This window comes from Panicum hallii, chromosome 4 (assembly GCF_002211085.1).
Source record: "Panicum hallii strain FIL2 chromosome 4, PHallii_v3.1, whole genome shotgun sequence".
NCBI classification, from domain to species: domain Eukaryota; kingdom Viridiplantae; phylum Streptophyta; class Magnoliopsida; order Poales; family Poaceae; genus Panicum; species Panicum hallii.
Genome location: NC_038045.1, coordinates 50,864,117 through 50,924,175, shown reverse-complemented (window position 1 = coordinate 50,924,175; position 60,059 = coordinate 50,864,117). Strand labels below are relative to the sequence as shown.

The following is a 60,059-nucleotide window of genomic DNA, read 5'->3' as shown; positions in this document are numbered from 1 at the left end:
ATAAAATAGTATCATACAAAAAACAGTTTAAATATATAGAGACCACTGAATCATGAGTATCTACTCCGCCTGTCCCGGTCCTCGCGCTCTCTTGGTCCTCCCCCCTAGTTCTAGGCCGTCGGTGTATGTGCCCCTCCGAGTACGTGAGTGCATCTAGAGCATGGTGAGGATGAGGCGGAGGAGGCACCGGCATGAACGGGTCATCCTGGGACTGTGGAGCTGGAGCTTCATATGTCTTGGAGGGACCAATGATGTCAGGCCCGGCGCCGCCGCCCACCAACTCCGACAAACTGACGGAGCCGCCGTCCCAGTCTGGCACACCGGACAGACCACCGTGTGCAGAAGCTCCCATCGACCAAGCATGTTGAGTATAGCCCTGAGAATACGGAGCAGCTGGCGTCGAACCCGACTGGAGAGACGTTCCTGGAGCATAGACGCCAAACGTCTGAGGCTCCATTCTTGCAGGAGGAGGCCCCATTGCCGTCGAGTGCATGACTATAAAAACAAACGAAATTAGTCATGTAAATCAAAGTTGATCGAAATGGCAATTATAAAGGACTTACAGCTCGAACTAGCGGCAGTACCGCTGGACGCAGCGTGCGGTGCTGCAGAGGTCGACGGGCCAGCTGTGTACACGTGGGCGAACGCATGAGATGAACTGGAGGCCCCCACGTTGTCTCTGCTGCAACACGTTAGTGCACGTAACGCTTGCGTCAAGTTGTCATGAATCCGACGAAAGCTCTCTTTGTACTGTGCGTCCGGTACACGTACTCCACGTTCAAACAACGTGATCTGAGATGCAGCTTCAACCTCCACGCAGTTGATCAGATCGATCTGCATGAGTAATGGGAAGCAGAGTAATATTGTTTTCAATTTTTTTAAAAGAAAATTTAATAATTGAAGTTGCGAAAGACGTACCGCGCCACGCTGCGCCTAATCACAGTACAAGGGATACGAGTCCGAGATGGTCGGCGGGTGTTGATGCTCTGTGTCATCAATACGTGAAAGAGTGACGTACGGACACGTGCGAGTGAGGTACCAGCGGAGGTATGCGTCGTAAGACGCCTCTGTGTGTGGCTGCGGCTTGTCCCACACATCGTCAGGTGCGTCTAGCCACCCTCCTACGTACTTCTGCAACTTCACAACCCAGTTGACTTCGTTGGCATGATATCCCCTGCGCGAATATCTGTTGCAAACATTTGAAAGACAACATTATTTCATTAATAGAAAATGAGTTATCACAAACTTAGTCGTGTACGCTGCACGGCACGGCCTGGAACGCTCGGGGTAGGAGAGGGAAGTGCTGTAGTCGCCCGAACTGCCTCATCACTCACTCGACGCAGTACGGCTCAACGACAATATCGAACACTAGGTTCACCTTTGTGAGCTAGTACGACTCGTCACGTATGCAGAGGGAGGACAACCCGTGCGGTGCACGTGTCTGGACAGCCGCAGCGGTGTACGAGGTCCAAATGACATCCTTTGGCCACATCCGATCAAATTCGGACACGAACTGCGGGTATGCTTTTCGGACCTGCCGATGTGCCCAGCTCATCTGCAAAATTATACAACTGCGTCGGTAATTTGCATATACAGAAATGTACAACAATAAATTAAAGAGGTTACCCGTCAATCGGTCCAAAGCGAACCCATCATGAGGCTATCCTCGTGCCACAGCCCATAGATCTCGGGCGGATAAGGCTCCTCGCTGATTAGGGGGCGTGCTATGACGAATCGCTCGTGCGACCATAGTTGCAGCAGAAGTGGACAGCCTGTGATGATGGCGGTCCTCTCCGTCTTGAAACAGGCCTGGCAAAGGTCTCGGTACGTGGCAGCAAGTATTGCTGATCCCCAGCTCCACCCAGGTACCTGGCCCGGCTCCGCATCCGCAATCGCGCGCATACTGGATGAGAACCTTATCCACATAGTTGCCGCTAGAGTTGCAGAAAAGAGCCCAGCCGAACAACCACAACAGATATGCCTCCAGGCAGCGTGAGGCCTCGTACTGCCCAGCCAGAGGGTGAAGATCCTGTGCCTGAAATATATTTGTTCAATGCTTAGAGGTAGTCACATATGATTCAATTAAATTAATTAAAACTAATTGTACGTACCCTATATTGTATTACCCAACCCTTGGCGGGGCCGGGCGTATCAGGTACGTCCAAAAAATGTGGCAGGTTCACTGGAGCAAACTGCTCCTGAAGCTCCGCCCTCCAGGTAGGTGGTACGGCAATCGGGCCAACAGCTTCACCGACGATAGGAAGCCCGAGCAGGTACGACACGTCCTGCAATGTGGGGGCCATCTCCTCGCACGGCAAGTGGAACGTGTGCGTCTCCGGACGCCACCTGTCCGCCAACGCCGCAAGTAGAGAGCGGTCCAGCTGCATCCGCTTCTTGGCGCCACCATCTTTGCCGTCGCCGGCCTGAAGCATACGTGCGAGTGGCAGCAAACCAGCCTCACGTAACATGTATATTTTGCATTATGGTTACAATTATCGTACAAGCAATACATTCATTCCGTAAAAAAATACAAAGTATAACCTGTCAAGCCAGCGGTTGTCCAGGTGCAACAACTCCTTTGCTACACGAGGACGCAACTCGTGAAGCTGCTGCCCCTCCACCGCTGCCAGGTACGACCCGTGCCGTTCGTCGGTGTTCGCGTCAAGGAGCTCCGGTGTCTGCGCCATATCTGCATAAAAAATATAACTGCACTAAGAAATATTTCTAAAAACTATTGAAAATACTAAAAACTATTCAAAATATAACTACCCTAAGAAATATTTTTAAAAACTATTGAAAATACTAAAATATATTCAAAATATAACTACCCTAAGAAATATTTCTAAAAACTATTAAAAATACTAAAATCTATTCAAAATATAACTACCCTAAGAAATATTTCTAAAAACTATTAAAAATACTAAAAGCTATTCAAAATATAACTGCCCTAAGAAATATTTCTAAAACTAGTGAAAATACTAAAAACTATTCAAAATATAACTACCCTAAGAAATATTTCTAAAAACTATTAAAAATACTAAAAACTAGTCAAAATATAACTACCCTAAGAAATATTACTAAAAACTATTGAAAATACTAAAAACTAGTCAAAATATAACTACTCTAAGAAATATTCCTAAAAACTATTGAAAATACTAAAAACTACTCAAAATATAACTACCCTAAGAAATATTCCTAAAAACTATTGAAAATACTAAAAACTACTCAAAATATAACTACCCTAAGAAATATTCCTAAAAACTATTGAAAATACTAAAAACTACTCAAAATATAACTACCCTAAGAAATATTCCTAAAAACTATTGAAAATACTAAAAACTACTCAAAATATAACAACCCTAAGAAATATTTTCTAGATCATAGTTATTTTCAAGTAATTATACGACTAGAACGAGAATATACCTCCAAACCGACGTGTGAACAGGCTTCGCCGCTTCCTCTGCTATCTGTCTCTCCTCCCTTTCTTTTTTTCCTGATTTTTGCTGAATAATATGGGAATTTGGGGTAGGTGGGGGCTTATATAGTGGTAGAGGAACGTCCCGCCCGTTGGTCGAGCGGGATAGGAACCTCCCACCCGTTGGGCGGACGGGACGTTACCGCGGCCGCGCCGGGGGTCTCTTCACGAATAAGAAAAGTTTTTTATTTGCGAAGAGGCTCTCGGGAGTGGCCTGGGAAAAATTTTGGGACCTCCCGCCCGTTGGATGGGCAGGAGGTCTCCAGCCCCACGCCTCCCGCCCGTTGATCGGGCGGGAGGCACCCATTTTTCGAAAATTTCCAAAATAGCACCCCTTTTTCAAATTTAATTTTTTTCACCCTTTTTTTAAAATAAATCCCACATGTAGAGTAGATTACTCGGCCATTTTCAAACGTACTAAAAAGCAAGCAAATAAAAACTAACGGACTAGGACTACGGATGCAATTGGAGCAGCCCGCGCCCCCACACATCACTTGTATTCCTCGCGTGTTCCACTATTTCCCTTGTCATCCTAATTCATTTTCAAACAGTGGGACAACAAATTAATATGCCACCATTGTTACAGGTGAGGTGACATGAAAAAAAGAAAAGAAACAAAGAATGAAAATCATATTTGATGTTAAAAAAAGCAAGAAGACACCCCCTGATGGTATTCCAGCTTCAACCTACTGAAACAACACCTGCTGACCTGCATCTCAATCTTCAGTTCAGAGGCAAGCATTGATGCACCTGAACTGAAGACAGAGTCTTCACCTTCGTTTGGATCATCAATTGATTGGAGTATTGGACTCTGAACAGTCTGATCTGCCCATTGGCTGGTCGCTACGCCATGACGCACACGGCAAAGCAACGCGCGCTACCGCCCGGACAGGTAGGAGAGCGCGAATGAATCGCTCATGCTCGCCACCGACGACGCCGTCCCCGCCGAGCCCGGCGTCGGCGTGGTGGGCAGCCCGAACGGGCCGCCGCCGCCGCGGTGCGCGTGCGCGGCGGGGTCGAGCGCGAGCAGGTCGACCACGATCATGTCCGACGGCGGCGGCGGCTCCACGGCCGCGCCGCCCCTGGCCTCCAGCATCTCCACCACGCGCGCCATCGTCGGCCGCGCGCCGGCCTTCTCCTGCGCGCACCACAGCGCCACGTGCGCCAGCCGCCGCACCCCGCCCTCGTCCACCGAGGACGGGGCGAGCCGCCGGTCCAGCACCTCCATCACGCGCCCCTCCCGCGCCTTGTCGGCGACGAGCTTCGGGAGGTACGTCCACCGCCGCGACCCTCCGGGACCGGGCTCCGCCTGCAGGTTCCGCCGCCCGCCGAGCATCTCCATCAGGACCATCCCGTAGCTGTACACGTCGGACTTCTCGGTCACGCCGGCGCCCAGGAGCCACTCCGGGGCCAGGTACCCCGTCGTGCCGCGCACCGTGGTCACCACCCGGCTCTGCTCCTTCCCCATCAGCGCCGACAGCCCGAAGTCGGAGAGCGTTCCCCGGAGGCGGTCGTCGAGGAGGATGTTCTCCGGCTTCACGTCCAGGTGCACCACCTTGGCGCGGCAGTCGTGGTGCAGGTACGCCAGCGCCTTCGCCACGTCCACGGCGACCTGGTACCGCTGCAGCCACGTCAGGCACCGCCCGCCGCCGCTGCCGCCGCCGTGCTGCGAGAAGATCCACTTGTCCAGGGACCCGTTCTCCATGAACTCGTACACGAGGAAGCGCGGGCCGTTCCGGACGAGGCAGAAGCCGAGGAGGCGGGCAAGGCTCACGTGCTGCACGCTGCCGATGGCCGACACCTCCGCCCGGAATTCCTTGTCCCCGTACGCCGACCCGTCGATCCGCTTCACCGCCACCGCCGTGCCGTCGTCGAGGATGCCCTTGAACACCGTCCCCGACGAGCCCCGCCCGACCACGCACTGGAAGTCGTCCGTGGCCGTGGCGAGCGCCTCCAGCGAGAACCGGCTGGGCAGCCCGGCGACCTTGCGGAAGAAGCTGTACTCCACGCGCACGGACACCTCCTCGCCGCTGTCAAGCACCGGGCGCCGCGCCATGCGCTCGGCCCGCCCCCGGGGGCTCAGCGCGTGGCACAGCAGCGCCGCCACGGTGCCCGCCAGCACGACCGACAGGATGACCGCCGTCGACAGGTAGAACGGCCTCGACAGGCGGAAGCAGAGGAACAGGGAGAGCTCGAGGGCCACCAGCACAACGGCCGCCGCGCCGGCTTGGATCTTGGCCGTCTTGCTCTCCATCGATCACGCCAATGCCATCACCGTCTGGCGTCGACGTCGCTCAGCTTCACTCACCAGTTCACCACTCGCTCTGACTTGGCACTTCGTTGTGGCGTTCTTGCGATTCGTCGTCGCTATCCGAGCTCGTTTTGACGCGATGCTCGGTAAATATACACATGGGGGATGAGGGATGACATGCAACTCTTTGACGAATTGAACGACAGTGATGTCTCGACCAATCCTAGAGGAGTTGAGGTTTGGTTCTTAACAGTGGCTTTGTCTGGAGCAGCAATCTTCTGACTTGATCAGAGAAAGGATATGGCAGGTAGGGGAAGAATGGTTCAGATGAACAACTAGATAAAATGGCAATAGCGAATTCGTCCTAAATTTCGTGCGCAGGGAAGAAACCATCACTTGCATGGTCAAGTTGAGGAAAGAGCACACTGATTCAACGGCTCGAGTGACATCAGTCTAGTGGATTTGTGTGGTGTCAGTGTCTCGGTGTCTCTACTTTGGCCAAATCCAAAGTTGAATGTTTCGTCCATAACGATTCAACATTTAAGCAACATCAGTGATTCAGCCACGTTGGCATTTGGAAAAAAAATATATCAAGGAGAAACAATATTATCTTGACTGTTTCGTGGAAGCCACTGCTTATATCTGATAAATTCTTTAGAGACTGCAGCTGCACACCTGCACTTCAACGGACCAGGGTGTGAGCAATATTCAGACAACAGATCTTCCATCAGCAGATTTGGTAAAGGCGACGCGGAAACAGAATCATCCAGACAAGTAACTATTTTTTGAATCTTTGATTCAGCAGAACATGTGTTGAATGGCAAAAGTACAGCGTTATCTAAGTATAACGAATCCCATTATTTGTATAGCCGAGTCAATGAAGTGACTTTAGGGTCCGTTTGGTTGGGCGTTTCACGTCCGATTCGCGTCTAGAACGCGAAAATCCGAACCAAACGGCTTGCACCGGCGCAGCGATTTTCGTAACGCGGGTGCGTTGCCCAGTTCACACGAAGAATCGCCCCGGAGCCTGATTTTCACTGCGTTTCGGGTGAAATTACCCGCCATGCCACCGCTTATGTAGGTACCGGTTCGCGTTTCTTTCTTCTTCCCGAGCTCGTTCCCGAGCTGCGATAGGGTTCCCCGCCGCCCCCGCCCCGCCTCCCCTGCCCCGCCGCCCCGCCCCGCCCCGCTCCCCGCTCGCCCCGCCGCTCCCCGCTCGCCCCGCCCCGGCCCGCTCCCCGCTCGCCCCGCCGCCCCTGCCCCGCCGCCCCGCCCCGACCCCCCTGCCCCGCCGCGCCGCCCCGCCCCGCCCCGCTCCCCGCTCGCCCCGCCTCCCCTGCCCCGCCGCCCCGCCCCGCCCCGGTCCCCGCTCGCCACGCCCCCCTGGCCTGCCGCCCCGCCCCGACCCCCCTGCCAGGTAATCGATCCGATCCGTATTCTGGCCCCCCTCTGTTGGCTTCTTTGTCATTTGTTGCAGTTTTTCTTCCCCTAGCAACAATAATTACTTTTGTGCTCATTTGTCTAGATGCAGAAGCTTGAGGGAGTGTAGTATTCAACATGAATGCATTAGCCTGTCTGGTCATTGCGTTTATTCTGCTAGTAGCTTATCGAAGTATATGATGTTTCAAAGTAGTCATTTAGGATATTCGTTTGTTTCAGTTTGTGCTTGCTTGATCAGCTTTCAACTATGATGTTTATGGCACGGTGTATCAATTTACTGGCATAGCTATCTTGGACGGTTTTATCGTTCGGATTGTGCTTGGGTTTAATGTCGACCGTGTGAATGTCATTGCCCATTTGAACGCAGGCTGAATTTGTCAGTAGTTGTAGTATATGACTTAATGCTTGTTTGTCAAGAGAGATATTAATTGCGATGTGAATGAGTGTTTCATGGATTTGGTTATAGATCTTGTTCTTGTGATGTTTATGTGTGCTCACATGTTTGTTGTTGAATTGTTTTGCGAAGGAAGGACATATATTTGCGATGTGATTGAATGTCTCCTAAATTTGGTTATAGGTCTTGTTCCTGCGATACTGTGTGCTCTAATGTTTGTTTGCTGGAAGACAGGAAGTGTGATGCAAATTTCTGCTCATTTTTTGAGTGAGACTATTTGCAATGTGAAGCTGTTGGCCCATCATTAATTGCTATATTTGTTATTGTTACGGCATGCCTGGGTAGTACGCCTGGGTAACTATGATGTTGCTGGCAGCGGCAACTAGGGATCCATTTGGCATTTCCAGTAAAGAATTATATTCATGCACTTTCCATATCTTGTATTAACTGAGCTATTCGTTTACGGTGCATGATCTGTATCAGTAACTGAAGACCATAGTAATCAGCACCATCCTTTTTGCACTGTCAAGTTGGTCACCATGCTCTCTATGACATATACTATAGAACAGAGACATGATAAGAACATATACCATGCTCTCTATTCATATATGGTTACTATTATTGCTTAGCCACCATCTGGCAACTTGCCAGATTCATAGTCAGTCAGATTATATGGAGTAATGTGGGGGCTGGAGAGTTACTAGCATGAAAACATGGTTGCAAAGCACGACTTGAATGGAGCTGAAAAATTGCACTAGCTTGATAACTTTACTGCAAAACATTCTTGTTGGGCATTGTTTCTCAGCTTAATATACTTGTTTTTTGGCTAGCTCTTTGTACAATGTTCGTATCATGTAACGAATCAATACCGGTGGAATTGCCTCACATATTAGATCTGGAACCCTACCTGGAAAGCATCTAAAATTAGAGTTCAGATTCACTACATGTTTGTGAGTAGTTTCTTTGGATATTTGTAGTGCTAACTTCTGCCTGTGACATTTCAGCTTGCATCTAGATCTCAGTACCTGAAAGCTCATCCTCGAGGCCCTGCATCTTCGGAGTTTGATTGGGGAACCAGTAGGCATCTTAAGATCTCATCATTTGTTAATAACTTCCACTTAGTTATGTTTTTGTCATTTTCATAACTTTGCTACTGAAATTGCTCTCTACTTGATGAATTGGAACTATTGTTATAAATTATGATTGCTCTCTATGTGTATATTAGAATGGGTGAAAAGGAAGATTGGAGTGCTGCTCATGTGAAGCTTTTTTGTGAATTGTGTGCAAATGAAGTTCTTGCGGGACATAGGCCATTAGGTCACCTTAATAAGGTTGGTTGGAAGAATGTCGAAGCTATGTTCTTGGAAGAATCGGGTCGGAAACTTGAACACTTGCAATTCAAGAATAAATGGGACAACCTCAAAAGAAATTACTCTGTTTTTATGGAGTTAAAAAATACTGCTACCGGACTTGGATGGAATGAGACGAGACAAACAGTGGATTGTGATGACAAATGGTGGGAAGAACATCTTGCGGTATGTACTACTTTGTGTAGCTATTTTCTTTATTATTTATGATTGTTGGACAATAGCTCACTTGCTTCTTTTGTACCTGATTGTAGAAATGTCATGATCCACCAAATGGAAGGAAATGTAAGCATGTGCAGTTTAAAAAATGTGGCCCGGCTAATTTAGAATCATTGCACATTATGTTTGGAAGTGCCCATGTCACAGGGGCATCGGCCACCATACCAGGAGACTTTTCTGCTAACTCAACTGATGATGATGTACAAGAGATACAAAGAAGTACATCCAATGCAAATCTGAATATGAGGAACCAAAATGACAAGAAGCGCAAGGCATCTTCCTCAACTAGTGTGGAAGATAAGGAAGACAAGAGCAGTCCATTCTTACGGTTGTACAAGCAAGCTTGCAGCAAGATAGAAGAAGGAATGGACAAGATAAGCACAAGCATTGAAGCTTCGTCGAAAACTACGACAAGCCATGTTCCTACCATTGCAGAAGCTATAAAGATGGTGAAAAAATGTGGGGTGCAGGAGGGGACTGCTCTTTTGCATACTTCCAGTTTGGTCATGGTAAAACCTGAGTTTAGAGAGCTATTGGCAACTTTTGAAACACTTCGAGGGAGACTTGATTGGTTGCAGAGGCAGCATGAGATGAAGCAGCTGCCATAAGAGTTGAAGAGAGACTTCTTTTTCCAATAATGTTTGCTTGTTTTAGAACCATTATTCGTGTATGCTTGTAAGAATATTTGCTTGTTTTAGAACCATTATTAATGTATGTTTGAGAACCTTTATCTATGCGTATGTGTCATTGTTGATTGTATGCAATTGCTGTATTTGTATGTATGTCATTGTTGATTGTAAAATATTCTTTTTTTATAGATGGATACGGAACTTCAAGAGTTGACAAAGAAGGCGTGCAAGGGACTGCAACTTGTAGCCGAATTGTCTAACCAAGCTGCTAGTCTTGGGTACCTAGCTGACCAATATTCCACAAGATACTTAAACAAAAGTGCGTATAGAGATCCTCAACAAAGTGGGATGGAATGGTTTAAGGAGTGTTTAACTTATCCTAATCAATTCTACAAGATGTTTAGGGTCACTCCTGAGGTCATTTGGTCACTCCATGATTTGCTTGTTTCCACTTATGGATTGAAGTCCACATGCAATGTTTCATCTATAGAGTCACTTGCTATGTTCTTGTGGATTGTTGGAGGCCCTCAATCATTCTCCCAAGCGGAAAATCGATTTGTAAGATCTTTATGGACAGTTCACATGAAGTTCAAAGAAGTCTTGTCATGTTTGGGCAAATTATCTGCAGATAATATCAGGGCAAAGGATCCTAATTTCAGTACTATTCATCCTAAATTGAGAGAAGATCGTTTCTGGCCTCACTTCAAAGATGCTATTGGTGCAATAGATGGATCACACATTGAAGTTTCAGTGCCTAATGATGAAGTTGTTAATCACACATGCCGACACGGATACACATCTCAAAATATTATGGCCATATGTGACTTTGATACGAGGTTTACCTTTGTGGTTGCTGGTTGGCCAGGATCTGCACATGATACTAGAATTCTCAATCATGCTTTGACAAACTTTGGTCATCGATTTCCAAAGCCACCTGCAGGTATTGATGCTAGTTTCATATGCATTTTAGATTTTTTATGTGTCTAGTATATACTAACATGTTGTTTATCAATTTTATAGTCAAGTATTATCTAGTGGATTCCGGTTATCCGAACCGTACCGGATACCTAGCTCCATACAAAGGTAGCACGTACCATCTTCCGGAGTTTCATCTTCGTAGGCATCGTGCACAAGGGAAGTATGAGATGTTCAATTACTTACATTCATCACTCCGTAATATCATTGAGCGTGCATTTGGTGTCCTTAAACAAAAGTGGCGCATATTGAAAAAATTACCAAGTTTCTCACCTGAAATACAAGCGCAGATCATTATGGCTTGCATGGCATTGCACAATTTCATTCGTGATAGTGCACTAAAAGATGATGATTTTGAGAAATGTGATGAAAATGAAGACTACATGCCTATGGATGAGGATGAGGATGCTAATGAAGGGCAACAAGTAGTTCAAGTTCAAGATGATGATGAAGTTCTTAAGGAGGAGAATGAGATTTCCATGAATACCATTCGTGACAACATAGCGAATGCTTTGGTTACATAGTCATGATTGTACTCCACTTTGTATCTTTCATGTGAAACTACGTGAACTAATTATATTGTGAACTATCTATATTTTATATTAACTATATAATAGCATTCTCTAATTGAACTAATTATATGGGTACATTTATTTTATTAACTATTTTTTAATAGATTATTAAATATACCTTATTTTAATTAATAAGAATATATATTAATACTTCACTGCTAATGAATACATATGAACATTAAAACTAAACTCAGAGACATAACAGGGGTATAACAGCCAATTGTACCAAAAAACCACAGCTGACAGCAGTTTCAGCCAAACGGCTTTCAGCTTTCCCACAGCCGACAGCTCACAGCTGATTTTCCACAGCTGACAGCAGAAATCAGATTCTCAGAAATCCACAGCTCAACCAAACGGACTATTAATGTCTTACAAACCATGTGCTGTTTCCAGCTTCCAAGCCGTGTGGGCAATCGGGTTGACATGGTCTACTGAACTCTATAAGGCCCAAAGGCTGAGTTTTCCACAGCTTCATAACGCTGTGACAAAAATTGTATTTGTACCCCCCATTTTATTGCCATAGCCTACAGAACCTTAATGATGGTGATCATCATCATCATCATGTCCATCAGGGGATCCTCCTCCTCCAATCACATCAAGCTGTGGAGATAAAGATGGAAGCTTGTAACTCAGAAAAAGGTGAGGTAGCATACATCACACAGAATACAGTATTTCCATGCCAAGAATTGCTCTCGGAATGCAAGGACCTTATGCCAACAGTAAGCAACATACCATGAAATATTGAGTACAGACCGGGCATTCATGTGGTTTGCCTTTCTCCAACCAAAACCACACCACATCATGCTCATCTTCTGCAAAAGGTCAATAACAATTGCAGTATAAGCCAATTAGATAAGTGAAGGGTTCATGAATGTTTCTAAATACTTTTCCAGAAAAATGAATATTTTTTATCTTGATAAGATACAGGTGAGGATTTGAATTCTGGAAGCCTCTTGGGATATTTTAGCATGAGCAGTACTGTACCTCCTTCACCACCAGGGCAACCAACAATCCTTTTGTTGTAGTATGACTGAATCACAGCAGGGGCTTCCTATGAAGGGAAGACATTAGTTCAACTGAACGACACAAGAATCAAATGAATTTAACTGAAAAAGGATACAAAAGACACATGTAAGCAAAATCACAATTCATATGTCACTCTACAAAGTGCTTCATTGGCAGGCTGAAGCTGAATCGAACCTAGCATTAGTTGGTCAGCTGGGTAAAACTCACTAAATTCCCAGCTGATGTAAGTCAAAAGACAAAGCCATGGCAATAGTAAAACACTAAGATTCAGTCATACAAGACCATCTTCCATTTACATAACGCGTTGTCCAAATTCAGGATAACCTATCTTAGAGTCTGATAAATATAAAAGAAAGCTGTTGAAGAAACGTCAGATTCAACTTCAAGATCAGAGTGATCTTTTTGAGTATATCATAACAAACAGGACAGCATCATGGGTTGTTCAACTAGAGTTCATAACAGCAAGGCTCACGTGAACAGGGAACACACTGAAGAAACACATATAACCTTAGGCTGTAGAGTTTTCAATGATACTGTAGATTCACATAAGTCTCAAAACAGAATGGAATTGTGAAGCAAGCACAGAAAGATAAACAATGGTAAACAGAACAAGAATATCACAGGTCAAATAGCAAAATCAAGATGCCTGCAAGTATTGAAGATCCAACAGGTGTGCCATAATTAGTGTATGGAAATTAGTATGTTACAGGAAACCTAAAATGTTGATTTAACATCTAACGGAATTGATCTACTAAAGCTAGCACAAATAAAAAGAATAAAACCTCATATTAAGAAAACAAATTTTGATAAAAGTGTGTAAGCAAATACTATCTATCACATACTATCTATCACATGCCACAAAGAACGACCACAAGCTAGAAGCTTATTATGCCCAGAAACACGAAGCAAAAGTTAAGATAAAAATTGGCATCAAGGAACTTGAATTAGGGCTCAGCATACAAACTTACTTGCCAACTCAACTAGCAACACTACTATGCTCATGAACTTAATTGCCCAAGCAGGAGTTATGCATTAGAATGAATCATTGACATCATAACTAGTGCCATATAAGTTTTCAATAACTCAAGGAAAAAAAATGGTGGAGAACACATTCATCTATAGATGTGAGATGTGACCTAAATTTGCCCAAATGAACAAAATAACACAGCGACGGGTGTGATCTTATCCCAATATCTGAAAATATAATAAGTATCTTCAACGTTTCCACAGTGTACGTTCAAACAAATATCTCATTTCACGCGTACAAACAAATTAATCTAAATAAACATGTTGCATCCACAAGCGCAAGTCAGATGGCCACACATTGACTGATTGACATTTCAGCACACGCTCAACACGCTCACAAGTCACAATCCCATCCTAAGCAACCGATTCAGCAGTCCCAACTGCTCACGCGCCAAAGGAAATGCAGACAGAAAGCGCTTACCTTGGTGCCAAAGGGACCGACGGGCGCGTCCATGTCGAATCTCTTCTTCCCCTGTACAGAAAAAAACAAACCAAACCAACAAAATTTATTTTTTTACCAACAAATAACCTGTTATAAGAAATGAAGCGGCGGCAACAGGCAGAGCGGCCATGCGGCGAGACCTGGAGCTCGGCCTCGATCTCCTCGCGCTCGAGCCCCGTGGCGATCGGCATCACGTCTTCCACCCTCGTCCTCATACCAGCCGCATCTGAAGAAGAACGGGCCTTCCCATCAAATCGGGGCTACCGCCTGAAGCTTTTGAGGAACGGGAACGGTCGTTACCAAGAGTGGAGAAGAAGAGGGGCGCCGGCGTCCGGCAGAGGCCAGGCGCAGCGGCGGCGGAGACCGCCGGAGATCGGGGGGCCAGGGCGGAGCGCTGGCGGCGCAGGAGGAGGGAGGTGGCGCGCTTCCACATAGCGGCGGCACAAGGACCGTAGAGAAGATGGAGAGGCTGCCTAGAAAGGGTCCGGCCAACTTGTTTTTTTTTTCTTTCGGCCTATAGACCGCCGGTATACGGGCCCCACTTGGGTGTAAAATGTTGCAAATCGAAACAAAGGTTATAGAAAATTCCTAAGAAATGGGTGTTGCCATTAAAAAAATGAATAGCTATTTTGAACTACTACAAAAGACCAAAACAGCCATTATTGGCGCTCAATTTGCACTACGTACAGGTTGTTAAATCTCAGAATTATTAATTTTGACAAAAAAAAAGTCTACAAGCAAGTGCACCGATGTCAATGATGAGGTTTTGTACTTTTGCGCTTAATTCAAAATACCAATGTAGGACGGCATATGGTTTTGCCAAAGAAAGAGAATCCACCAATTATGATGATTGTATAGACATTAAATTATTTGATTAATATATGCATCCATTTTGAAATAATACCATAGGATTTGAAAGAAACTGTTGTTTACTAGGTACAATACCAAAATTGCTACTTCATCTGTTCTGAATTGTAGTTTATTTTGACAAATCTAGATATATAATTTTTATTATATATATATAGACATGGCGTATATCTAGATGCATATCAAAATCTATATATCTAAATTTGTCAAAATGACCTACAATTTGAAATGGAGGGAGTATCACGCAATATCGACTACTTTCACTGATAGCAACTATTCATTGCCGATGTTGATAGGATTCAAATAAGACATAAATATTTAAGCAAAATTAAAGTGCATAAAAAAGATTGACAAACAAGGTTAGCCCACAAGGCAAAAGAGGCATGCTAACTTCTTTTCACGTTTCATGTAAGTAATTCGTATTACTTTTTGAGTGGAATCTTATACACCTACCCAAAGTTTATAAGGTGTTGAGTTTTAAACTTTTAGTGGAAGTTTTAGATATCTTTTCCCATATAAAAAATGAAAATATTTCTCTCTTTTTTTCTTTTTGTAAGGGTTGGGATTAAGTGCCGAAATATTATGACATCATCAAAGCTAGTTTATTACCTAGTAAAAGAAAAAAGAATCTTAATAGGTAACTCTACTTTGTAACACTCTAGATATGTGAATGGAAACAACCATATGAATTGACCAAAACTTAAAGTTCATCTGAAATAGGCTGAATTTCAACAGGCCAGTGTGAGCTTCAAAATTTAGCAACGATCAACCTGAGCACGACAATCAGACAAGATCCGAGGGCTAACATTCATCCAAACCACCCTTTAAAATACACGACTCCATAAACCCTAGCAAACAGGCGCCTTTCCTCCCAAAACACGCGAAAACCCCCTGTCGGCTGCCCCCACTCCCGCCTCCACCCATGGCGTCCCTCCCGAACGGCACCGCCGCCGCCGCCGGCTCCTCCGGCGGGCGCCCGGTGGACAAGGAAGTGGACTTCGCCAACTACTTCTGCACCTACGGTTACCTCTACCACCAGAAGGAGATGCTCTGCGACCGCGTCCGCATGGACGCCTACCACTCCTCCGTTTTCCGCAACGCTCCCCACTTCGAGGGAAAGGTGAGGAGACCCTTGAAACCCCTTAAATTTCGATTTTTTCCAGCAATTTGGGTGTCTGATTTGATGAATTTGGCGGATCTGTCAGGTAGTCCTTGACGTGGGTACCGGGAGCGGCATCCTCGCCATCTGGAGCGCGCAGGCCGGGGCCAGGAAGGTATACGCTGTCGAGGCGACTAATATGGCGGAGCACGCGCGGGAGCTCGCGCGTGCCAACGGCGTAGCGGACATCGTCGAGGTGATACAGGGCACCGTGGAAGACGTTGAGCTGCCGGAGAAAGGTGAGCCTTAATTTCTTGATTCTTTTTCTTACTGTGGTAGTGTGGTTCCTCAATTCTGAATCGACGGTAAAGAGAAGTAATCTGTGTCCCAATTGGAAAGACACTCCAACCATATGAGCTACATACTTTGTTATATCATCAAGAGAAAACTTCTAGTCTTTAATCGAAATATGGTAGTTACCATGTGTCGAGTATTGACTATGTTTCTGTATGTTGTTTCAAACTGCAGTTGATGTCATTATATCAGAGTGGATGGGCTACTTTCTTTTGAGAGAATCCATGTTTGACTCCGTCATTTGTGCCCGTGACCGCTGGTTGAAGCCAGATGGTGTAATGTAAGTGTATGCTGCAAGTTATGTTAACAAACACTATCAAGTTTCTTCTTAAATAGAAAACCGATTCCCTTTTCAATCTTTTGTTCTTGCACCAAGAACGCACATTTACATAGTGTAAGATCATTCTTTTTGCAGGTATCCTAGTCATGCTAGGATGTGGCTAGCACCCATAAGAACTGGTTTGGGTGACAAAAAGATGGAAGACTTGGATATTGCTATGGATGACTGGAATCTATTTGTTCAGGACACTCAAGCTTATTATGGGGTCAATATGAATGCTTTGACAAAGGCATATCGTGCAGAACACGAAAAATACTATCTCAAGGTATGTTATCCTTATTTCTTCTAGTTCGTTCTGCAGTCTTGGAATGTAAAATTCATGGATTTTCTTAGGTTGTGAACACCTTATATCTTTATTAGTAAATTATGTATCTTCTTTTAAGTAAGTATAATGAATGTGTTGCGCCCTTCTGAGCAATTGTTCAGAAAAAAAATATCCTTTTCGCTTTCTTGAAATACTTCCAATTAACTGTTGCTTACATAGTTAGAGGCCTATATTACTATCTCAATTCAAATTTGAACTCTGTTATTTTATTTAGCCTTTTCATCTTATGAAGCATGCCCTAGATTTTATCCTAAACCTGGGTATCCTAAAAGCTCTTGCTAAGAAATCAGCATGCAAGAGTAGTGAATGACTAAGCCTGTATGTTTCATGGGCCTTTCCTGCTCACTTAATGTACACATGATTGTATTCTTCTGCAGTCTGCGATATGGAACAATCTTCATCCAAACCAAGTCATTGGCCAACCTGCAGTTATTAAGGAAATTGATTGCTTAACAGCCACTGTTGATGAGATCCGAGAAGTTAGAGCGCAAGTTATGTTGCCAATCAGCCTGGAAGGAGCTAGATTATCAGCACTGGCTGGATGGTTTGATGTTCATTTTAGAGTATGTCAAACTTTATTTTGGCCCACTTCATCTTATGACAGTGTTACTACTCAAAGAAGGTGCTCATTATGATTATAATAATTTCAGGGTAGTGCGCAAAACCCTGCAGTGGAGGAAGTTGAGTTAAATACAGCTCCAGATGAGCAGGGGGGGACTCATTGGGGCCAGCAGGTTGGTTTCCTGGAATCATTGTTCTTTGGTTATTCCTAGAATTATGAGCTTAGTTCATCGTTAGAAATTGTTCAATCCTGTCTTCTCCTTCAGCTTGCAAATATTGACTCATAACAAAAGAAAATGTGTGAATAGAAGGAAAATAAATGTTTGTTTTCTTTTTGAATTTTTATTATAGGCAAGAGCAGGGAGCAAGCCTCTCTTTCAAAAAAGAAAGAAACTTATTTAAAGATACATGTTTATTTCTCTGAAATTAGTCTACATATGAACGTTTTTATTTGATGTGATAACTTTGGAAAAACAGCACTCTTTTCTATTGATTGTGTCATTATTTAAATGCATGACATTCTTAAAGTAGTTTGCTGGCCTGAAAAAAATTCATCAGTTTCTGTTTTCCTTTGAAGGTATTCTTGCTGACTCCACCTGTGAAAGTATCTAAAGGAGACAGTGTTAATGTTTCCTTCTCGATGGTTCGCTCAAAGGAAAATCATCGACTTATGGATATGGAGTTCACCTATGAATTGCATGAATTCTCTGGTAGGAAGCATCCAGCAATCACAACCAAGATGTATTTGGAGTAGAGCAAGGTTTGGTTCGCAAAACTATAATTTGCTTATGAATTACGATTATTGTGTTATTGTATCATATGCAAATGCATTGCGGTTCACTATTGTTTGAGAATTTGCCACTGATTCACTCGTAGTGGCATGTTGTCACTGGTACCCCCGCTTGAAGCATACTGCATTGCTTTTCTATTGCTAACATGGCTCAACCTAACCCTTGTTCATTTGGTGATTTATGCTTTGACAGAATGCTGACTAGACCTGATTCATTCGATGAAAGATGGGGCACCAGTTACCAATTGTCCAGGTGTCGCTGAACCTTTGAATCGTTGCTCGGAAGCTGAGCAATTGTAGTCCCTAGTATGATGTGTGGTATTCATAGATGGGCTTAAGGCCTTGATTTGTACAATGATACTATGAGGCATGATGTAGTGCCAGAGATTTTGTTGTATTGGTAATATCTTATTATTTGATTATTCTGAGTAGTGGAGCCATTGTTTCTCAATGTTGATATGTTTGTCCGATTTTGATCCACATTACAGTATTTATTAACTTTGGGTACAAAATTTTGTTGCATTCGGTCCAGTTTGATAAATTAGTTTATAATGGCCGAGCGTGATGCAGTTGTTCATCCGCCAATGCCCTGCCACCAATACAACTGGTGAGTGTTGCGGCGTGTTGAGAACCAGAACATCCTTGGTGGCCATCCGTTAATGAAATTTGACTCTTAGTGTGCTCCCCAATTTTGTCTGGGCTTCCATACTTGACTGTTTGGGCTGTTTAAGATCAGGCTGTTTGGGCTGTTGCCATAGTCTTTGTGAAGAAGAGTCAAGACGTTGGCCTACTTGGAGCCGCACGAGGATTAGCAGCGGATTGCCGGATTCACACCAGGAACGAAACTGTCAGAGAAGGGAGACAGCTGACAAAGCAAGGAAAGTACCCGTCCCCGCTGGGTTTTCCCTTCTGGTTCTCGCCAAGATCGAGGGTTTGGGTAGCGGCAAGGAAACAGACCGGTTCTCGCCAAGATCGAGAGCATCAACGAGTCTACGACCAAGTTCAGCTCGACGACGAACTGGTAGTGCGGCGGCTTCTGCTTCGGCCTCCTGGGCCCCGCGACCAACATCCTCGTCAACAGCGTCATCTCCGCCGCCGCCGCCCCGAGGCCGCTTGGAGGAGGGTACGGTGGCCGTGATTAGAGAGTTGGATGAATAGCTGTAGAAACTTTGCTGAATTAGATCGCTGAACTACTGGAGTCTGACACAAATTTTTGCTGGGTTCATCTGTTCTTTTCAGTGTTCACGCCCCCAAATTCGCCATATCATTTCATTCAGAATGGAACTGGTACATTATAAACTCAGTAGCCTTATTAAGCGACCGATACATGGCACCTCAACACCTATTTACATCCACATTACATTACAGCGTATCATCGTGTAAATGCTTTAAGGGCTCACCTAATCACCAAAATAGCACCGCCGTTTTAGTATTTACATCCACAATACATTACAGCGTATCGTCCTGTAAATGCTTTGCAGGGTCACCTGATGCCCAAAATAGGGTTTATAGTATGCACGGCGCAAACATAGTGTTGCCTTTACTGTAACTCTTCAGAGTAGTGCATTTGGCCATCTCCCACGACAGGCTCAGGTTAAGTGTTCTTCGTGTCAAACTTTTGCACAGTACCGAGTGATTTTAACTTTTCTTCTTGTTTCCGTTTCTCTACTTCATCAACAGAAGTGCATCTCGGTGACGCCCTAGGAGGGTCAATGCGGTTGCAGCTATGTGATGAGCAGTTAGGCCAGCCAAGTCGAGTTGCTCAGCGAGTGAAGCGTGTTCGATATACCTGTCTGGTAGCACAATGGGTCGCCACTGCAAGTTACAAAGAAAAGTACACCTTGAGATTAGCATATGGAAACAACTAATTGACCAAACACTAACCTTGAAGTTCTACTAATTAGCACATCAAGAGGACTGGAGCTGGAGGCTCCATGGCAAGAACACAGACCAAGTTTTGATCTAGGTAGAGTAGTTACAAACAGCAAAGCAAAGCGGAGAAGATACCTTTATTCGGCCATCAAGTAGACCATCGAGTGAAATAAACTGAGAGACATGCGATCCAAAGCCGCCAACTGTTCCTTCTTCCACTGTGATAAGAAAACTATGCTGCTGACATAGCGTTCTGATTAGATCAATGTCAAGTGGCTTGCAAAATCTTGCATTTGCAACTGTCGCCTGAATGCCAAAGTTTGATAAAAGAGATCGAGCAATCAAGCATCGCTGGACCACCTCACCATAGCCAAGAAAAGCTATCTCTTTTCCCTCAACAAGAATCTCTCCTTTACCAATCTGAAAAAGGGCACGGAGACCATTATAACATACACTTTCAAAATATTTTTGTTCATGATGAATATTCATTGAGCTTAGATAAATGAAAAGTCATGTACTTTGCCGAAATAAGCAATCTTTTGTTTTTCAAAGCAACGAATTGCTTTATATTTTGTAATGGTAAGAAATACATAGAAATTGTATGCTGTTTGTAACAGTTATCCTTCCTGGCAATAAATTACGGCAGATGTGCTTGAAATATGAGAGCTGTACTATTTACAAGTTATGACGACATGGCAAAATAAATTGAAAGGAACCTACCTGAAGTGGATTCCCATACGTTAAAGTGCCGCTAGTCCCAACAATGGCGCCCCTAGGATACCGGAAGCAAATAGGTCTGTCCTCAACCATTGCAGCTGTTGCCACCATGTCAATAAGTTCATCCTCGTTAGATGGTGACATGACAATCATGTTTGGCAAGCAGGACATGAATGTTATATCAAATGGTCCTGAATTAGTTGGGCCCTCAGACCCCACCAGACCAGCATTTGTGATAGCAAATCGAACCGGTATCTTTTGCATGTCCACATCTTCAACTATCTGCCATAGATGCGGGATTTATAAAATGTAATGTAACAACAGTAGAGCAGCCTTGCAGATTTACTGAACTAAGCAGAGCTTATGCCCATACTAATTTAGCAGCAGTATGTGCTGTCACCTGATCATATGCTCGCTGAAGAAATGTGGATGGAATTATGCAGAAAGGCTTTAAACCTCCACAGGCCAAACCAGCAGAAAAGGTAACAGCGTGTTGCTCAGCGATGCCAAGGTCAAAAAATCTGTCTGGGAAGCTGGACTGGAATAAGCGGAGTGATCGATCCATTCCCATGCCACCATGAACTACCACAATGCGCTTGTCATTCTCTGCTTCTGCTGTTAATGCTTCTACAAAGCAGTCATTATACGTCCTAGAAAGCCCAGTTTCTAAAAATTTAAGAAGATCATGACTTGAGTTTGGAGGCCCTGTTATCAGTAAAAAGAAAGTTAATCCATAAAATATTCCTCCAATTCATATAGCTCGTATATGCAAGGAACATACATTTTGTAATGAATCTCAAAGGACGATAATATCACAATTGCAAAAGGATCAGTACATAGCACCAGTAGACTCCTAGTATACTAATTAGAATGTAGAAACTTAAACAAATATGTAAAATTTGAGGCTGAAATTAAATGCTAATCATGACTTGCATACATGTGATTTTTAAGAAACTTTTTTGGCATGAGTAATGACATTTCCTTGTCTTCCCATCTTTCTTCCGTCCATACATGAGGAACCCCAGTGCAGTAGTAACAGAGCAAGAGAGTTATAAAAGAAAAACACTAAGCACGCCTCCTAGTTTAGCAAAAGAAAAGTAAAGTAGCACACATATTTTGATAGTGACCTGTATCACAAACCTTCGTCATTTGGAGTTATTTCACTCCTAATATTTCCACCAGTGTCAATTTCAGTCCCAGTAATTACATGTACAAGTACTGGACCAGTTGAATCTAGAGTTGCGACCTCCTTTAATACACAGATGAGATCATCAATGTTATGCCCATCAATAGGACCAATATAATATAATCCAAGTTCTTCAAAAAGAGTTGCTCCATGAGGACCTATCATACCACGAGCATACTCGTCAACTTTGGCAGCAAACTCATGCATTCCTTTGCCAAACCATTTAGCCAGTCCCTAGGAAAAAAGTTCAAATATCAAAAATAGGAACATTCATATAGCATAAGACTACACCATAAATCTCAAAGTAGCAAGGACAAAGTTGTTTTCCGACAAAAGAAATCAGAGCTATAAAATTACAGGCATCCTGAAAGGTCCAATGCTGTGTTCACAACACATTCCAAAAGTATATAAACATTTACCTTTGCAGCCTCCCTAAACCTCCTAAATCCTTTGCTGGATTGAATCTTGCTGACAGCACTAGAAAAGGCATTGACTGACATCTTTGGCCGGCCATCAGCTTTAGGAAGCAAGGAGTGACAGCTATCATTTAGAATAACTACCATGTTGGAATCGAGGAAACCAGCATGACCCATTGCCTCATACACCTGGCCAGCCATGGTTGTCCAATTACTTATAACTGTCACTATTCGATTTTTTCTCCCATTTATATCCCTTGCAACCGCCATCCCTGATAAGAAGTAACTCTCAAACTATAGAAAGGAAAAGAAACCTTAAAAGACAGTACAAAAGAAGTAAGACTTAGGAAATACTGAACAGGTCTTGTGTTTTATTAAGCTGTGTAAACAATTAATACTGTGAGGATTCCATGCAATTTCACACAAAAATAAAGAATAGGAACTGACAGCACTGAGCATAACAATTTATATCAGGCTTTATCCAAAAAAAAAATCTTAGTGCTGCATGCATAATTGGATTTGAAACTAAATCCAACTTTCTCGAATTTCTCATACAGACAGACCATCAATTGAAAGCATAGAAGTGAAAAAATACTAAGAAAATAACTCCTGAGCAACATGCCGATTCCACATGCATAGAATATGTGAATTACATACAAACAATTTGACATGCAAGACAGTGATGAACAAATAGAGGCAATACCAAGGCCAGCAGAAAGACTATTGCATCCATGTCCAGCACCAAAGGGATCATACTCGCTCTCAAATCTAGATGTGAAACCAGAAAGGCCGTTTTTTTGTTTAATAGTATGAAAGAGAGAGCGCCTTCCTGTGAGAATCTTGTGTGCATACGCCTGTTGAAAAAGGAAAATATTGAGCGAAAAGAAGAAGATAGAAGATGAGAAACTTGAGCAAAAATGATATCTGGTAGTTGGAAACATTAACACAGGGATGTCTTACATGCTGACCAGCATCCCACAGTATCTTATCCATTGGGGCATTGAACACATAATGTATAGCAATTGTCAGCTCCACAACTGAGCGACCAGGACCACATGGCTGGCATTTTGTGGACATTATGAAAGATATTTCAGAACGAACTTCATCAGCTAACTGCTTGAGCTCCTGTTTTTATTAGGTATGCAAATGTCAAAATTTTCTCAAATCATAGATATTATGAGAAAGGAAGCCCAAAAGAGGTATGACTCTGTCTGACGACCTTACTAGATAGATTTTTCAAATGAATGGGCGCATCAATTGTGTCCAGGATCGGAGTGGGATCCTTTTCCCAGAAAAAATCATCAACATTTGGTAACGCGGCCACTCGCTGAGTCAAGCCCTGCACAAGAGTTGTACTATCAGATCACAAAACTCGGAATTTACTCCAGGTCTGTAACGGCATATGCAAATTTGGAACTACGCATCGACTCTGAAACTGAAAAGTCCCTGTGATTTACACACTGCAACGCTCGAAAGAGCATACCCTTGATGGCGAAGCAGACAGCGTTTGGCCGGGGGTCGAGTTTGTCGGATTGCACCTCGAATACCGCAGAGGATGGAAACGGTAGCTTGCGGAGTGAAGAACGGCAAACTCGTCATAAACTAGATTGCGAGCAAGCGGAGAACGCAGAAACGCCGTGTCCATGCTGGAGCCGGCCGTTAGCTGGTGCCCCGAATCCTGCAATTTGACAACCAATTTAAGAAGAAAGTAAAAAAGAAAACCTGAATTGGAGTAAGACAGCTGAATCCAAGCAGCTTCTCCCCCCTCCCAAAACCAACAACCTGCCAATTCGCTGAAACACAAACTGAAATGGCCGCGGCTACCTCAAATCCAGCTTCCCCTGCTCCTCAAACGGGCAGAAGACGCCGCCGCTGTCTCTCCTCGCGCGGGACCGGCGGCGATGCGGCCGGATGCGGCGGCTCCTGGCGCCTTCCGTGGGGGGCAGCAGGCCAGCAGCCCTAGCTCCGATTTGGGTGGATGCGGAGTGTCGCGCTGTACTGGCGACATGACAGAGAGGCTAATCCCAACGGAAATTTCTAATCTTTTTCGAGTCCTAGTTTAATTGGTCTTGTCTTGTAATGATTCCCTCCACGTCGGCTTCGTTAGTGCCGCGAACTGTAGCCAAATTGCGGCGCCTTTTGCTTACGCGGGGGCTAATCTGTGAAAACTGCGACGTGGAAATCTAAACGAGGGGCAATGTGCAAATAAATTGAATATGGACCACAATAAATAGTTGAGATCCAAAATAAGGGTCTTTTTGAAAAATACAGCACAGAACCCCAAACTTGCGCCTCCTTGAGTCGTCCTTCCTCCCGAGTCTCTCCAAGTTCCTGTTTTTCCATCTCGTGTGTGCTTTCATGGTGCTCGAGCATATATACCCAGCAGAATCCAAGTTCCTGTTTTTCCATCTCGTGTGTGATTTCCATTTGCCTATATGAGTGTGTGTCTATACTTCTTGATTGATACGAGTTGGTACGAAAAATCATTTCGATTTGTGGTTTGGAGCCATGGCACTTTCTCTAGGTGGCCATATTCCAGAACCAGTGCCCATAGTGCTCTTAAAATAGTTTTAGCTAAGTTTTCGTGACCTAATCATGCCAGTATTCTGTTGTAGTGGAATGGAACCATGTTCTTGATTGTTTGTTTACGGGTTGAGGAATCCTAGTAATTTTGGAATGTAGGGGATCTTTTAATCCTACTAGTAATTTTGGAATTTAGGGGATCTTTTGCATGTGTCAAACACTGCAAGCGTGATTTTTAGTCAGAAAGAAGTTAAATTTGGGAATTGGAATTGAATGCTGTAGCAATCCAAAATTTGCAGACCTTGAAAGCCGTGTAGTTCATGTTCATCGGATATTGGTACAGTGGTTTATAGATGTCCAAACGTTCCGCACGGCACTAAACGGCACGGGCACGGACGGCACTGCACGGCACGGGCACGGGCCAGGCATGACACTATAGGCATTTAACCGTGCCGTGCCAGTCCGGCGGCACGTGCAGCATGCCGTGATAGTGCCGGCCTAAGCACTACAAGTAAAAATAGACTCAAACATCCCAAAATAGAAAGAACACTTCAAATTTTTTATTCAAACATAATTTTTGCACAATAGAATGACAGATAGAACAGATACAACACATCAGCACAAGTAAAAAGAAACAACACATAAATTTTCCAAGTTTGAGCTAGTGTAGAGTGGCCAAAGAGCTCTTCCTACCCTGCAAGCAAGTCCTCTTCGTCACCCCCTCCCCCCCCCCCCCCCCACAACCTCATTTGAATCTCCTCGTTGATGGAGTGCCCGACGTTGTCCTCGTCCTCCATTGCTGGCCTCCGGTTCCTCACGGACCTGAGAAATAGAGGAAAGAGATCGGATCAGTAAGATAGAAAGAAAAGAAACAAGAAAATAAGAAAACAAGTAGCACTGGCGAGGTAGACAATGACGCTTACCTTGAGATCTGGAGCACCAGATTCGCCGCGCGAGGTAGATGATGATGCACCAGGCTACGGTTAGGGTTAGGGTTTGGGATGGATTCGAGGAGGCCAGAGATGGGAGAGGTGGATGAGACTAGAAGAGGAAGAAGTTGTGCGGTAGTGCCCTGCCGGGGTGCAGGCCGACAGCGGTGGCGCGGCGCAGGTTCGGTGGCCGGACCGTGGAGCCGATCTAGATCGGTTACCCGAGGAAGAGGAGTAGAGGAGACAGGGGCAGTCGAGGAGGAGAGGCGCCAGGGCGAGGGTGGAGCACAGGACGAAGACCATCGGCAGCTGGCGGTGGAGATCCGACGACTAGAGTCTGTAGAGGCGAGAGGTAGGGAGGCGACGGGCTGGGGTGTATGGGGGAGGCGGAGGGGCGAGTGGGCGAGACGCGAGTGGCGGCCAGGCGGGGGAGAGGAGTGGGTTAGGGTTTGGGTTTGGGAGGGAGCCGGCGACGGGCGCGGCTTATATAAGCCGGCTCCCTGAGGTGGGGCCATTAGCAAGCCGGGACCGTGCTAGGCCCGTGCCGACCTATTAGCCGTATCGTGTCTGGGCCGGTGTTTTGGCCCATGCACAATACGGTGGCCGTGCCGGGCTGGCACGAGCATGATATGTGCCGTGTCGGGCCGTGTTTTTAGTGCCGTGTCTCGTGCGGCCCATTTGATACAGCCCGTTTGGCTATCTATACAATGGTTAACCTATTAAGTTACATGCACTTTTAGTTTTACTTAAAGGAGATCACCAGTACATTTTCAGTGGGGCTATTTGATTCTCTATGTTTGATACAGCAGTACAAGACTGTAGGCATGGAAAACTACAGAACTTGTAGCAGCTTTGCAAGCTGTGCTCCTACTGTCAATTCAGTAAAAAAGTTCAACCTGGAAATTCATAATCAATGGGAGCCCAGAAAGAAAACATCAAGAGCGTTGGATATTGAGCACACATTCTCGAAGGATTTGGTACGTGTAAACTGTAATTGAGATCATCAAGCTGACAAAGCATCCATACTTGTTCCCGGTTGCTCTGTTTCCCCTGATCTTGACGTCTGATCGTCTATATTTCTTGTCCGACTTTGAACAAGTTGATGAATGCTATGTTCTCGCATCCATCATAATTCATAAAGGTGAGGCTCATTGTTCAAGCCTAGGAGCCTTCCCCCATATTCTGAAACGATTCCTTTGTAAGTTGAAACCATGGACGACTATGCAGCAAAGCCGCTTTCGAGTCTTGAAAGCAGATATAAAGTGTGGGCTTGCAGCCATGACGCTTTGTGCAAACAAACGGTTGCTCTGTAGACTGTAGTTCAGTGCAGGCTACCATACCATTGTCAGCAACTCAGCATGGTCTAAAATTGTTGTTGATCTACCTTTGTGCTGGTGTACAATGACCCCAATCGAGGTTTTCTCTTGCCATGAAGGTTGTTGCACCAACTGCAAAAGTAGTACACCAAAAAAGTTCATCTTTTGATTTCTGGCAAACTAGTTGCATAGTCCATGCTGACTAGCGTGGCAGGTTAACCTGCTGAACCTGTTACAACACGTAGGCAAGATCCGGTGCACCAGACGCTGCTAATGATAATTCAGACCCCAAAAAAAATGGCACTGTGATAGTCGAACATATTCCTCTGAACCTGAATTCGCCGATGATGACTGTACTTTAAACAAATGAAGAAGAAGATTAAAATTCCATCAGAACGCATAGCAGCAGTACAGATAAACTAACGCGGACTAAACGCAGTGAGTTCAGAATCGGATGCTGACAGTATGATGCGGCAGTTCAAACCATTGGTTACAGCACTAGTAGAACCTTGTTCAGAACACACAAATGTTCATACTGACAGAATAACTACAACATGCTTTATTATGTTCTTCACAACCAGACTAAGCAAGCAGGCTACTGAATTTTCAGGTAAGAGAGACAGAGGCGATCTCCATCTCCATCCGGCCTTCTGGAGCTGCAGGCGGCGGCCTAGTTGCAGCAGCAGCAGAGGCAGTCGAGGCAGCACTCGCAGGTCTCGTAGCAGCAGAAGCAGCACAGCGCCGTGAAGATGCTGCGAGGCGGTTGAGCAGGCACATGAGAGGAAGCAGAGTTAGTTCAGCACAAAGAAACCTTCAGAAGATGGGAACAAAAAAAAAATGAACCCTGCCTTCTGGCAGAGAACAATGTTAGCAAGCAACAATTTCACGTGCAAATAAACAACGTCAACCGAGAACTTGAATAATAGTAGATGTAAGGGCATGCTGGATGGTGAAAATTTTGATCATTTTCTTTTGCTGCTAGTATGTTGACTTCGGGAGGTGTGCGATTGGTTTGGTTGTCCTCAGATCTGCAAGCGCAACTGCTCAAGTTCTTGAAGAAACTGAAGTATGCAGAGCAGACTGTCATCAAGAGAAAACTGAAGTAGTTTTAATTCTATGGGTCGGGGGAAAACACAGACGACCGAATAATTCATGATCATGGAGCAACCGTTCAGAAAGGCTGCTCTCTTGAAGCTGCAGGTATTTGCAGTATATTTCTAGGAAACTGAACCCCAATAAAGCACTAGAAAATAAAGTGGGCAAATAGAGTGTGAAAGATCTGCCAGCTGAAGTTTCAGGCCGTGTAACTGAAACTGAACTGAATATCTGAAACTGAATCTGAGTTACCATGCGTAGAGGCAGCCCTTCTCCTCATGGCGCCTCTGCACATGGTCGAAGTAGGACATCTCCTGCGCGGACGGAGCGTCGTACATCTTGCCTGCCTTGGTGGCGATAAACTACTCAGCTGATGAACAAGGGTAAGTAGGGCAGGGGAGGGGCAGCAACTGGGCAAGGGCTTCCTTCGACTCTATCCTAATCTTCTCCTCTCTTGGAAGGAAGGAGTGGTGGAGAGGACACCATTTATAGACCGGGGAAGAACCGAAGACAGGGTGTGCTGTGCCGGCGGTTTGCCTTCTCTGTTCCCACCGGCGTCACACAAGCGCACGGGCGAAAGGGACAGTGTTTGACAGTAGGACTCCGTGTGCCCACCTGCCAGTGACTGTTTGCTGAATTCGTGTCATCTTTTTTCTACCACCGTTTGGACAGCATGAATTTCACGCAAAATGACTAGATTTCTGCTGGAATGCAGAGACGTCTTGGTGTGCCGTGTGCGTGTTCTAGTCTTTGTTTCCGGCGCCTTGTTATTTCACTCAGGATATTTTTCATAGAGACTTCTTGGAACAAGAGGCAGTCTTACGTGAGTGGTCAGGTCAGTTCTCAACTTCTGGTAGGCTGGAAAAAGGTGCAGAAAAAGGTAGAAGCCCGCCCATGGACCCGTATGGTCCCAGAGCACCAACGCCAACTAGCCATCGATGCGCGTCACAGTTCCAACTTGCCTCTCCATTTAGGAAGCTGGGGTCATGCTCGCTGTCTACTGGCATGTTGCTTACTTGGTAGCACCAACCATGATTTGCAGAAAGATATCTATCTGGTGGCTCTGAACATGAAAAGGTACTGAATCCGAACCCAAAAAAGATAGAAATAGAGTGGCGTATATGCAGATGCAGACTTTACTGAACTCAAACTTTGATGAACTTTTTGGTCAACTACGGTGTTCGGAACCCCTGCAGTTCCCTAGCTCTGAAACACCGGTAACCAAACGGAACAGGCACTAGTACGACTGAACAATCGGAGGAGGAGATCAAAGAAATTAGATCATCTCACTCACCAGCCGTAGAGGCAGCCCTTCTCCTGGTGGCGCTTCTGGCAGTGGTCGTAGTAGGACATGTCCTGCGGCGGCGGCGCGTTGTACATCCTCGCGCCCTTCTTCTTCTCCTCCTCCTCCTCTCTGCTGCTAGTACTGCTGCTATTTCGGCTCTCCTCTACCTTGTGCAGAGCAATGGATGCAGAGGGGCTCGTATTTGTAGACCAAACGCAGGAGAGGCCACCACTTGTCAATGCCAGGGTGTGTCACCTTGGAAGCACCCTTGCATCTATCATGTGCAGACAAGAAACTGAACGGAGGTGGGTTTTTTTATGAGTATCTCTATATCTGCATGCATCCATGACTTAGTTTCCTTCGCATCGAAGAGTTGTACGCCATGGTTATTCATTTATTCAATGATAAATCCTTTCGATATACATATAGACTAATCTGGCAAAAGTTCAAAACAACACTCAAAGTCCGGCACAAATTGATGTTTTTTCTATAATGGCGCAAATGGGTGTAGTTTAAGTAAACCACCAAGTCAGCAAAGAAAGAGATGCCCTTGCATTTCTATATAGTCCAGGATTTAGGTTAAGTAAATCACCAAGTCAGCAAAGAAAGAGATGCCCTTGCATTTACATATATAGTCCAGGATTTAGTTTAATTAATTAACCAAGTCAGCAAAGAAAGAGATGCCCTTGCATTTACATATATAAAGTCCAGGATTTTCAGCTCACAGTTTCAGTTTTTCACCTAACCTAACCCTTTGTGCTCATCTCATGGTGCCATTTGCTCGGTCCCCTGTTAAACACCATGGGGCCCTTTTGAAGTTGTGAAGGTTAAGTGGGTTTCGGTATCATTGTATCCTCGGTGAGCTTCCTTTGTGCTGAAGATACGCATGATCAGGGCTGCATTTGTCGTATGCACTCCAGAGGTTTCCAGTTCACATTTTGTTTTCACCTAACCTTGTATCCTCATCAACTCATGGTGTCACTGCTGGGTCTGTCCTTGTCAAGATCATGCGACGCTTTGTGAAGGTTAAGACATTAAGTGGATTCTATACCAGGGTATCTTGGGTGAGGACATGAGGGGTTTCAGTGGGCTGCTGAAGATACGCCTGCACTAGGTGAAGATGTCCTGGGCAGGCCATCTATCAGATGCATCAGATTGAACTGTGTGTCTATCATGCAACTTGCAAATGTGTACGTGTTAGGTTGGCAGTTGGCTTGCTCGGAATTGATGGCAGAAGGCCAGGATAAATGTCTCTGAATCCTTCCTCTTGTTTTTTTTTTATATGTGGAACCTTGGAGCTTTTCTTCTGATATTCTATTTGCTGCTCGTATGCAGACTTGACTGATAAAGATGATATCTGATATCTCCAAGAGATGTACGAGCGTTGCCATCATCATCTCCAAAGAAAAAAAAACGTTGTGGAACTCGCTGAAAGCTACACGAATTCGCAAAATATATAATCCGAGGATCTCTTCTGATATGCTCCAAACCTACTTGGTTAATATAATCCTTAGCGCCCAAGAGATGAGAGAAGACTAGCAGGCCTCTAAACTACTCGCACCTAGAGCCAGAATTATAGGCATCGTCCTGTCCTGGTCGCTGCAAGAATCCTACCCTCCGTTGCGTTCCGCTGTTGACCGTGACCAGCCGACGACGTTTTTGTATGTGTCCTCATCAGCCAGCATTGTCTGCATCGAGATGGACAGGTCATCACGAGGTCCATTTTTTATTTTTGACCAGCGCGGCAAGCATGGAAGCAGCGAAAGTAACTCCACGCCGGATTAACATGAGCCTAGCTGACGCATGCTAGTATGCCACCAGGAGCTAGGAGGATCAGTCAGCAGCCGAGGATGCTATTGCTGCTGCAACTGGATGCCCAGCGGACGCGGAGAGTAAGGCCATGTTTTGATTTTGATCGGCAGGTTAAACTTTAGTCTCGTCATATTAAAATGTTGCTAATTAAAAATAGAGTTGCTCCGATGGTTCCTTCCATAAAATTTGCACGCGCAGGTGACAATTAATTTAATTTTTCCCCGAGTGGATCTTATTTTGGCCCAGCCCTACCCACGCCCTAATGAGCCCCCACCCATGACTGATCCACTAGGAAGCAGCCGATCCGTTCTCCCCGTAGCGTTGAGTACAGGCACATCCGTATCTCATGGTCATCTTCAACCTCTATCTCTCTATCCCCAATTCGCCCAGCGACACGTTCCTCACCCTGCCTCACGTGCAGCCGGCCTGCCGGCACCTCTACCAATGCCGTGCCACCCGCCGCCGCCTCTTCTCCGGCCTCCCTTGCTTTGCCGACGTGACACCCAGCTGGAGGCCTGCGCCCACCGCTTGCGGCCACCACGGCGGCACGAGTTGTGTGTATCCAGGATATCAAGCATTACAGGGACATACTTCTTTCTTGAGTTGGTTCATTTGGTTTATGAATTCGCAGGATTTATTATTTCTTATAAAAAACGTCATTGCTTAAGAATTTATTATTCTGCACCCAATTGCATACATACATCAGGCTTCAGAAAAGAGGAAGCAAAGGACACCAATTGTACTGACTCACAATCCACACGAATGTGCAAAGGACAGTACACACGGGGCACAAGATCATAAGCAGAACAGAAAACTTCAGTTATCAAACTAATGAAACATGAGCTGATGCGCCATCACAACTCCAGTTAACAAAATCATGAATCATCTTGCTGATAAACCTATTCTTGTTTCACAGTCAATCCTTCTCACAGTTTCTGAACTGGCTCGATAATTCTTCAATCTGATCTCTAAGAGAATAATCAAGAAACATATAGTCAGATCAACCAGGGATTACTTCTCATATTTTTTTTATGGACTTATTTATTCCTAGTGAACTACAGCTAACCAAATTGATTTGCGCCAGAGAGTAATGATAACTGGATTGCGCTGCCGCTTTAGAACGCCATTGCCCCGAAGTGCTGCCGCATTGAACGAAAATGGATTGGGGATGAGGCGAGTGCCCCTGCAAAGGTCGCAGTCGGCGGTGCGGGGACAACCGGACAAGTAGCGGCCACCTTGTGGAGGTCGTCCTCCTCGCCGTCGACAGCTGCTCCGTGTGGCTGCGGATACCTGCTGCCGCCGCCGGCGGAGCCGTGGAAATCGGATCAGGGGTGGGGTGACGAGCAGGATGTTGCCGCCGTCCGTCCGTGCACCGGCGCAAGTTGTGGATGAGAGATGACGGTGCTGCCAAGGAGATTTGATCAAGGATGGATAGACGAGGATGAACCTACCGGCGACGGCGCTCGACGCATAAAGGAGAAATAGCGATCGAGCTGAGTTCGAAAAGGCAGGCAGAACTGAATCGATCTTCTGGGGTTCCAACGGCGTGTGGGCTGGGTAATGTGGATCGGGCATCGACCGGATTTGTTTAGGGGATGGGTAGGACCAATGCAAGCCCAACAGTACCCGCTTAGAAAACAATTAAATTAACTATTAGCTGCTTTAAGATACGTATTTTGTGGAAGGGATCACCGGTGCGAAACTCTTAGAATTATTAAACATTAACTAATGATAAAACTTGCATAATCTCTAAGCTAATTCACGAGATGAATTTATTACATATGATTCTACAGTAAACATATGCTTATTATGAATTAATTGGATTTAATAGATTCATCTAGCGAATTAGCCATAGACTTCCGCAATTAGTTTTATAATGAGCTCGTGTTTAATCTTTCTGGTTAGCATCGAAACATACGATGTGGTAGGATAAAACTTTTAGCCCTTAGAGTACCTCCAACATATTACTCATCCATCTCCGCAATACCAAAAATTTAATATTTTGGTAATTGAAGGTGTTCCAGCAGATTACCAATCCAATCCAATCCAATCCCCAATCCCCGATACCTAAAAGCTTTTGGTAATCACTAAAACACACCTCCTCCACCGTAAATCCTCTACCGTAAATGAAGAGAATTTATCTATTTACTCTATTCTTGGTGATTAGATTTTGGTATCTGCTGCAGCAACTATTATCAAAAGTTAAAAATAATTATTGATAATGGAGAGTGTATTTTGAATGTAAAATATAAATAATGTGTTGGAGATGCTGTTGCAATGCAAACGCCCCTGAGCCAGGCCGGCGATCGAGTACACGGGGAAACGTGCCCAGAGCAAACATCCAGTTCCATCCAGCTCGATGGCAGGGAAGCATTCGACGCTACTGAACGGGAAGCCGGCATCGATTGCAGAGACGTGCTGTAGTAGTAGTATCTTTCCTAGTGGCGGGTGCGGGCGAGCGGCTGCGGCTGCGGCTGCGGCTGCTCCGATCCGGGTCGGGACGTCGGGTGGGTTGTTGGGTCGCCGCCAGCCGCCCAGGCAGAATGGGGTAGCGCCGCGGCGGCGGCGGCCGAGGCGCCGGGTGGGCCGCGCGAATTGCGAGTCAGCAGGCAGGTGGGCCGTGTGGGCTGGAATTTCCCCCCGCCGCGCGCGCGAACGATGGTCTGGGCTGGGCTGGCCGTCTGTAAATACGAGAGGCGTCAACCTCTCTGGTCTCTGGGCCGGGCTCTTCAGTTCCAGGCTTCCAGGGACGCGCGACATCCTTGGCGGGCTGGCGGCGTCCTGCTCCTGCAGCCTGCTGCTCCGCCGAACGCAGATTCACAGGAGACGCGACGACGGCGACACCTGCCATGTCAGCTGTGCGGCTCCGGTGCGCACGACAAGATCCGGCCTCGGAACTCCCGACGGCCGAGCCGGCGAGCACGACGCATGCCCCCTCGGCCATCCCATACCATCGGCCCTGACACGATGCCCTGCGAGGAGCGCAACGTGCGTGCTCCGGCACCTGCTGCCCATGCCTGCCCGAACTCGGCACAGCACAGCATGCATCGTTGCTGCTGGTGCCAACTCCTGTCCCGTCTCGACCGTCGACGACAGCGACACTGAAGAGGCTTCGGGTTGATCGATCCATCGATGTTGGACTTTTGTACGTCCGGTTCCGACATTGGTGGCTGCTCCGCTCCAGCCTCCAGCAAATAAAGCTTCCGTTTCCGCTTCGTTTTTCTCGTTTCCTCCAGCTAGCCTACGTGCGGCAGCACGCACTTCCGAGTCCCATGGAAATTCCACGACTGTTTTTCTTTCTCTTTAGGAAATTATTAAATTATGCTGTGGGCGAGCTAGCTAGTAAAAGAGGAGTACTCGTACACAGCTGCTACATACCACGTGCAAAGCACGAAATTCTCTGACGAACCTCGATCGCCGCACAGTGAAAAGCGCGGGGTCCCGGAACCTACCGCTGATTATTGCAGTTACCTACCTTCTGTGTCGTAGGAAAGCAACAATTTCCGCTGAAATTTTAGTTGACGTTTCCGACAGCCGAATTAGATTTTAGCCATAGTTAGTACTCCTTGTTCTGTAATTTTTTACATGCCGCATATTTTAATACTTTTTCTAAATCAAATTTATTCAACTTTGACCAACACTATAAAAAATATAACAACATTTGTCGTACGAATATATGCGCTGTATAAATATATTCCATGGCAGATTCGGTGAAACAAATTTGGTATTGCAGATATTATATTTTTCTATAAATTTAATTAAAGTCGAACGAGTTTGATTTAAGATACTCCATAATCACGTCAATTTAGACCAAACCAAACACGGTTCCTACAAATTCTCGCCAGCCTTCCTACTTGGACCGACCACGGATGCTTTTTTCCTCGTACCGTATCCGGCCGGCCAGCCGATCTGAACATTATTGTAAGATAAGACGGTCCTCTCCCTAGTTCATGGAGATGGAAGTAGCTAGCGATCACCTCCTTTTCATAGCTAGCGACAGCCAGCGAGTAACGCAGCTGACAAGGCCACGGACACCATTCCGATTTTCAAACTCGACGGGCACCCACGGCCTCCAAGTTCAAACGGTTCATAATCCCATGGCCGGAACAGGTTTGACTTGTTGGGCTTTTGCTCGACCGTGGCAGCAGCAGAACGATACCATGCATGACCCCCCATGTTCGATTCAGAGAGAGAAAAAAACTTCAAGCCGCCCGTCCGTCCTGCGCGGCTCTTGAGTGTTCTTCGCCTAACCCGCGCTCGTTTTCTTCAAAAGCTGGGAAGAAAAATTAAATGATGAGCGAGATTTCCATGCGATTTTCGGCACATTCCGGTCGATGCGTGGGAGAAGGGGAAATCGGAAAGGGACGCAGCAGCTCGACCGGTCGAGCACTCCATCCGCTGTTTCCTCATCAAGGCTGGAAGGTGAGGTGATGGGGAGGGGAGGTACCCAGCACGGTTTGGTGCAGGTCGTTGGGCCCGAGCTGAAAGCCGGCCGGCCACCGGCCCCGGAGCCGTGCACGTGGCCACGGCCGGCCGGCCAGCCAGCCACGGCGTGCAGCCCATCCTGGCGAGCATCCATCCAACTCGTCCACTCGTCTCCCCCCCCCCCCCTGAACAAGGAAAAGAAAAGGAGCCACCAGTACCCTGCTTCGCGAAGCTACCACCGGTTCCCAAACTGCCCCTGGAACAGTCAGCATCGGCGGGCGGCGGAGATGCCCGGTGGCGCCGCGACCATCTGGCACCGGCTCGCGACGCGCGGGGTCGAGTCAAGTCAGCTGTCAGCAGCGCCGCCGCCGCCCGTCATCTCGGACGAGGGAGAACGCTAGCAGCGCCGGTTGAATTCGATGCAGATCCTCACTCCTCGCGCGCCGGCCGAATCGGATGAGATGACATGAGATTTGCATGCGCTCCGGCGTGTTTCTGCCGGGAGGCGTGCCGGTTGCGACGGGCCAACCATGTCCTCTCGTCCTTCCGACGTCAAACTTGACGCTACATGCAGCGTTTGCAACATAGGTTTTTGCTACGAACTTTTTCTAGGGCAAGCTAGCTGAGCAAATTTTGAATTGTGACAATGTGCTTTGAAATTACAATATGAATCCCTTTTCTCTAAAAAAGTTCACAATATGAATTATTCATTTTCAGCACTCATTAGGGGTATTTCTAGCAGTGACTCGAAACCTAACTCTTTTATTTACATTTTCTTTGAGGAGCTCATGGTTAGCGTTCTATTTTCTATTCTAAGAAGATATGCCCTTGAATTTTTTTGAAGAAATAGTTTATGAATCTTTAGTTTCGTAAAGATTTTACTACTTCGAATATTTAATTCACGTGTTCCAATACTTGCATCCTATAAAGATGGCCGTGCCTTATACAGGTACAATGTTGATAAATTTCTAATGAAAAAAGGAAATATTAAAACATGTAAACTAAGGTTTGTATATGTTCTACCATATTTTTTCTTTGCAGAATGTTCTACCGTATTTATTAGCCTGCAAGTGGTTGACGAGTAGACAGTAATCAATATTTGAACAATAGTGAGGTGAGCAAATTTTAGTAGCACTCGAAGAAATCAACGGGTCTTGTTGCCGATAATAGCTGGTAGCTAGAAGAGGAGGAAGAATTAAAGAAGAATGCTTGCCGGTTGCGAACCATCCCAATATTATTTTTGTATCCTTTTTGTTTGCATGAAATTGCATTTATGTGGATATTTTATATCTTCTGGTGAAAGTTTTCTAACACTTTCCATCTTAAAATAGAAATTGTAATATATGTGGACATGTGGGCTTGAGACACTTGTCACATAGTACAGGTGTAGTCATGCATTGGCTAATGATTAGACCCTCTCATGTTTAGAGAAGACGATGGGTGGCAGTATTATCCTAGAATAGGTGCTCATTAATGATTTGTGTGCTATTTATAAGGCATGTATAGCGTGTTGGACATGATATGGTAGATGCCAACACCCTTTAGTTTCACAACAACACTTTGTTATTCTGGATTTTAATTTTCTAGAGCAACAACCTAGGTTTCTCAAAAGTACTTATAAATCATGCTTTTTAAACAAAATATCATATCTACATTTTTATTTGTCTTTAGCATCATTTTAAATAAGAGTTTCTAACAAAATATTGCACATTATAAATTGAATGCATGCGATCTTAACACTATACTTGGTTAAGACGGTATATAACATGCTGGATATGAGTGCATGACATATGTTGTAAGATATAACCTTAGATCGGAAAAAAATAATAATTGCATTAGAAGATTTTGTTACTAATTAGTAATTACTGTTGTAACAATCACCAATCAATCATAGCTGGTCCACATCAAGATACATCGCTTTCCTAGCTTTACCATCCACCAGTATCTGTGGTCGACCCAATCTCGTGTAGAACCATCGGACGGAGGAGCACACAAACTCGGCACCAGCGGTGGCCGGGCCCACCTGCGCGGCCCTAGGCTGACAAAACCGAGCCCAGGGGCATTGCCGTCTTTTCGTCACGACCGTATGCCATACGCAAACGGACTCCGCGAGCCGTACGCGCGTGTATATATGCACGCAGCACGCGGCTGCCACTAACGGCTCTGCGTCCTGGCCGCGTTGCAGAGAGAAACAGAGGGAGGAGGAGGGAAAAAAAACTCGTCTCTCTCTCTCTCTCTCTCTCTCTCTCTCTCTCTCTCTCTTCCTCTCGCGTGAGGTGGCGAGCCCGAGGAGCGGAGGCCACAAGTCTAATCCGCCCGTATCTAATCCGCTCGAGCGCCGCGAGCAGGAGGAGGAGGGAGCGGCGGGGCGGGCCTGATTCGGGCTCCTTCTCTTGCGCTTCGCGGTGAGTTCCCCGGCGATCTGCTCGCTACGGGTTTTCCGCGTCGCGGCGCGGGATTGGGGTGGTGGATTCCCGGCTGCATTTCGGTTTCCGGGGGCAGATCTGGCGGTTTCTCGCGGGGTTCCGTCGGTGCTCTGATGCTCGGGATTTTTTTCGTTTCAATCCGTCCTTCTTCGGGTTTGCAAATTCGCGGAAATCGCTGGGGCTCGCGTGAAATGTTTTGGATTTGAGGCGCTGTATTGTGTTTGGCCTAAATTGGACGCGAACAGTTTTCGGCGTTGGGTCCGTGTGGATTTGCCGGCAATGTGCCTCTGTTCTTGCGAAAAAATCGGAGCTTTTCTGCGGATAGGTTTCGTTTAATTGGATTGGAAACAGTACCCAGCTGGCTTGAGCTGTGTTAGGAGAGAAGGTGGGATTTATTCTATGGGCTACTAGGAAGTTGAAATGTTCTTGAGTGGAGGGGCATTGTCCCTGTCTTTCGAATCGATTCGTGTGGGCCAACTCGGTTCAATATCCTTTGATACTCGCCTTCTTTTGGCCCCAAAGCTACATCTTTTCACAGCTGGATGCCTGGATCCGGTTCCTTATGCCTGAATTTCTGTCCTATTTTCATAAAATATTTGTGCTCTCATGTTTTCTGTATCAAATGTGGAAATGTTTATTGCTTCTCTCCCTAGCTATCTCGATTCTGGAAGCCCAAAACTGGAAATTTTTAACCAATGTAGTCACACAACAGCCGTGTTCGTTTAGAGATCCTATTCACGAGAATGCAGTGGAAAATAGGGGAAAAGGGTTGCGCTTTGTTATCTCAGTGGTGAATATATACATCTTCTCATATGACTTATGTTCCTGTTGATTCTTTCTTCAGGTTAGCACTTTGAAGTGTGCGATCTCGGCTTCTTTGAATCCTGAAGCACGGTTGAAAATCATGGCTGGGTCCCTTGCTGCCTCAGCCTTCCTCCCTGGTCCAGGAGCTTCCCCGGCAGTGTCCACCAAAACATCGAAGAACATGGCTGGTGAATTACCGGACAATTTGAGTGTCCGTGGTATTGTTGCAAAGCCTGGCGCCCCTTCTGGGAACATGCAGGTGAAGGCTCAAGCTCAAGCCCTTCCCAAAGTTAATGGCACCAAGCTTAACCACAAGAATGCGAGCGCAGACACGGAGGAGGCGATACCTTACAGTGCTCCCAAGACATTCTACAACCAACTGCCAGACTGGAGCATGCTTCTTGCGGCTGTCACTACCATCTTCCTGGCAGCAGAGAAGCAGTGGACACTGCTTGACTGGAAGCCAAAGAAACCTGACATGCTTGTTGATACATTTGGCTTTGGTAGGATCATCCAGGATGGCCTGGTGTTTAGGCAGAACTTCTTGATTCGGTCCTACGAGATTGGTGCCGATCGTACGGCTTCTATAGAGACATTAATGAATCATTTACAGGTGACATGATTGCGCTACGAAATTTCAGTTTCTCTATTTACTATTGGTGCATTTAGTTTCTTTGAGGCTCACACTATATTGAACTTTTCAGGAAACGGCTCTTAACCATGTGAAGACAGCTGGCCTTCTTGGAGATGGTTTTGGCGCCACACCAGAGATGAGCAAGCGAAATTTGATCTGGGTTGTCAGCAAAATTCAGCTTCTTGTTGAGCAATACCCCTCGTGGTACGTTTCTGGAAACAGTAACTTCCCTTGTCCATTTCTTAGAAAGTAAATCTTTGTCTTCGCTTTCAATCAAATTTATAACCGTTACTCTTATGGAATTGTTTATCTTTTGTCCTTTGTCACACGCTGTTTCAAATTAAGTGTTGTACGTGCTAGAAGAGTGTTGTTATTTGTTCGTATAGTAGCTCAAGAAAAACGTTCTAAAGCTCAACTTGGAGGTTTAGTACTGATAGTTTGTGCATTTCGTAGTTAGATAGATCATGAAGCTTTATGACCTAACTGGCTTACCACATAGTAGAAAACTTCCTATTTCATTCTGGCAGTATGTACTTAGCTTTAGGGAAGACTAGCAACACAAATAGTGCTCAATTGCTCATGATCCACCCTTGGTACAAGTAATATGAAATTTTACATGTCTTGGTCTAACTCTGCTCATCTTTGATTTCGTGGTTAAAAGAACTGGACTGGAATTATGCCTCTTTAATGATGGATTCAATGTTTACCTGAGAAAACAAAAATGTGCATCGGTGGTGTGCTTAAGTTTTACTAGTATCTAAAAATAATTCTAACTACCAATTATAGGCTTAAGCAAACAACTTCCCTACCAATTTCCTGATTTTATTGCCTGCTTTTTCTTTGCCTGTAACTCTGTCATAGCCTGCATGACGCAGCACCTTAAAATGGATAGTTGCACCCAAGCAAAATTACTGTCTGTCATGATTGAGTCCACACTCCACAATGAATCCTTGAATGTTGTTGGAAGTTCATTTGCTTGGTAAGACAATATATTAATCGCTTAGAGCTGCTTAATTAAGTGCTGTTTGTCCATGCCTCTTTGAATGTTTGAATAAAGAAGATCCGATAGATTGTACACCTCAAAAGATCAGAACTGACCCTTATTGGTGGAATAAATGATTTCATCATAAGACATAAATGTCATGGGCTGCCATAGGAAGATGTCCTTGATCTGGATCGGTTGGCTAACTGCATTCAATTTGCTATATGAGCAAATAATTTGAGTGCTCATAAAATCAGCAGCTGCTACAACTTTCTTTTGTCCAAGTGAGAAGTTGTCCAATTCTAAGTCTATCTTTTTGGAGAAAAGGTCCAAAAAGGAAAATTAATTTCAACTGCAGTTTTTGTGGTTCAGATATAATTGTTATGGGTTGAGAATTTGACAGAATATTTTTTTAAAAAAAACTTGCTGTAATTTTAGGGGAGATATGGTTCAAGTGGACACATGGGTAGCTGCTGCTGGCAAAAATGGCATGCGTCGAGACTGGCATGTTCGTGACTACAATTCTGGCCGCACAATTTTGAGAGCTACAAGGTTTGTCTTTCATCTGGTTTTGTAATTTTCTTTTTTGCTTCTCTCTCTTTCTCTCTGATGATAAGGAAGAGGAACTCTCTGATTATATGACTTGCTTACCTTTGGGTTTTTGTTTGCAGTGTTTGGGTGATGATGAATAAGAACACAAGGAGGCTTTCGAAAATGCCAGATGAAGTTAGGGCTGAGATAGGCCCATATTTCAATGGTCGCTCTGCCATAACAGATGAGCAAAGTGAGAAGCTGGCTAAGCCAGGGAGCACTGTTGATGGTGATGCTGCGAAGCAGTTCATAAGGAAGGGGCTCACTGTAAGTTGGATAACCATGCTTTCTTGCTTACCTTGCATCATACCTCAGTTATCATGATTGTTCTCATGTGTAAGATTTCTCATGCAACTCCATTATATGGGACAGCCTAGGTGGGGAGACCTTGATGTCAACCAGCATGTGAACAACGTCAAGTATATTGGGTGGATTCTTGAGGTAATTTTTTCTGGCTCTACCACTTTTCATCTTATTTAATGGTCACTGCCCTGGCCATGTGGTGGTTGTTAAGATCTCACTGGCATGACTTAAAGTCTATAAAAAGTTTTGTGCAATTGTTCTGTACAACTGATTGTTAGAGCATAATCAATTGGGGGCCTGTATCTGTAAAGTGATCCATCCATTGCGCTTCTTAATCTTTGCATATTCGGGCGAGCACTCTCATGGGCTAGCGGCTAGCAGAGCGTGCTCTCAGGCAGGCTGCCCGGGTTCGAGTTTCGCATCTTCTTAAATCAAAGCGGGGGTGCAGTCTGCACCTTCCCGTCCAGTTTTTTCTTATCTTTGCATATTCCAGAGGCTATCAGATGCCTGAATCCTTATGACATTTCACCTTTTTTTTTTCCAGAGTGCCCCAATTTCAATACTGGAAAAGCATGAGCTCGCAAGCATGACGCTGGATTACAGGAAGGAGTGCGGCCGCGACAGCGTGCTGCAGTCACTCACCACCGTTTCAGGTGAATGTGTGGACGGCCACCCGGACTCCACCATCCAGTGTGACCACCTGCTCCAGCTGGAGTCGGGGGCTGATATAGTGAAGGCACACACTGAGTGGCGGCCCAAGCGAGCACACGGCGGTGAGGGAAACATGGGTTTTTTCCCAGCCGAAAGCGCCTGAACACCCCCGCTGAAGCTGGACCGGCCAAGCAAGAACGTGGGGGGCTCCTGTGAAGCGCGAATCCTAAGTTATGGCTACTAACCCAGAACGAGTGTTTGGTCGCGAGAAGTTTGGCATGCCGGGGAACGCCGCATTACCCACCCAACCTGGGGTAGTACAAGGACGGGAGTCGCAAGAGGACTGACTGGAGGATGTGAAGCCCTGGTGGGGCACGATGTTAGGACAGCAAAAAAACGGGAGGATGACGAGTCGTGTTCTGATGCGGCGGTGCCGATTGCTGAAGCAAGGAGAGGCAGGAGCTGATTGAGGCCGGGGCAAAAGATGCGGCGCAGGGGACAATGGTAGTAGTATAGGCCAGGTTGGGTGTGTAGTAGGCATTCCCTTTGTAACAGCCTAATTTGTACATTCTTACCATCTTATCCTATTGGTTGAATCGCAGCCCTCCTGCGCTTCCATCGATGAATTCAGGTCCAGGACCATTTCTTGTACTCTGTGTGCAGACATTCCAGTGCTACTAGTAGATCTGCATCCTTAAGTCACCGTCGTTCCTGCCTGAAGCTGCTTGCTCCGTCGAGCTAATCTTGCTGTCCTTTTTTTTTCTAATGGAAGGTTGAACCGTGAAGCATATATATCGCCGTGCCTGAATGGAACAAGGCACAGCGACATGTAACCCTCCTGGGTCTCTCTCCAAACCGCCTCCGGCCGTTGCGTGCGCGCCGTTCGCGGCGCGCTTGCTTGCACTGCAGCCTAGGTCACCGCGAAAACGACGCCCGGACGCCCCGTTCCCCCGGCATTGGAAGCTTCGACCAACGAAACCTAGCTCTTGCTCGACCACTTTTCGGCGACGGAGATGACGAGCGCGTGCGTCGCGTCGTGCAGCTCGCAACGGCTTGTCTGGTGAGATGCGATCACGGGGGGGTCACGAAAGCTTTAGCTGGGGCGAGCTGGCGGTGGGTGCGGTGGCGCCGGCGGCCAAGAGGGAGGGCTGCTGCCTGGCAACTGGCAAGCTGGACGGAGCCAACCACCGGGCATTTGGTGCGCGCGCGGCGGGGGCGCTGTGCGCTGAGCTGGGCTGGGCCCCGTGACAGCAGCAGCAGCAGCAGCGCCTGCCACCCCATTACCCCGCCCCAGCCTAGCCGCTGACACCGCCGTCGCCGCCGGAAATGGCTTCCGCCTCCGTACGAGGATACTTCCATTTCTGACCAAAAGCATCACGTGGAGCGAGGCAGACAGGCAGTGAGCCAGTGGCTGTTTACCGCCTGTGCTCAGAGGTAAAACTGACCGTGGAGATGTGGCGTCAGCGAGCCTTTTTTTTTCACGCAAGGTAAGCGGTCAAAACTCGGAAGTAACGAGCACACAGGCGCGCAGCTAGTATCTGTTGCCGGCGACGGAGGCGCGCAGGGCACGGCCGGCGCCGCCGCGGCCGGGGGCCTGACCCCGATGGCGACGGCGGTTGGTTCCGCCGGCCGGAGCCTGATGGCGACGCGCCTCCCTCTGCGGCACATGGACGGTGGACCCTGTCGCTGCTTGCTAGATCGCGTGATGGCGACGGGGACCCGGGTGGGCTGCGCCATTGAATCCCCGGTGGCCCGCGGCTGCGAATCTGCGACGCGGAGCACGGGCACGATCGGATCGCCCGGGCACCGGCTGCTGTTTGCTCCCCCCTGCCGCTGCACAGGAACGGGTGGTTCGCGCATTCATAGAGCGCATGACTGCCTACTGTGCTCACCTGATCACCTCACTGCTTGCCATGATCGGCTGCGCTGCCGCCGCCATGCTCATTGCTCATGGTGGCACTGTGCACGGCATGGTAGGGTCCGGGAAGGCCGTGAGCTAATGAGGCGCATGCTCAGCGCAGCCCGCAGCCAGATCGTGCAAACGCAGCACGAGGGAGACAGGCGCAGTACATTCGGCCATTCGGGGCTTGTGCAATGGTCGCACAAGATGTGATTAAGAGGAGCTACCAACCATGGATCCAGTGTAATGGAAAACGGTGAGGGAGGCGTTCTGAGAAGAAATCATTCCTGGTGACGTTAATTGCAGCTCAGGCTGCATTTCTGAATTATGCGGCACGGGCCACTACCAATCATCAGAGCAGTGAGTATGCTTTGACAAGGACTCTAAGGACAACCTCTGCAGAAATCCTCAAGGGAAAAAAAAGGAAAGAGGAGAACCTCTACACGAGTGTCGATGGAGACGTGGAGTGCTTTTGCAGACCTCTACACACTGATTTGCAGATCGGAGAAAATAAAAAAATAAAAAAGCAAGAAAAAGATGGCGGTCTGTTGTAGAGGGACTCCGGGCCTGTATTGGGCCCGAGGTGCAGCGGCCTGTTATCCTTCCACCGTTGGAAACGGGCAGTGATCGCTGCTCTGTGAAGCCAGCCTCACGCCGTTCCTGCCACTACAGGTCCAGGGAGGCCCAAACTTTCGCCTGAGCCCCCAACACAGGCCACTACCAACTTGGAACGGGCAGGCCAGGCAAAGGCACACCGCAGATCCAGGCTCAGAGTCCGCACCAAACATCCACGCCACCTTAATGCCCCCCGCTTGGGTCACAAGCTCCCGCTACAGAGCTCGGCGAGGCTGGGCGGTCGGGCTGAATATTTAACCTGGTCCTGTGCAGCGTCAGTTGGCGAGGTGGTACTAAACGGGCTAGCTGAGGTGACTGATCCACTGTTGGGAAGTGGGCTTTTCCTTTCAAGCTCGGTGGATTCGCAACAAAATAATCATCCGTGTCAAACGCAAAAAAGGTAATAAAATATGCGTCAGAGTGAAATGGTGTTACGGCTTCGAAGGAGCACGTCGAGTTTGGTGACCGAGATGATGACACGCAGATAATCTGGTTTCCATGGCCAGGAACATGTCTCTATGGAAAGTATCTTCGTTAACCGGATCTACCTTCTGCTTTTAGAACGTAGAAGCTGAACTAAAGAGGTTCAGCTTTTCTGTAGCTGTTTGGAAAAACTGCTTTACAAATTTGAAAGCAGGTTACCCTACTTTTGCAACTTTTTGAATTTGTGAAAACTACACACATACTATTGGTCACATATATATACCCTTTCAATTCTTTTTTATATATAAGCATATATAGGAAAATAAAAATACAAAATTTAACTTCAAATATTTTTTATATATAAAAATAAAGATTTAAAGGAAAAAAATTTGATCATCACAAAGAAATATTGTATACTGTCAATTTACATAAAGATAATATATAATTTTTCACGGTCGACAACTCACAGCAGTTTGAACCAAACGACTTTCAGCTTTTTCACAGCAGTCATCTCACAGCAGTTTTTTCATAGCAGACATCTGATATTAGCTTTTTCATAGCTCATAGCTGAACTAAAGGTACAGTACTCACACTGGTTAAACCAGGGGCGGAGCTGAGGCTCAGCCGACCCCGACGAATTTTGATAAAATCAGTGCAAATACCTGTATCTAGCTGTTAATTCTTCATTAAGATCCCATTGTTTTCTACATAAGACCCCGATACTTCGCCCCTGCACTAAACAAGAATCGTCACCCTGAGTGAGTCGACCCAGTGCTAATACGGAAACAAATCAAGAATTTCTTCAGATTCCCCTTAACGTGAATCCCAACCAAAGTATCGAGTTTGACAACGGCCTGGTAAGATATGCAAAGGCACGCTCGATCCGGCCCACTGCAGTGGCTGCGAACTGAGGCCGTTCCTCCCTCGGGGAGCAGCTGAACCAGCTTGGCATGCCTGCTGCGCGCCGCCGCGATGCCGCCGCTCGGGGTGGCACGCGCGGCGTCGCGCCGCTCCCGCCGTACCGGGCCTCCCGCGTCTTCCGTGGTGGCGCGGATGTCGGGCGCGTGCGACGCGATAGCCTCGGCGAACAGGCTGATCGGGCGGCATCTGCGGGCCGGCCGGCTCGACGCCGCGCGGGAGGTGTTCGACGGAATGCCGAGGCGGGACGTCGTGTCCTGGAACTCCCTCATGGCCGCGCACGCCCGGTCCGGGGCGCACGGCAGCGCGGCTGCCGCGTTCGTCGAGATGAGGCGCCGTGGGTTCCGCGCGGACCACGCCTCCTTCTCGACCGCGCTATCGGCCTGCGCGCGGATGGAGGCTCTGGAGCTCGGGAGGTGCGTCCACGGGCTCGCGACAAAGACCGGAGCCTCACGGAACGTGTTTGTCGGCGCGGCCCTGATCACAATGTACGCCAACTGCGGGCTGTTCAGCTGCCTGGAGCGGGTTGTGGAAGCTGTTGACAGTCCAAACGTGGCCTTGTGGAATGCTCTCATATCAGGACTTGTGATGAACCATCGGGTGGAGGATGCTCGCAGGGTCTTTGATCAGATGACGGAGCGCAATGTCGTGTCCTGGACTGCCATGATCCAAGGGTACGTAAGGATGCATGAGTTGGGATGGGCCTTCGAGCTGTTTAACTTGATGCCTGCAAAGAATTCTGTGTCATGGTGCGTCATGATTGGAGGTTTTGTCAACCATGAGCGGTTTGGAGAGGCAGTTGACTTGTTCAAAACCTTGGTGAGTAGCGGGGAGGAAGTGACCGCTGCAGTTCTGGTTAAGATTGTCAGCGCTTATTCTAGCTTGAAAAGTATTGGAGGAGGCAGATGCACTCACGGTTTTGCCATGAAGTCTGGGTTCGCTCTTGACCACATCATGGAGGCATCATTGGTTATGATGTACTGTAATTCCTTAAATATCGATGAGGCATGGTTGGAATTTGATAGAATGGAGAGAAAGCATGTTGGCTCATGGAATGCCATCATATCTGGCTATGTCCATGCTAACAGGATTGATGATGCTAGACAGCTTTTTGATTCCATGATTGACAGAGATAAGATCTCGTGGAACTTGATGGTCAGTGGCTATATAAAAGATGGAAGAATTGCTGATGCTACTGAGTTGTACTCAAAGATGCCTGAAAAGAATGTGGAAGCAGCTACTGCTTTGATGTCTTGTTTTATAGACAATGGAATGCTTGATAAAGCTCAGGATGTGTTTTACAATATGCCTCAAGTAGATGTGATATCTTGCACTACTTTGCTCTTTGGATATGTGAAAGGAAGGTATTTGGATGATGCACTGGACCTTTTCCACAGGATGCACAAAAGGACTGCTGTCACCTACAATGTGATGATAACTGGTTTGCTTCATCAAAATAGGGTTACTGAAGCCTACAAGCTCTTTAATGAATCCCCAACACGTGATTTAGTGTCTTGGAATAGTTTAATAACTGGGCTTGCTCAAAATGGTTTGAACAATGAAGCACTTAAGATGTACAAGGAGATGCTACTGTCAAATATACAGCCAAGCGACTCGATTCTTTCTAGCCTCATCGGTTGTTTTTCACATCATTCTATGCTGGTTCATGCTCAGCAGTTTCACGCCACAACTATCAAGCTTGGATTTGAATCGCATTTGTTAGTTCAAAATTCACTTATCAGCATATACGGCAAATGTGGTGAAATGACTACTGCACAAACTATTTTTTATCTTATGGATAAGAGAGATGTAGTGACATGGAACTCAATGATTCATGGATACGCGCTCAATAGTCTTGGTCGAAATGCTATTGAAACATTTGAGAACATGACAAATGCTCAAGTTGATCCTGATGACATCACATTTGTCGGCATACTTTCTGCATGTGATCACTTGAGCCTTTTGGAGGAAGGAAAACATTTCTTCAATCTGATGACATGTAATTATGGAATTTTACCAAATATAATGCACTACGCTTGCATGGTTGATCTATTCTGCAGGAAAGGCATGGTTGAGCAGGCTGAAGAGTTAATGAAGTCAATGCCATTTGAACCAGATTCAGCAATCTGGACTTCTCTCTTAAGCAGTTGCAGAATGAATGACAACAATTGGTTAGCGCAGCATGCAGCCAGTCAACTAATTTCTATCAATCCTTCATCTAAAATTCCGTACCTTCATCTCATCAATGTACATGGATCAACCAACAGATGGAGTGTGATAGACAATACGAGAAGTCAAATTAGAAATGCTGCCACTGGGAAAGAAGTTGCTTATAGCTGGATTTGACATTCTATCATGACTCCTGATGCATACCACATTCCAGCAACATGTGAATATAGTACCAATACTAGGCTGCCTACCATCTAGGACTGCTGATTCTTAGAACAAGTTTTATGTTGCTGGCTTGCAGCCATTGATCACCTTCTGCAGAAATTATCCACTGACCAGGTAAAGTTCTAGCAAATTATGTTAACAGATGGAGCTATCCTCCCTCTGACATTTAAGATACTTTCCTAGTAAGATCATAACTTCAGTTTGCAGCGCAATGCAGAATGTGCAGAATTCCGGGTATTTAAAACTGATATCCATCCTGCTATGGGTTAAACTAGGCACATTGTTGAACAAGCATGAAAGACAATGTTGGCTATGGCTAGCAGTAGTGCCACTACTTAAATTTTTGGTCTAGTGGAGGTTTTTCATGCTTGTTCCCTGGTAGCACACTACCAAGAAACATGTGAAGTCTGAATTTCTGTTGTCACACTTTGCAAGCTAATTACTGGACTGTCAGTTTTTGGCTGATGGATATGAGTAAGCATCCAGCTGGATTGTACGAGAGAGAAGCATGGGCATCACCAATTCTACTTCAATGAGGGCAATTTCAATAGAAATTTCCATTTTGTTCCCTGCATTAGTTAGCGCTCAGTTGAAACTGGTAGGCTTTTATGTGCTTGCATTTGTTTGTCCTCTGGAAGAAAAAAATGAACCCTGCCACCGCAGGAACTTCTCTATCAGTTTGTAGAGTTTGATCAGCTGGGGGATAGGGTTGAGCAAAAGGATGTGAATCAGTCACAGTTAGTCAGTTACATCAGAAGAAAACAAATTCAGTTTCATTGGCTTGGAATATGCGTTCCATGAGGTCATCTGCGTGCAGTTGAGTGTATTACATGAAACCTTGAATCGTCAGCATTAGCTTTCTCAGAATATCATTTTATCAATCAGAGTGTACCTCTTCATGCTACAAACTGTGCTCAGAATATCATTTTAGTAAAATTTGATCTGTGCATGAATTGTACAATTGCAGGAGTTGTACGTATGCTATTTTAAGCAAGCAAGGATAACATTGTAAGTGCAACGAATATGTGGAAACTGCATCATTCTCGCACATCGGCTCCAATACCCATGTGACGATAACTTTGTTAGTTCTGGGCGCTAAAGTTGTATAGCGGTCTGTGTGATCAAAATTGATATCTGTCCTGCAATAGGTTGACCAGGCCCGTTGTTGAACAAGCATGAAACGTGCTGTTGCTATCGCATCAGTCGGTTCTATGTTCCAAGTTCCAATTAAAGATTCTCCTCTTGCAGCAAACAGCAGCGCCATTTCTCAATCTGTTGGTACTGTTAAGTCTGTCATGCTTGATCCAAGGCTGAAGTCTGAAATTTCTAAAACTACGCCAAGAAATTTCTGAAGTCTGAAATTCTGTTGGCACTGTTTGGCCGACGGGGGCAAGCTAGCAGCCGGAGAAAGGCACGAGTAGCACTAATTGTACTTGAAAGGGTGCATTTGACAGTGATTGCCAATTTGTTTTCCTGCATTGCTTGGCGCTCAGGAAGATAGTGTGGAACTTCGCCATGGCAGGAACTTTTCTATCGTGCTGCAGTTATAATTGTAGGCGGAGGGAGTACTTGCAGAGGTATAGACTCTTGCCGCTGGTTTAAATCTTTTTGCTTGCAAGAAACGTCCTATACTTCTTATTCAATAGAGATGATGGAACAATGCCAGTGATCCAAATGTAGATGGATTAAAATTAGAGGAACATTTCCATAATATACCGCATGTGGAAGGAAAAGATATCAAGTCAAATGCGCGATACGCAGCACGGCCGCTTGACCGAACGATGGCAGATTGAGCCGGAACAGGACCCGCTGGCGGCTGGCATATTGTTCCGGCATGGTACGTTCCTCTCCCTCCAGCTGCAGCTGCAGCGCCTGTACTCTTCCGAGGAGTTATGCAATGGCCTGAACTCTGATGCATTCTACGGAGAAAGCCCTGATCTGTCCATCTTGCAAGCTATCCTGATGAGACTGTGATTTTTCCATTGCCAGATGTAAATTGAATAATTTATCCTGATCACAAGGGCACCCGAAACACCGCCTGTTAGGCAAAGACTAAGGGTATGTTTTGCTGGATGTTCTTTTTCGTTTTGAGCTGCTAACCAATTCTCTTCCTCGTGGACTGCAACAAGGCTCGCGATTAATTTTGGCCGCTGGAAGGAAGATAGAACGATGGAGATTGGAGAAGCTAACAACGTTAACATCTGAACCTGTCTTCCTCCCTATTTTCTAAAAGAAAAATTGACTTGTTTGCTTACAAATTATTGAAATAGATTTTGCAAACATATGACCTTTTTCTTCTTTGTATAATAATTATTGTTCTTAAAACTGCGCTAAAAGTTGAACAGAAAAATTGAAAAAAGATGCTCTGGCATTTATATAAAGGCATGCCTTATATAAATGATGAAAAAAACATGCGCCCCCATCCGAACTTCCAACCCGGCCCACGCGTCACACCCAATCTAGTCCGTGACGGCAGGCCTGGTGGGCTGACCAGACCGATAAGAGGCCCTCTTCTTTTGATCCTCCTCGGTCGGTCCTCCTTCGAAGCGTCGTCGTCTTCTTCTCTGGCCAGCCAGCCACCCAACCGGCCTACATCCGATCACGCAACCTATCCCTACAATCTCCATCCCCCAGTCCCATAGAGGACGACGGCACGGTCGCCGGTCGATCTACTTGCAACTATGGAGGAAGTATTGGTAGATCGCTACGTGATTTTCGAAGATGAACTGGCCAAGGTAATTGGAGAAAGAGGAGGAACGCCGGAGTCGCTCACCGTGGAGTCTATGCCAAGGACCTCAGGGGCAAAGAGATGGAAGCAGAGCTACAAAGAGCGACGAAAGAACTGATGCGGCGGTATCGTGAGGAGGTCGAGTTGCCGGCGGACGAGATCCTGCTCCAGCGCAAGGCGTCCCGCCCCAGCGCAGTGAAGAAGGTGGCGGTGCCGTTAACCGGCAACTGCGACGACCACGACGCCGACTTCTACTCTCAGGCATTAGACGGCATCGAGCCCCACCTTCGTCAGGTCGCCGACCCCCCCGGACTCAACTCTTTGGTCCTTCGGGTGTCTTGGCCGGGTGACTCTGCCTTACGCCGCTTCCCCACCGGTGCATTCATCTCCAGCGCCGACCACAACCTTCTTGCCCTCTACGTTGGCCCCTACCGTCCCATATTCGCTGGGGCAGGGTTCTACCTGGTCTACGATGCCTGGGCCAACTCGGTCGCAGTCGTCCCGCAGCTGCCCTCCCGCTCCATCAACGTGTTCTCTCACTGCAACATTGGAGCAGGGGTTGCCGTCCTGCGCCACAACCTTCCCAGTGATTACATACTGGTGGAGCTACTTCCCCGTCAAGACAACCGAGGTCTCATCTCAACCAGTGCAACTTTCTGTATGTGGTGGTCGTCTGGCCCGGCTGCTGGCCGGTGGATCCAGAAGGAAGTGGTGCTTCCACTCCCATCTGAGCCTGAGGAAGACAGCTCACAACCCGACTACAACTTCTGTGCAGACACCATTTTCACCGCTGGAACCAACTGTCTTTGCTGGGTCGATCTTCTTCAGGGTATATTAATCTGCGACCATGTCCTTGATCATCATCCAGAATTTCGTTTTGTTGCATTGCCATGGGAGTGTTCCGTAAACATCAAGCCTGACCCTGAAGGAGGACGGGGGATGCCGGACCAGTACCGTTCGATGCGCTGTGTCAGGCGTGGTGATGAGCATATCATCAAATTCATCTCCATGCATGGCCATGGTCAAGGAGCAGACATCAGTGATGTGGCCCTCATGATATGGACCCTTGATCCCTGCGACCCGATGTCAAAGTGGAAGGCAGGCAAGACATCCTTCCGCATTTCAGACCTTTGGTGTGACCCAATCTACAAACGTGAGCTGCCGCCCCGCACACCCAGTTGCCCTGTCGTTAGCTTGGTACAAGATGATGTTATCTACATCACTGTTGAGGACATGTTGAATACAGAAGCTCGAGGACCCTGCATGCTCAGCCTTGACATGAACAAGCATAGGGTTTTGTCTGCCTTCATGCCTCCTCCTCGAAGCAGAGTTTATCCCCTCCCCAGCATCTTTGCTAGCACCTTTACAACGTACCTAAACAAGTTTAGTTAACTAACATGTCTCCCTTCTACTGTTTCGAACCATACTTTTTAGATGAAGTCTCAAATCATACTTATTCTGCTAATACCTTCTGAATCTTAATTGTTTCTGTTACTGTTTTTTACTGCTTTTATTTTAATAATGGTGTCCGACACCTCGGTTCCCTTGTTCTGTCATACCTAAACCTGCCGGTAGGGACACAAACTCTCCTATGTGCTGAAAGTGTACATATTTTCTGGAGAGTTTCTACAGCCATTATTGGGTTGCATGCATAGCCACCACTTCATCTCTGCGCTGTTTTGGGTTGCCTGTCACAGTGGAGCCAGAATTTTTGAAAACCGGTTTATGTCTGTGCCGTGCCTTCTTAGGACATCCACACTGGACAACTTTATAGTCACAGTATGTGAGATAAAAAAAATCTTGAGAACAGCACCTCTCCTAATTGAGCTTACTTTGATGTTTCAACTAGTTAGATGAATTTGTCGGAGCTCTTTTAAATGGATACAAATCGTTGGCTCATTATTTTGCCCCTCTTTCTTTTCCCTTTTTCCAAAGCATTGTTGTGTGCTTTGCACTACCAATATCTGATCTTATGTTATTGTGTTTGACTGACCTTGCTACTTTATTTTTAATTATTGTAGAGAAGTGAGTGGAGTGAAGCAATGCTTCGGAAGTGCGAGGAAGAACAGATGGGAGATTGGAGGAAGTGGGAGAAATCTGTTATGCTTTCAACCAGCAGCGATGCTATGGCGATGAGCTCTCAATATTTCAGGTGTGCTCAGCTTCCCACAGGGCTCGGATTGCGTTCATCGGGCCGACCTTCTCGTCCACACAGCATCAGCAATGAACGATCAGTGGGATTGGCTTTGCTGCTGGATGACATTTGAGGGCCTGTTTGGTGAGGCTTATTGGTGAGGCCCACCAATAAGCCCATTAATAAGCAATCTGTTGGTGTGTGTATATGTAATATAGTTATATATGGAGGGTTAAAATGTAAAAAAGCAAAGGGATAAGAAAAGACAACGGGAGTGAAAAAATCTCCTGAGTTGATTTTCCCAAAAATCTTCTACATGGTATCAGAGCTGGCGAAGTTGGTGGCGGGCTCGACGGCGTGACGTCGGCCGGCGAGCAGGAGTGGCCCGACGCGCGTCTTGTGGTGGCGGAGGTGCGCAGCGGAGAGCAGAGCCGGCGCGCAGCAGGCGGAGCTAGCGGCGCGGGCTAGGAGCAGGCAGCTCGGAGCGGATCCGGGCGGAGAGCGGAGCACGGTCGAGCCAGAGGCGGCGCCGTGTGAATCTTGAGGAAGGGAGCGGCGATTTGGTGCAGAGGAGGCGGCGCAGATCCGGTGACGCCTGCGTAGAAGCTGAACGGGCCGCGGGGGTGTGCGCGACGCTCCAGAGTCTCGAAGCAGCAGCAGCACATCTCAGCAGATCAGGTGCGAAAGTCAGGCGGGTGTGTGTGGCCAAGGGCTGGAGCCAGGCTGAGCTCTGTGAGGGAAGAAGAGGCAGCGACCTGGTGGGGTAACAGGCTAAGCAAGCTAAATTGGTCACTGCAGGAGGCGATTTGGAGTCTAAAGCCACTAAATTATGGCAGAGAATTAAGGAATTGAACAGGTTCTTGGGAAATTGGTGGAATTACTTACGGCAAAGAAGGATGATGTCTCGTCCTCAAGTAAAGAGATTGACATGGTACAGAAATTGGAGTTGATACCTGTTGATATTAAGCTGGAAGGCATGAAAAATTATTTGGCTTGGTCCAGGAGAGCATTGTTACAACTGCAATCAAAGAAGCTTGAGGGCTTCATCAATGGGGACATAACTGAACCCAAAGACAAGTTGAGCAGTGAGTGGAAGAATTGGAATGCCACTAATGCGTTAGTGGTTACTTGGTTATTCAATTCTATGACTCCAGCAATTGCAGGTTCTGTTGACACTATTACTTCTTCCTCGGAGATATGGAAGGCTCTTGCAAGCATGTATTCAGGTGTTGGGAATGTGATGCTTTTGGCAGATACAGATGATAAGATATATTATCTGAAACAGGGGGAGCGGACTTTGATGGATTATTGCGCAGAATTGAAGCGACTGTGGGCTGATTTAGATCATTACGATCCTATTGAGTTACCTCACCCTGAATGTGTGGCTTGGGTGAAAAAGTGGGTAGAGAAGAAAAAGGGTCCTTCAGTTTTTGAGGGGTCTAAATCTAGAATTTGAAGGAAGACGTGCTGCATTATTTCATCAAGCTAATCTCCCTAGTCTTGAAGAAGCTATTGCTGCTATGGCATAGGAAGAGACAAGGCTGAAGATGATAAAGGATAACTCCTTAAATTCACCAAGTCCAGCTTATGTGGTAGCGGGGTCCCAAGAGACCAGAATCTGTTATAATTGTAGTGAAAAAGGGCATTTGATTCGTGATTGCTGTCAGCCACTCAAACCAAATCGTGGTAGGGGTCGAGGCAGAGGTATGCTGAGAGGTGGTACTAGCCGAGGTGGTGCTAGTCGTGGTGGAAGAGTAAGCTTTAGAGCTAATCATGCAGTGTTAGATGGTGTGCTACAGAATCCGTTACAATTTCGCCAAATAAGCTAGATGAGTTCAGAAGGTGGGAGGAAATTGCAATGGGTTCTCAATTGAACAATCAAGAAATAACATCCTCGAGTAATACTGTTGCTGATGCGGTTCACACAGACTCAGGTATATTCAATAAAAATCATATATCTAATTGGATATTAGACACAGGTGCATCAAGGCACGTCACGGGTAAACTAAATGAATTTACATCATATACGCCATACTCACATTCTTATAAGGGGACAATTAAAACTGCGGATGGAACCCCTCGTTCTATTAGAGGCATTGGGACAGTTCAATGCACACCAAATATTACCTTATCATCAGTATTACATGTTTCATCCTTCCCTGTGAATCTTATTTCAATAAGCTCGTTAATTGATCAAATGGATTGCCGTGTGCTTCTTGATCGTGAAAATTGTTTAATTCAGGAAAGGAGGACGGGAAGAAATCTTGGAGTTGGAACTTGGCATGATGGGCTCTGGTATCTTGATAAAAGCAAGACAAGAGAAGAAGTTTATTTTGCTCTATCAGCTAGTGAAGATGAAGCTAAGGTGATGTTGTTGCATTCTCGTCTGGGACATATATCTTTTGATATCATGAGCAAAATGTTTCCTCATGAAATGTCTAAGGTGAATAAGAGTAATTTAATATGTGATGCATGTGAGTACGGGAAACACACTAGAAGCTCATATGTGAGTAGGGGTTTAAGGAGTTTATCACCTTTTATATTAATCCATTCAGATGTGTGGACTTCCCCGGTCACTGCTATAAGTGGAAAAAAATATTTTGTTACCTTCATTGATTGTTATTCTCGTATGACATGGGTATATTTAATGAAGCATAAAAGTGAGGTACTTGAATGTTTTAAGGCTTTCTATGCTTATGTGAAAAATCAATTTGGCACCTCTATTCAAATTATCCGGAGTGATAATGGAACTGAATATGTGAATAAGGAATTTCAGGATTTTCTTTCAAGAGAAGGAATTTTACACCAGACTTCATGCCCCGATACCCCACCACAAAATGGAGTTGCTGAAAGAAAGAATAGGCATCTTCTGGAGGTAACTCGTTCACTTATGCATACAATGAATGTGCCTAAGTTCCTTTGGAATGAGGCAGTTTTGACTGCCATTCACTTGATAAACCGTATGCCATCAAGGGTACTTGGTATGAAATCTCCTTGTGAGATGTTATTTGGAAAAAATGAGTTCTTAGTTCCACCCAAAGTCTTTGGATGCACGTGCTTTGTTAGAGATCATAGACCAGGGGTTGGAAAGCTAGATTCTCAAGCTATCAAGTGTATTTTTGTGGGGTATTCATCTGGACAAAAAGGATATAAGTGTTGGAGCCCGTCTGAGTGCCGTATATTTGTGAGTATGGATGTAACCTTTAGAGAATCAGTTCCTTTCTATGGTGAGAAGACTGATTTAGGTTCTATGTTCATTGATTTAGATCCTTCAAATGGATGAGAAGAAGGTGAGCAAATGGAGTCTAATGTTGAGACTAAAGCAAATGAGAAGAGTGTAATGGTTGGTTTAATCCCGGATTCAGTTAAAGTGAATGACACTATACAGGAAAGGAGAGTACAACCGTTTCCTACAGAAAGGAATCTACGAGTATATACGAGAAGAAGGAGAGAAAATCCCATACAGCCCACCACTATTGTTGATGAAGTTGAAAGTGACCAAGCTCGTTCGAATGAAAATGAGAATGACCAGCTATCTGAGTCAGGGGGAGAGATAATGGATCACTTGAATGAGTTGCCTATTGCTCTTAGAAGAGAAACAAGGAGCACTGCAGGTAAACCTCCAGTGAGATATGGCTTTGAAGATAATTGTGAAGATGACCATAGTAATGTGGAAAGTAATTATGTGTCATATGAGTCCTTACCATCTGAGTTCCGGGCATTTGTGACGACCCTGCAATCTGTACAAATTCCAAAAAACTGGAAAGAAGCAAAGCAAGATCCAAGATGGAAAGAGGCAATGCTTGAAGAGTTGGCAGCACTTGAGAAGAATGACACATGGGAGCTTGTACCTTCTCCTCCTGGGAAGAAGGTGGTTGGTTGTAAATGGGTATATACTGTGAAACAAAACCCTGAAGGAAAAGTGGAGAGATATAAGGCAAGACTGGTAGCAAAAGGGTATAGCCAGACATATGGGATTGACTATGATGAGACGTTTGCACCAGTTGCAAAGATGAGTACCGTGAGGACCTTGATTTCATGTGCGGCTAACTTTGATTGGCCATTATATCAATTAGATGTTAAAAATGCATTCCTTCATGGTGATCTTAAAGAGGAGGTTTATATGGAGATTCCACCTGGATTCACTACTGCTGAACAGAAGGTAAGGTACTAAGATTGAGGAAATCTTTGTATGGACTAAAACAATCGCCAAGAGCGTGGTTTGATAGGTTTAAATGTGCAATGCTTGCTATGGGATATAAGCAGTGTAATGGAGATCATACTCTGTTCTATCTATGTTCTAAAAATCGCATAACTATTCTAGCGGTCTATGTTGATGATATTATTATCACTGGAGATGATACTTTAGAGGTGGTACTATTGAAGGAGAATTTGAGAAGGGAATTTGAAATTAAAGATCTGGGACAACTTCGATATTTTCTGGGGATTGAAGTAGTGAGATCTTCTAGAGGGATTGTGCTCTCACAGCGAAAGTATGTTCTGGATCTACTAGATGAGACGGGTATGTTTGGGTGTCGTTCAACCACTACACCAATAGAGCAAAACCACAAATTGGGTGCTGAATCTGGACATCCTGTAGATAAGGAGAGATATCAAAGACTTGTGGGGCGCCTCATTTATCTATGCCATACAAGACCAGATATAACATATGCTGTGAGTGTAGTAAGCAGATACATGCATGACCCAAGAAGTGATCATATGGATGCAGTATATAAAATCTTGACATACTTAAAGAGGAATCCAGGCAAAGGTTTGCTGTTCAAGAAAAATGGACATCTGAATGTGGAGGGTTATTGTGATGCAGATTGGGCGAGTTGTGCTGATGATAGAAGATCAACTTCGGGCTATTGTGTATTTGTTGGTGGCAACTTGGTGATTTGGAGAAGTAAGAAACAGCCTGTGGTATCGCGCTCTACTGCAGAAGCTGAGTATAGAGCTATGTCACAGAGTTTGAGTGAATTATTGTGGATTAATAATCTTCTAACTGAGTTAAAACTTCATGAGGCCAGTTCTATAAAGCTTTGGTGCGATAACAAATCAGCTATTAACATTGCCAACAACCCAGTTCAACATGATCGAACCAAGCATGTGGAGATCGACCGCTTCTTTATTAGAGAAAGGATTGATGATGGGACTTTAAGTCTAGGGTTTATAACTTCTGAGGAACAAATCGCTGACTGTCTAACAAAAGGGTTGAGTGTTAAAAGGTGTGTGTCTTTATGTGACAAGATGGGCATGATAGATATCTACATCCCATCTTCAGGGGGAGTGTTGGTGTGTGTATATGTAATATAGTTATATATGGAGGGTTAAAATGTAAAAAAGCAAAGGGATAAGAAAAGACAACGGGAGTGAAAAAATCTCCTGAGTTGTTTCCCCAAAAATCTTCTACACAATCCACCCATGCTTCTTTTTTCTGTTTCTCTAGCGCTCTCATATCATGGAACCATAGTTTTTGAGGGCTTGAGGCCAGGTCAACGTCTCTGTTCAACATTTTGAACCAGTTGGACTGCTGGTTTGTTTGGTACTAATGTTTTGCTATTTAGACAATTTATGCTGCAAGTAAGAAAAGCTGTGGCTATGACATTTATGGCTGTATAACATACGTGCGTATACATGGTGAATTAAAATCAGTATTAGCAGATGCAATGCTCACAGTAAAAACTAGAGGAAATTTTATTCTCAAAGACACAGCAGACATAATAGTTATTATCCAAAAACACACTAGAGTTTCTGATGCTTTTATCACTCTTCCTCGGATACATTAATGCTTTGTTTATTTAGTTACTACGCTAACTCAATTTATCAAGAATCCATCGACGTGTACGAGTGTATCTCACCTCTCCTTTTAAATAGTAATAGAAAATACTAATAGTTAACGTATTGATTTATTTGAACAGTAGGAAGGATGTTAACGTCGATAGCATCCACGTAAGCAGAGTATATACCACCGCAACACCAACAATATATTTAACTGCCTGCAACCACCAGTAGCCGGTCGACAACGCCATCTTGACGATGACTAGAGTCGTCGTGCAGGGAATGGCCGTCTCCAAGGACTATTCAGTTATGCAATAGTTGAATATAATAATATTCAGCTGAGCATTTTTCAGTAGTGACCACCTTCCATGTGGTAGCAGCGTAGGTATGGTCTATGCAAACATAATCAGGACCAAATCAAATTGTTGCTTATAGCAACGAAACAGATCAAGCTGCTTCTCAATGCCATGAGGCACTGGGAAAAAACAGAGAGAGAACCAAACAACAGGCCAAGACGCCGGATTGAAGAATTTATTTGTGTCTAGAAGTATGGGTTTCCTCTGATTTGATGCAAGTTGGCAACCATATTTGCAGCTTTCAGATATCTAGCAGTTGCATGCCTTCGAAGCAACTGAACGACGCAATGGTGTTGTGGATACTACAATTCTGATGTTTAGAACATTGGAAAAACACTTTAGTGATAATGAGGTAGAAAATTTACCTTCGGGAGATATTGGCATATGGAAGAACCTTCCAAATCAGATGTTTAATAAACTAATGAATCTGCTACTGTGCATGGAAAAAATGGCACAAAACACAACATGAGAAAAGGAAGCTAACTTATTTTGGTTAGAAATGGGAGCTCTAAAAATGAATGAGTAATGAAACTATAACTATACTGAACAGCCGTGCCAACAAAATAAGATCCATTAAGTACTTGTAATTGCTAATCTGCACAAGATAGGCATAGCTTTCATACATCACTCTATGATTGATAGCACAGCTTGACAACCCTACACTGATCAACGTATATGACGGCAATTCCGC

The 60,059-nt window shown here is 45.7% G+C and overlaps 7 protein-coding genes and 1 long non-coding RNA gene across 17 annotated transcripts; 4 read left to right on the top strand and 4 right to left on the bottom strand.

Annotated features, from left to right (window-relative positions):
* Positions 1-4,123: 4,123 nt before the first annotated feature.
* Positions 4,124-5,879, bottom strand: LOC112891151 (probable receptor-like protein kinase At5g20050). The gene has a single exon (XM_025958086.1). The coding sequence runs from the start codon at positions 5,727-5,729 to the stop codon at positions 4,353-4,355; it is 1,377 nt and encodes a 458-aa protein (XP_025813871.1). The 5' UTR covers positions 5,730-5,879; the 3' UTR covers positions 4,124-4,352.
* A 5,653-nt stretch (positions 5,880-11,532) lies between these two features.
* LOC112891152 (putative cytochrome c oxidase subunit 5b-like) lies at positions 11,533-14,315 on the bottom strand. Its single transcript, XM_025958087.1, has 6 exons — positions 14,117-14,315; positions 13,957-14,042; positions 13,796-13,846; positions 12,307-12,373; positions 12,055-12,134; positions 11,533-11,922 (listed from the first exon to the last, which is right to left on the bottom strand). The coding sequence occupies exons 1-6, from the start codon at positions 14,247-14,249 to the stop codon at positions 11,857-11,859; spliced, it is 483 nt and encodes a 160-aa protein (XP_025813872.1). The 5' UTR covers positions 14,250-14,315; the 3' UTR covers positions 11,533-11,856.
* A 1,220-nt stretch (positions 14,316-15,535) lies between these two features.
* LOC112889558 (protein arginine N-methyltransferase PRMT10) lies at positions 15,536-18,615 on the top strand. The gene is made up of 8 exons (XM_025956265.1): positions 15,536-15,803; positions 15,889-16,081; positions 16,311-16,416; positions 16,552-16,741; positions 17,179-17,364; positions 17,452-17,535; positions 17,940-18,122; positions 18,346-18,615. The coding sequence occupies exons 1-7, from the start codon at positions 15,606-15,608 to the stop codon at positions 18,114-18,116; spliced, it is 1,134 nt and encodes a 377-aa protein (XP_025812050.1). The 5' UTR covers positions 15,536-15,605; the 3' UTR covers positions 18,117-18,122; positions 18,346-18,615.
* Positions 18,616-19,393: 778 nt separating this feature from the next.
* LOC112890064 (probable 1-deoxy-D-xylulose-5-phosphate synthase, chloroplastic) lies at positions 19,394-24,395 on the bottom strand. 3 transcript variants are annotated; one of them, XM_025956905.1, is made up of 11 exons: positions 24,168-24,395; positions 23,827-24,021; positions 23,563-23,682; positions 23,304-23,468; positions 23,047-23,197; positions 22,347-22,615; positions 21,882-22,161; positions 21,142-21,446; positions 20,745-21,023; positions 20,160-20,444; positions 19,394-19,967 (listed from the first exon to the last, which is right to left on the bottom strand). In XM_025956905.1, exons 2-11 carry the CDS (start codon positions 23,986-23,988, stop codon positions 19,818-19,820), a joined length of 2,166 nt encoding a protein of 721 aa, XP_025812690.1. In that variant the 5' UTR covers positions 23,989-24,021; positions 24,168-24,395; the 3' UTR covers positions 19,394-19,817. The 3 variants fall into 3 exon arrangements, with proteins under 3 accessions (XP_025812690.1, XP_025812691.1, XP_025812692.1); XM_025956906.1 differs by lacking the exon at positions 24,168-24,395 and adding an exon at positions 24,126-24,144; XM_025956907.1 differs by lacking the exons at positions 23,827-24,021; positions 24,168-24,395 and having other exon boundaries at positions 23,568-23,682.
* A 3,136-nt stretch (positions 24,396-27,531) lies between these two features.
* LOC112890268 lies at positions 27,532-28,681 on the bottom strand. The gene is made up of 2 exons (XR_003228294.1): positions 28,459-28,681; positions 27,532-27,863 (listed from the first exon to the last, which is right to left on the bottom strand). It is a non-coding gene; the product is annotated as an uncharacterized LOC112890268 (long non-coding RNA).
* Positions 28,682-37,899: 9,218 nt separating this feature from the next.
* On the top strand, positions 37,900-42,821 carry LOC112889102 (palmitoyl-acyl carrier protein thioesterase, chloroplastic-like). Its single transcript, XM_025955592.1, has 7 exons — positions 37,900-38,133; positions 38,999-39,571; positions 39,663-39,796; positions 41,013-41,126; positions 41,246-41,432; positions 41,538-41,606; positions 42,013-42,821. Exons 2-7 carry the CDS (start codon positions 39,059-39,061, stop codon positions 42,280-42,282), a joined length of 1,287 nt encoding a protein of 428 aa, XP_025811377.1. The 5' UTR covers positions 37,900-38,133; positions 38,999-39,058; the 3' UTR covers positions 42,283-42,821.
* A 3,038-nt stretch (positions 42,822-45,859) lies between these two features.
* On the top strand, positions 45,860-50,370 carry LOC112889101 (pentatricopeptide repeat-containing protein At4g02750-like). 3 transcript variants are annotated; one of them, XM_025955589.1, is made up of 2 exons: positions 45,860-48,483; positions 49,337-50,370. In XM_025955589.1, exon 1 carries the CDS (start codon positions 46,030-46,032, stop codon positions 48,319-48,321), a length of 2,292 nt encoding a protein of 763 aa, XP_025811374.1. In that variant the 5' UTR covers positions 45,860-46,029; the 3' UTR covers positions 48,322-48,483; positions 49,337-50,370. The 3 variants fall into 3 exon arrangements, with proteins under 3 accessions (XP_025811374.1, XP_025811376.1, XP_025811375.1); XM_025955591.1 differs by lacking the exon at positions 49,337-50,370 and adding an exon at positions 48,587-49,330; XM_025955590.1 differs by lacking the exon at positions 49,337-50,370 and adding an exon at positions 48,577-49,330.
* A 572-nt stretch (positions 50,371-50,942) lies between these two features.
* LOC112889885 lies at positions 50,943-58,836 on the top strand. Of its 6 annotated transcripts, XM_025956668.1 has the most exons (3): positions 50,943-52,390; positions 53,119-53,418; positions 58,646-58,836. In XM_025956668.1, exons 1-2 carry the CDS (start codon positions 51,179-51,181, stop codon positions 53,362-53,364), a joined length of 1,458 nt encoding a protein of 485 aa, XP_025812453.1. In that variant the 5' UTR covers positions 50,943-51,178; the 3' UTR covers positions 53,365-53,418; positions 58,646-58,836. The 6 variants fall into 6 exon arrangements, with proteins under 6 accessions (XP_025812453.1, XP_025812455.1, XP_025812454.1 ...); XM_025956670.1 differs by lacking the exon at positions 58,646-58,836 and having other exon boundaries at positions 50,943-52,250; positions 53,124-53,369; XM_025956669.1 differs by lacking the exon at positions 58,646-58,836 and having other exon boundaries at positions 50,943-52,479; positions 53,119-53,369.
* The last annotated feature ends 1,223 nt before the right edge of the window (positions 58,837-60,059 follow it).

Bases quoted from the DNA above. Each gene is read 5' to 3' on its own strand.
- LOC112889885 (XM_025956668.1), top strand. From the start codon at position 51,179: ATGGAAGCAGAGCTACAAAGAGCGACGAAAGAACTGATGCGGCGGTAT. The intron at 52,391-53,118 runs GTTTTGTCTGCC...TAATTATTGTAG, and splicing joins TTGACATGAACAAGCATAGG to AGAAGTGAGTGGAGTGAAGC.
- LOC112889101 (XM_025955589.1), top strand. From the start codon at position 46,030: ATGCCGCCGCTCGGGGTGGCACGCGCGGCGTCGCGCCGCTCCCGCCGT.
- LOC112889102 (XM_025955592.1), top strand. From the start codon at position 39,059: ATGGCTGGGTCCCTTGCTGCCTCAGCCTTCCTCCCTGGTCCAGGAGCT. The intron at 39,797-41,012 runs GTACGTTTCTGG...CTGTAATTTTAG, and splicing joins GTTGAGCAATACCCCTCGTG to GGGAGATATGGTTCAAGTGG. The intron at 41,433-41,537 runs GTAAGTTGGATA...TATATGGGACAG, and splicing joins TCATAAGGAAGGGGCTCACT to CCTAGGTGGGGAGACCTTGA.
- LOC112891151 (XM_025958086.1), bottom strand. From the start codon at position 5,729: ATGGAGAGCAAGACGGCCAAGATCCAAGCCGGCGCGGCGGCCGTTGTG.
- LOC112891152 (XM_025958087.1), bottom strand. From the start codon at position 14,249: ATGTGGAAGCGCGCCACCTCCCTCCTCCTGCGCCGCCAGCGCTCCGCC. The intron at 13,847-13,956 runs GTCTCGCCGCAT...TTTTCTGTACAG, and splicing joins AGATCGAGGCCGAGCTCCAG to GGGAAGAAGAGATTCGACAT. The intron at 11,923-12,054 runs GTATGTTGCTTA...TTATCTCCACAG, and splicing joins TCTGTACTCAATATTTCATG to CTTGATGTGATTGGAGGAGG.
- LOC112890064 (XM_025956905.1), bottom strand. From the start codon at position 23,988: ATGGACACGGCGTTTCTGCGTTCTCCGCTTGCTCGCAATCTAGTTTAT. The intron at 21,447-21,881 runs GTTTGTGATACA...TACTGATAACAG, and splicing joins AATAACTCCAAATGACGAAG to GGCCTCCAAACTCAAGTCAT. The intron at 21,024-21,141 runs GTGACAGCACAT...CATCTATGGCAG, and splicing joins TTCAGCGAGCATATGATCAG to ATAGTTGAAGATGTGGACAT.
- LOC112889558 (XM_025956265.1), top strand. From the start codon at position 15,606: ATGGCGTCCCTCCCGAACGGCACCGCCGCCGCCGCCGGCTCCTCCGGC. The intron at 16,082-16,310 runs GTGAGCCTTAAT...TTCAAACTGCAG, and splicing joins CGTTGAGCTGCCGGAGAAAG to TTGATGTCATTATATCAGAG. The intron at 17,365-17,451 runs GTATGTCAAACT...TAATAATTTCAG, and splicing joins GGTTTGATGTTCATTTTAGA to GGTAGTGCGCAAAACCCTGC.